Genomic DNA, 72089 nt, shown 5'->3' with positions numbered 1-72089 from the left:
CCATTCTTTCTTACAGTCCATGGTTGTCCTTAATTGGCAAAATAATCCACTCTTAGGATCATACCCAAATCCTCATGCAACCATCTCAATCAATTATTATTGCTAACCTTCTACCCCTAATATTCTAACCCAATTCCTGGAAATTACCAACTTTTCCTAGTAGACACGAGATCTCAAGCCCCAAAGCGTAATTTTCATACAATAGGTATCACATGTCTATATTTCTACTAAGAGGTACGGAGCACCAAAGTCAGTCAGTACAATATAAAGGAATAAGAACTAGATGGCCAACCTGCCATCTCTGAGGAACCAGCCTCGGGCTCTGATTGCCTCCAGGCTGACTCTCGAGCTAGGATCGAGCTAACCGTACTCCTTGATTATTCTGTCTTCATTTCCGGGCAATGCTTCTTGATGTGCCCAACTATTCCACAAGGAAAACATGCTTTCAATCGGCATTTTCCCAGATGGCATCTCCTGCACCTGGCGCACACTGGATAGCTTCTCTAGACCTCGTTGCCACCCTGGCGACTACCCTGAATACTATAACCCCTCGTGTCAAGACCTGGAGAAGTACAACTATCAGGGGTATTTCTCTTCTGGTTGCTGGGGCCTCTGTCCTTACCTGATCCCACAAACTGGAGTACCAGTACCTGAGCTTCCTACCCCACGACACTCTCGCTCCATATCTCACCTCATGCATCCTCTATAGTAAGGGCCCTCCTTACCGCCTAAGCGTAGGTAGAAATCTTACGCACTAGAGCGGTCCTAACTCTTTGAGCTACCTCAAGGTTCAATCCTTGAATGAATTTTTCTTTCTAGGTCACATCTATTGGTACCAAACCAAAAGAAAATATGGCCAACCTAGCAAATTCATTGACATACTTTGTCATTGTCTTACTACCTTGAGCCAAATTCATAAACTCATTGGTCTTCGCGATTCAAACGACGTCACAATAGTATTTTTCATTGAACAACTGCTTGAATTCCTCCCAACCAATCATGACAACATTTCGGGTTTGGGATATAACCTTCCACCATGTTCGGGCATCCTTTCGCAGCATGTACGTGGCACAAGCCACTCTATCATTGCCTTCCACTCCTATATAGTCAAGGATGGAGCTAATCATGCCCATCCACTGTTCAACTCTAAACGAATCTAGGCCTCCCTCGAAAACTAGAGGGTAATGCTCCTGGAATCTCTCATACAGTAATTCCCATCTTTTCCCACCCTCAGGTTGAACCGAAACTGGTGCCATTACTGTCAAAACATACAGAGCAGCGTTCCCTGATGGAACCTGCTGTCTCAACCACCTAATCTCTTCCTCTTGCTTTTGCAGTCTAGCCTGCATATCATCGAACCTCTGCTGCCAATCCCAAGGGGCTGATGGAGGATTCTGGCCCCGACTATCATTCGCAACCCCGATATTAACAATGCCTGATCCAGTTGACTACCTTAGATACATATCAATGACTTAACCTATCAAGCATGATACTCATATCCAAAACTACTCCACGAGTAGGGCCAAACAGCACAATAGACATATACAATAAGCATACCAAGACACAAGTGTATAATGCTCATGCTCCCCATATTAACAAGCAGATAAGGCAATTCAGATAAGCAACTAGACAAATATTTCACTTAATACCAACCAATCTTGAGTCGAGCTTGTCTATGGCAACGAGCGTACATGTTCGGTCAATCTCTAGAAACCATAAACTTTGGCACGCTCTAATACCAAGTTGGAATGCCCTACTACCCTAGAGTCGTTACCATATGATTTTAAAATGTGCCATTAGCTCGCTAATCGAGGCATTTGGCCAAAAAGTGTGGTTGATTAAAATGAAGACTCATTTAAATAGGATTTTAGTATAAAAGGTTGGACATTCATTTAAATCATGAAAGCGTTACATTGGGATTCCAAAATATTGTTTAAAAACATATTTACAATTCAAAAGTTACTTTACAGTCGACCTAAGTGACAAAATCAAACATTTATAACACGTTCTCAAAATACCTTAGTTGTGGCGGCCAGGTAGGCCAAACATGTACGCACCGCTCCATGCCTTCCAACTCATGGTTGATCGACCTTTTCCTTGCTCTTACCTGCACCACAAAGCACCCGTGACCCAAGGCCCAGCAAGAAAACTTCACATACATCATACAATAATTTATTTCAACAAATACATATTTAATCAAAGACAATAAAAAATTTACAAGTTTCTATTGGAATTCACAACAGCGGCCTATGTCGATCAGGCTGCGTTACCAGGCACCAAGTTCACGGTCTTAACCGAGCGAGTGTGTACAACACCCTTATAGGGTCTTACCCTAGCGGCCTGCATTCAACATGCTTAATGTCGTTCCAGTTTTTGTCGCTCCTGACCTTTGCTGTTCCCGACCTCTGTTGATCCCGGTCTTCAACGTTCTGCCACAACCACATGTATGATGTAGTAGTTACAAACAATACAGATAACACTAAGCACAATGCAGCTCTACCGGCACATACCGTTTTCTTACCTTGAGTCCCGAGCTAACAACACAAGGCGATCTCGAGCATGATCCCTAATCCCAAGCCTTAGCGGTAAAACCCAGTCATAACACAATAATAATAATCCATCAAGCCCTAAACCAAATAAGAACTTCATAATAGCATTCTAGCCTCTGGGACCTCAAATCCTACTAAACTGGGTAGTAGGATCCTTCCCAAGCCCTTAGATTTGGGTTCCCAAGCTAAAAACCCTACTTTGGCTATTTTTGCCTATGCAGGCCATGACTTGACCCTGAGGGTCGCGACGCGCCTACAAGTCAGAGGCTCCCAGCCCCTACATTTCCAGGGGCACGCACTGCGACTTGGCCCTTAAGGTCACGGCACACCTACGAAAAACAAAGAGCCCCCAGGGCTTCTCACGCACACAGGTCGCGGCACCTGAAGAACAGGACCGCAGTTTGAGCCCAAAACCTCGAAACCTGCAATGTTTTCAATCCACAAATCCTCATAATTTCTTACCAGAAACTTCCTTTTTTCCCAAAACCAACCCCCAACAGGTTCACTGCAGCACATACAACATTTACAACCTATAAACTAGCTCAAAACTACCTTAAATCTCAAAATTAGATCCTAAGTTTATAACTCAAGAAAACCTCTAACTACAGCAGAAGTACCATAAAAAATCCGAACACAATCCATACCTCAACTACAATTCTGACCCTGAGTTAAATCCAAATACCTCAAGCTCCAAGTTTCCTTAATTCATGACCAATTTCCCAAGGATTTCACCAAAGTTTCCAAGTGCACCCAAAGGAGAGAAAGAGGGAGAGAGAACCGTGAGAGGAAGAGAGAGAGAATGTGTTTGCTGAGCTAAGTGCTCTGTCTTGTTCTGGTTTCTAAAGGCTTCTAAGGTATTAAGTTTATCCTCTAGCCTGTTATCTAAAAAATTGACATGTATGACGTGGCACCATAATTGGACACGTGGAGTAAGCTGGGCAGACCCCCCGACATGTTGGTCGGTGTATACCTGTTGGGTATACGACAAGTTACTACTCGACATACTATCTCCAGAAGCTCAGCTGCTCGACAGGACCCCCAGAAAACTTGCTGGTCAGTGTAGTGGTCACTGCTTGGTCCGCTTGCTAGAAAAGCAGTTGATTGATATGACGAACAGACATACCTGCTCGAAGGAAAGTAGTTAGACTTTCTGTTAGCTCTCCGCAGGGATCGTTCGACCATCTGAAAATAGCGTCTAACAGCCTTGAAGACTCAAACAAAGCTCCTAAAGAATAGGGAAGCAACCATCTGCAAGAATATAGGGATATCTCCCATCAGTTATGCTCAGGTGCAACTCCTGGGCGACAAAAGCAGTATAAATACGAACCCTCCACCACAGTGGAGGGGGTTCAGAGACACAAAAATAGCCTACCGACTAGCACCAGAAACATACCGAGCATCTTGGCTTGGTACTTAGCAGCGATTCTACCATACTGTATTGTCTTTGACACATAGAAATCCACTTGCAATCCCTTGTGATCTTGTGTAAACCTTCAAGATTAATACAAATCTAAGAGAAAGTAGGTCATTACCAATATTTGGGGCTGAACCTCTATAAATCCGGATGCTCTCTATTATTTATTGCTCATTATTACTAGGTTCTTGGCTCATTTATTGTTCATTGATTGTCTAATTGAAAGCTCTTTAATTAATTATTTGACTCCGCGTCAGTTGGCTAAAAAACCAGTCAACATTTTGGTGCTTTCATTGAGAGCCTAAGATAATCACATTCAGATTCTATTACTGCAAGGATGGTAGTTTCAACTAGAAGGTCAATCCAAAAGCCTCCAGAGCCCAAGGATGAAGTCTCTCACCAGGTCCCATCAATGAAAAATTTCAACGGGCAGCGAAATGATTTGTCGCCTAGGAATCCATCTGGTGTCAGGGGCAAACCGCTGGGCCCACTGCACCAGGACGTAGAGTTGCTGCCTCTACTGGAGTCACCCGTGCAGGAACGTTAGAAGGAGTTGCTGCACGGGGTACCGATCACCCAGGACCTAGAGCTGGAGGTCCTGGACGGTACGAGCCCCACGTAGATATTGAAGGACTCGACCCCGAGATTGATCAGATAAGGGAAGTCGTGGGGGTAGATGCAAGATTAGCTTGCCACCATGAACCAGGGGCGAGCCACTGCGCAAGAGGCCCTTAATGAGGCTTTCAAAAAATAAAGGAGAGATTTTCAATAATGGATGGATCGACATGCTCGGGAGGTGCAGGCCCGACAGAAGGACATGGAGAGCCAGACTCGGGAAGCTGCTGAATCCATCTGTAATTATATGCAACAGCAGCAAACCCAAGGTATGGGAACTGCAGCTAGAACTACTGCCCAAAACAAACAACATCCTCCCATTTTTGGTTTCGGTGAGGGTGTCAGGTGTGACGTGCTGCGTCATGGCACATCTCCAAGGGGCCATTTTGTATGTATGAGCATGCCTTGGTGCTTGATGATTAGTCAAGTCTTGCACCAAGTAACCTCAGGGGTAGGGAATGGCACTTTTGTAATTATGCATATGTCTCCCAGACAAAAATCATATATGTTCCTGGGAAGACTTCATTTGCTTAGAATGCTCCTTAGGGGGGGGGGGTGACCTGGTGACTTAAGGAAGCACCATGGCCACCAGCAGATAGGGGCTTAAGCTGTGTACTCCCTTGCCCTATCAAGGCCTTATATGAATAAAATGATGCTTTGCCATGTCCCTTTGTGTATGCATTCTTTATAGTCTATGTGTTGCTTGTTTTTTACCTTCGTTGGGCCATTGCGTGCCACTTGACTGTGTTGTTGGCTCTGATTGTTGTGTGGGATGTTGCCTCTGGATAGCTTGCCTCGTGTTTGCTCCCGCTTCATAATTGCCCTTACTTGTGTGAGACTTGTAACGTGGCTAACCATTGAGTTTGCTTGCCGCAGGTGTGAATTCTAGGCTGACTTGCTAGTTGAAAGTGCTAACAAGTGCCGCACGTTCCGTCCATTCGAGTATCGAAGTTGGCGGCCCGTGACATCAGGCATGGGCTAGAGGCTCAACCTCAAAATGGAAATCAGGGTCTGACCAGGAGTCACAGATATGGTCGGGGAGCTCAAGCCAACAACAATAGGCGACCCTTACCAGCTGATGAACAGGTCCTGCCATGGCGTGGCATGGGACAGGACCAAGGAGGAAATTTTCGGCCAAGATCTCACGGCAGTGGCCGTGACAGGAATCCTGGTGCTGTAGGACGGGACGGTAACCCCCAAGCTCCAGCATCGAATAGGAGTGGTCAACCCCAAAACTACCAGCAGCGACCTGGTCAGTACATACAGCATCAAGAATACCGACCAAGGTCCCGAAGAGATGACCCAGAGGTTAGTAGCGCATACAGGCCTCATTACGCTAATGGATATGACCATGATGAAGTAGTAAGCCAAGTTCACCAACAAAATAATCAAGGCCAGAGAGGTAACCAGCCTGAAGGACCGTTTGTCCCACAATAGCAGGATATCTCGAACAACCAACCACCCCGAGGTGGAGGGTTTCAGGGAGTACCTCCAGTACCAGGCTGAGTAGATAGCCAGAAGGTTGGGGGCAGGCCTCGACCAAACTCTATTTTCCACCGAATGGGACCCATGGGAGGTGAAGACCTTTGAGATGCTCTTAATCGCAGTAGGGAAAACCGGGATTCAAACAACATAGCTTCGCTTGAGCCTATTCGGGACCCGAGATTGGATGAGGTTCGCAATGCAGCACAACCCCAGGCAGCTGTAGACCCTAACATCCAGGCCCAGCTAAATCTGTTAACCCGACTGATAAGGGACTTGACAACCCCCAAGTTAATAGATATTGAAATGGAGAGGCAGAGATGTTCCCTATTTTCAGACCGTATTAACCAGTTCCCCATACCTATTAAATTCAAAATGTCGACATGGAAGATGTACACTAGGCTAGAGGACCCAGTGTCTCATGTTCACAATTTTGAACTACAGACTGATTTACAGGGAGTTCGGGATGATGCAAGGTCCAGGATCTTCCCAGCCACTCTATCAGAAATCGCCCAGCAATGGTTCTTCAAGCTACAACCAGGGTCGATTACATCATGGGATGGGTTTGTGCGCACATTCTATTCCCAATTCTCCTCAGCAATGCCCTTTCCCACTGAGTCGAATGACCTGGTGGACATAAAACAAAGAGATGGTGAACCTTTGAAGGACTACATTCAATGTTTTATGCGAGAAGCCACCAGAGTGAAATCCTTTAGTGATGACGGTAAATTAATAGCCATCAATTCGAGAGTTAAGGTAAAGAGTCTGTTCTGGAGCAGTTTGAAAAGGAAATTTGCACGTACCTCCCAGAAGTTCCTTGATCGAGCAGAGGAATTCATCAAGATTGAGGAGGCATAGCGGAAGGTGGATAATCCAACTCAGACGACTACTGAGTAGGAGAAAACAGATGCTGGGAATACCACCAACCCTGCAGGGGGAGGAAAGAATGGGGCTAAGAATGGCAAACACAGTAATGGGGCTGGAAGTAGCGGTAACCATAATGACAATAAGAAGCCTAAGACTGCCAAACAGCCCAAGCCACGGGAATATGTTCCTAAATTTACTACTTACTCCATCCTGTTAGAGACCCGGGCGGATGTTTTTAATGCCACACAGGTTGTCGTACCGTACAGAAGAACTCCACCAATGAGGAAGGATATTAATAGACGAGATATGACTAAGTTCTGCCAGTTTCACAATGACTATGGTCATGAAACCAATGAATGTAACCACCTGAAGGAGGAGATAGAATTCCTCATTAGACAAACAAATGCCCATTTGAAGAGATATATGGGGTCCATGCACAGTGCCAACAAATACAAGGGTTTCTCACCCTCAAGCTCAAGGGTTACTATCATTTCCTTGCAATCTATCATTGCCCCATACTTGGCTAACCAATCCATATCCAGGATCATATTAAAGTCGTTCATAACCAACTCTATCAAGTCAATTGATTAGTCCTTTCCCACAATAATCTAACTCATCTCTTAAAATTACCAATAGGGTACCAGATTCTCATCACAACATAACCACATAATATGCAATTCAAGTCTATGACTCTCTAGATGCAACAATACAAGGAACAACATGGCACCAAAATGAATAAGCATAATACAAGAACCAGAACTAGGAAGTTGATCTGCCACTACTGAGGAACCAGCCTCAGTCTCAATCTCTGACTCTGACTGCGTCAGAGCGAACACTCGAGCTAGAGTCGAGCTATCCGCCCCTTTGGTTCATCCTTCCTCAGTCCTTGGCAATCCCTCTTGAAGTGCCCAACCATCCCACATAAGAAACATGCCTTAGCTCGACATTTTCCCTGATGATGTCTCCTACACCGAGTGCATTATGGGTAGAGTTTCCAATACTCGTCCTAGCCCTGATGGCCTATCTGAACATTTCAGAACCCCTTATCTAATCCAGGGGTATCGAATACATTGATAATTTTTCCTCTCTGACCACTAGGGCCTCTGCCCCGACCTGATCCAATAAACGGAGGTATCATTGCCTAAGCTCTGCGCTCTCCGGCACTCTCCCTCCACATCTCATTTCTTATGCCCTCAATAAACAGGGCATTCCCTACCACCTGAGCATAGGTAGAGATCTCATGTACTGGGGCAATTCTAACCCCCTGAGCTATTATGGAATTCAACCTGTTGTACCCTAATTTCAGCACAAGTTCCTTCACTCAGCTCGAGTACAGCTAGCAAATAAATATACGGAGAAATAACCAAGGGAATGATATCTGCTAATTATCCACATAGACAACTCCAGTTTCATGTGGACACCTATGGTATTAGGCGTCCTGGGTTTAACCCAAGCTACAAACACGAAGGTTGTGAAGTGTTAGCTCATAATATTCAAACGACAGTCAAAGTACGAGCTTGGAGGAATTATTCAGCTCGTGGTAATTCGAATATATTGCACACCCACAGATCCCTGGAGATTCGGAATCCCATTGTACGGTTATTTATTACCAGGGTGTCATATTTAATGTCCCAGATATTAGGAGAACATTTACTGTATGATCAAATCATATCCCATTATAAATGGGAAATATATGTATTAAATGTACTACATATGTATATGTGTGATTGACTCACGCAGTTACCCAAACCTGTCCATGAAATTTCTCTATAAATACTGAGAATACTGGACAGTAAAAGGGACCATTATTCTATAATACTGAAACTCTGCCAAAATAGAGAGAAAACAACAATAATATAAACTCATGGACTGGGTGGATTTTAACCACTGAACCACGTAAAAGATTTGTGTTCTTGTGAATTCATTTCATTTTTCATTACGGTTTATTTCTAAGCACTAGTCTACCTTATTATTTCTTAATACACTATTGGCGAAAAACTGCGTCAACAGTTTGGTGCTTTCATTGAGAGGGAAATTAGTGCTTCATCAAAATCCCAGTCCAAACTCATCATGATGCTCACTCGCTCAATGCACGACAATGAGATAGAACAGCCTAGTGGGTAGGAGGCCCATCGTATCGCTGTTTTGAACGAGCATGGCCCTGAAGTCTAGCAGCGTCCGGGAAAACAATTGGCTGGTCATGGCGACACTGGGAGTTCGGCGTCATTGCCACTGAATCCAAACCCAGACTACTTAACTGCCATTGAGATGGAAAATATGCAATTAAGAAGACATCTCGCTAAGGCAAACAAGCAAATTGAGGAGGTTTTGGCTCGGTTACCCCCTCTCACAACCGACATTAATGTCGGAAAGAGGCAAAGTGGATCTCACAAGTCCCACAGGAATAACTGATCCAATCCAAGTCGATCAGTCAGAACTGCCACCCCAAGTTATGTGCCTACAGTGCGAGACCGCCAAATTGCTCATCCCAGTGGCCCTCATAGGGGTCATCAACATATCAGTCGATCGGTTAGAACCGCAACCCCAAATTCGGTGCCTCATTCACAAGCACCTAGGAATTCCCATGGAAACCCATGAGGAGGGGATGGGACAGGCTCACAGAGACAAAATGTTCCAGCAAACCCTCCTACGTCACGATCAGATCATCAGGCGCAGAGAGCTAGAAATAATGGGGCAGAACAAATGCGGGTTAATCTAGTTCGCCCCGATGGGACAAGGATTGCCTCACCAATAAGGCATCCTCCGTCACCTATTAGACATCCAACACCACCTCTTCCTATGTGGGACATTCTAGGTTATGGAGACAGTAGGAGAAACCCTCCTCCGTCTGCCCATACCTACGTCCCACGGACGCGTGTTGAAAATCCATATCCTCGGCCTCAACCATGAGCTATAAGCTTCGCAAATGGAAGTTATTGGACTGAAAGTCGTCGAAGTGGTAGGTCTAAGGGCGATCTGGGAAATCAGTTGAGTTCAGCACAAAGTCCTTGATACGATTCACAACCTGATTTGCATGATCGTTTGAATTCGCAGAGAAGGAATCCAGCTTAGAATGAAGATGTTAGTTATACTCGACAAGAGGGAGGTCCTTCCATAGTACTTGATAATGGGAATGCCCCACCAAACCAAGCTCGAGCTTGGAGGGACAATAACCCATCAAACGTGTATGATAGGATGGGAGCTGTTGAACAACCCCCAAATAACCTAGGGATCAGAGACAAAACCCTCGAGAGGCTAGCTCTAATGGAAGAGCAAATGAAGAGGCTTTTATTTGGAAAAGATAAGGACGATTGCGACTCAGAAGATGAGTGTGAGCTTTTCGCTCCAAATATTGCGGTGGCCACATATCCGATAGGCTTCAAAATGCCACACTTATCAAAGTTTGATGGAGATGGAGATTCGTCAGACCATCTCGAGATGTTCAACACCATGATGATGTCCCACAATGTCGGACTCGATCTAAGGTGCATTTTTTTCCCTTCAACTCTGATCGGGCCAGCTAGGCTATGGTTTAAAATACAAGAGGCATTCTATAATTTAGTGGAAAAAGATTTCTTCTGATTTCAATAAAGCATTTTGGGCTTCCCAGACAACTCGGGTTAAGGCTGATTCATTAGCCAATGTAAAGCAGCAACTTGGTGAAATGTTGAAGGCATATCTAAGTAGATTTGTCAATGTCGCTGCACGAGCTAGGGATGCTGATGACAGCTCCAAGCTCATGGAAATGAGGATGGGAATCCTCGTCGAGGGTGACCTGTGGCACGAATTACAGAGAAAATGAGTTAATAGTGTGGACGAGTTCTTGGCACGAGTTCAAAGATGGATTAACCTGGAAGAGGTGCGAGCTTCCATCGCAGGAATCAGCCAGATCCCTGTCCAGCCTGTTGGAGCGGTAATGGACGTTGCAGCTACGACTCAAACCGTTACCCAAAATAACCAAGGGGGAGTAAAAAAAGGAAGGGAAATGGTGAGGGCGACCAGAGTGGAACAAAGAAAAATAAATCTGGGGAGAAATTCAAGCCTGTTTATGCCACTTATACCGACCTCACGGATACTAGGGAGCGCATCTTCCTGGAAAATTCTACTCGCCTTCCATGGAAAAAGCCAGAACCATTGAAAAATCAAAGAGCGAAGAGAGATCCTTCGAAGTTCTGCCAATTTCATAATGATATTAGTCATAATACTGATGATTGTCGACAGCTGAAGGATGAGATCGAAACTCTCATTAGAGCAGGTCCTTTGGCCCAGTACGCCCGAAATCAGGTAGTCCCTAATCAGCCCGCTGGACCAAACCCTCCGTCAGCCCCCGAAGCTCTAGTAAGTCAAACCGGAGCTCCAGCGAATCAGGAAAATCCTCCTCCGATAATAGGGGAGATATAGCCACCATTTCAGGAGGACCTCATCTGGCAAGCACGAGCAGAGGGGCCCAGAAGAGGTACATTAACAAACTGAAATCCCATAACGGAGTGGATTTCGTCCCAAAACAGCAGTTATCGAAACAACAGCGATTGGAAAAATAACCAATCATTTTTATAGAAGAGGGTGCTTGCCACGTCCAATTCCCACATAATGATATGTTGGTCATAACTGCTGAGCTCGCCAATTGGAGGGTCCGCAGGACACCAGTAGATAATGGGAGTTCAGTGAATCTACTTTTTTGGTCCACCTTGGAAAAAATGGGGTTGTCTATAACAGAATTGAAGGCGACCTCAATGACTCTATACGGATTTTCTGGCGAAGGGTCAACAGCCATCGGGACGATCGAATTAGTGGTAACATTGGGAGAAGGCTCACGAACTGTCTCCAAGTTACTTGAGTTCATGGTAATCGACTATCCAACCGCATACAATGCGATTTTGGGCCGACCTACGTTGATGGCATTTGAAGCCATAACCTCTATCCGCCACCTAGCAATAAAATTCTCCTCAGCTGCGGGAATATGCACTGTTAGAGGCAATCAACTTGCTGCCAGAGAATGTTATAGCATTTCTATGAAGGGAAAATCACAACCCGGGCAGCAAGCTATGGTCATAAATGACGGAGGCTAGGAGTCCCGGGAAGTAGAAGATACTTGTGGGATGGAAGAACCTCAGCAAAAAGAGGACCATGACAATGCCCAACACGATGACATTGACCCACGAATAGGCGAAGACAGGTCAGAGCTCCAGGCTATAGAGGAGCTCGAGGAGGTAAACATTGACCCCAATGAAGCTTCAAGAGTCGTGATGATTGGGAAGAATATAAATGATAAAAGGAAGAAGGACCTGATCAAGTTCTTACAAGAGAATCTGGACGTTTTCGCCTGGTCACATGAAGACATGGTGGGAATAAGCCCGAGTTTAATCATGCACACTCTAAATTTGGACAAGAACGTGCCTGCAAAATCCTGAAAATGGAGACGCTTAGGAATAGTCTGAGCTGAAGCTCTTGAGGAAGAAGTAGCTCGACTATTAAAGTATGTGTTTATTTGTGAAGCAAAATACCCAATCTGGGTTGCCAATCCTGTGCTAGTCCCAAAGCCAAACGGGAAATGGAGGACCTACATCGACTTCTCCGACCTGAACAAAGCTTGTCCCAAAGATTGTTTTCCACTACCAATGATTGATCAGTTGGTAGATGCCACGGCAGGTCACGAGCTCATATCCTTCATGGATGCGAATTCTGGATATAACCAAATCGTGATGAATCCTGCGGACCAGGAACATACTAGCTTCATGACCCCAAATAACGTATATTGTTATAAAGTCATGCCCTTCGGGTTGAAGAAAGCTGGAGCTACATATCAACACTTAGTCAACAAAATGTTCGCTAATCAGATCGAGAGAAATATGGAAGTGTATGTCGATGATATGCTTGTCAAATCCAAGACTGTCGATAACAATGTATCCGATCTGAAAGAATGTTTTGAGATCTTAAGAAGGTACGACATGAAGCTGAATCCTCAAAAGTGCACGTTCGGAGTGGCGTCGGGAAAATTTCTTGGTTTCATAGTCAACACGAGGGAAATAGAGGCAAATCCCGAGAAAATTAGGTCATTGGTAGAAATGCCCCCACCCAGGTCGCGTAAAGAAGTTCAAAGCCTGGCTGGAAAGGTGGCAGCTTTGAATCATTTTATTTCAAAATCTACTGACAAGTGCCTACCCTTTTACAACTTGCTCAGGGGAAACAAGAAATTTGAATGGACTGAAGAGTGTGAACAAGCATTACTCAACCTAAAAATGTACCTGGCCGAGCCCCCAGTGTTATCTAAGCCAATGTCTGTAGAACCTCTGTTCCTTTATTTGGCTGTGACAGAAAATGCAATCAGTGCCGTGTTAGTCTGAGAAGAAGATCGTGCTCAAAACCCAGTATATTATATAAGCAAGAGACTTCTTGGAGCTGAGTCACGATACCCACTGATAGAGAAGCTGGCATTCTATCTGATATTGGCTTCCAGGAAGCTGCGGCCATATTTTCAGTCCCATTCAATCAACGTCACGATTGACCAACCTTTAAGGCAGGTGTTGCAAAAACCTGAAATGTCGGGATGTCTGTTAAAATGGGCTATCTAACTTAGCCAGTTTGAGATACTATACATGCCACGGACCTCGATCAAAAGTCAGGCCCTTGCTGATTTTGTGGCTGAATGCACCGGATTTCAAGAGGAGCTCTTGAAGGAACTGGTGCAGGAATTATGGAAAATCTTCGTGGATGGGTCATCAAATGAGAACGGATCGGGAGCAGGGATCATCTTAATCTCTCCAGAAGGGCATTAATTCCATACAGCTCTGAAATTTGGGTTTGAAGCATCCAACAATGAAGCTGAATGTGAGGCTTTACTAGCTGGGCTTAGAGTGGTAAGGGAGCTCAAGGCAAAAGCCGTCCGATTCTATAGTGATTCTCAACTCGTGATTAATCAGGTGTTGGGAGAATATCAAGCTCGAGGTACCAAGATGACGGCCTACCTAGCTAAGGTGAAGGGAGAGCTATTTGAATTTGAGTACAGTACTGTTGAACAGATACCTCGCAAGCAGAACTCTAATGCAAATGCTTTGGCAAGGCTTGCCACCACCATGGAAGCTGAGACATTGAATGTAGTGCCAGTGGAATTCTTGGAAAATCTGAGTGTAACAGAAATGGTAGAAGTCGAAGTGATCGACACAAGACCGACCTGAATGACTCCCATAATGGAATACCTCACAACAGGAAGGCTACCTGAGGATAGAAAGGATGCAAGAAAAATACTATATCAAGCTCCGAGGTATATGATAGTTGATGGAACATTGTACCGATGTGGTCATTCATTGCCTCTCCTACGATGTGTTTTGCCCGAGGAAGCTAAAACCATTTTACAAGAAGTGCACGAAGGCTTTTGTGGAGATCATGCTGGGGGGCAAAACCTAGCAATGAAAATACTGAGGCAGGGTTATTTTTGGCCCACTCTAACAAAAGATTCAATCTCGTATGTCCAGAAGTGCGACAAATGCCAATGTTTCGCCATAGTTGCCTAAGCTGCTCCAGTCGAGCTAGCGATGATCTCATCCCCATGGCCATTTGCGGTATGGGGAATCAACTTAATAAGATCCCTACCTATGGGAAAAGGAGGAGTTCACTACGTGGGGGTGGCGATCGACTATTTCACGAAGTGGGTAGAAGCTGAACCTCTGGCAACCATCACTTCAAAGAGAGTCCTAGACTTTGTGGTGAAGAGTATTATATGTCGGTTTGGGCTTCCTAAAAAGATCGTGTCAGACAATGGGACACAGCTCGACAGTGATCTCTTCATTGACTTCTGTGAAAAATACGACATTATTAAGAGTTTCTCCTCAGTAGCGTTTCCACAAGCCAATGGATAGGTCGAGGAGCCTGAAGAAGAGGTTAGACGAGGCCAAAGGATTATGGCCTAAACAGCTCCTGCAAGTACTTTGGGCATACCAAACTTCTCATAGAACCTCCACGGGACATACTCCGTTTTCCTTAACTTTTGGAAGTGAGGTCGTCCTTCCAGTCGAAGCCATGGTAGCCACTCATAGGAAAATGACATTCAACCAAGAGTAGAATGAGGGACTACTTAACACATCCCTCGTTCTGATTAAAGAAAAATGAGAAGAGTTGTAGTTACAGCTCGCCCATTACCAACAAAAGATCACTCACTATTTTAATTCTAAAGTTAAGACGCGTAGATTTGGATTGGGCGACCTAGTTCTCCGAAGGGTCTTTCTAGCAAATAAAGATCCCAAGGATGGTGTTTTAGGCCCGAATTGGGAGGGACCATATCAACTCGTTGAGGTTTTGCGAGAAGGAACTTTCAAGATAGCTCGGCTGAATAGGGAAGTAGTCCCACGGACTTGGAACGCCCTACATTTGAAAAAATATTAACAATAGTACCACCATCAATGTAAGGCTTATTTATAAAAGCCATTTTTATTAAATAATCTTTAAGATAGTATGAGTTCGTGTTCTAGTTTTGTAAAGGCAACCAAGAAAGTTTCTACATTCTGGTTACTTGGGGGGCATATAACCCCAAGATAAAAAAATTAAGCATGCTTGGTAAGTTTAAATCATTAAAATCCCTGGATACAACCAGGTCCAAAACTTAGAGGTTTGGAAAAATTGATTATTCGACAACTTTTGAAGAGCTCAAGTTTTCAATGAACCTAGCGCAAACTAAGTAGAAGTCATTTAAAACCCTGGACGCAACCAGGTCCGAAACTTGGAAAGTTGGGAAAATTGTTTAATATCAAGGGCTTTTTAAAGCTCATGTTATCAATAAACCTAGCACGAACTAAGTTTCAATAAATTAAAAACCCTGGATATAACCGGGTTCAAGGCCTGATTGTTAACAGGTATGATACAAATCAACACACAAAACTTGGATATAACCGAGCTCAAAATATATATCTCGATCTAAAAATCGATTCCTAAAATCTCGAATGTACAAGTCTAAGAATTCACAAACATGAAAGATAGTAAAGGAGAGATAAATGGATCAAAAAGTTAGATATATATTGAAATAAAGCATGCATTATCCCGAGGAGAAAAACCTCGAACCAAGCTCGAAGGCAATTGTTTACTAAAAAAAAATCTGTTAAACAATTACAGACAAATAAAAAAAAAAAGCTATCATCGAGCTCCACCAGTTCGCCCAGCCGAGTTGACCTCCTCACCATCTCCCTCAGATGCCCCGAAAACCTCACCAGTCTCTGACGGTTCTTGCAAGAGCCAAGCCTTGAATCTTGCAAGGTACTGATCCCACAGCTCGGCCCCCATGAAAGAGAAGTTCCCATCCTGGTTGAAGGCCCAACACTGGTATAGCATCTCTTCCATGGAAGACAATGAGGCTGCCTTTTCTTCTTTGACTGCGGCCTCGGCCTCGAGCAGTTTGGCTTTGGCTTCATCAACCTCGGACTGAAGTTGAGTAGTTTGAGCCTGGAGGGCAGACAATGCAGTCTTCGTAGCTTGCTCTCTTTCCTGGGATGAGGTGAGAGCGGCCTTGGCATCATGCTCACTCTTTTGAGCAGCCACCAAGGCAGCTTTGGCGGCCTGTTTGCCTTCTTGAGCAGTTGTCAGGGAAGTGTTGGTGGCGTTTAATTCGACCCGGAGCTCATCATTTCTAGCCCTAGCCTGGGCTATGCTGCAATACTGGGCCAGGACAGACTGCAAAATAACAAAACAAGTCAGAGATATACCCTTGATCACAATAAGAAGGAATTTTTCACCAAGGAAAGACAACTTACAATGAGGTTCATCCCCATAGCTGACTCCATGACATTCTCTGGGCTACGCTCCTCGATGGTCCTCAGATCCCTCGAGTTGGCCTTATAAGCGTGCCCCACCATATGGCTCACCGTCTCATAAATGATGCCCCAAAAAGCTTCAGGGATCTTTTCTAGATCCTAGGGATCTACTGGTATTCGAATGGTCAGGGCTGGAACATTGGGGGCTAGAGGCTCAGCTTGTATTACTTGGGCCTGAGGAGGCGCGAATCGAGGTGGAGGAGGAGGAGGAATCCTAGCGGCAACAAAACTCAACAGAACTGATTCCCGAGTTGAGCTCGCGTCTTTCCCCTTGGCAGGGGATCTGGAGGTGTTGCCCGCTGCAGGGGGGTTTTCTTTGAGATCCTGAGCCTCTTTACGGCAGGGCCCAAGCCAGTTTTCTTTGTCTGAAAGGCAGTTTGGAGGTCAGGAGCTCTGGGTTGTTCTATCTCTTCGCCTGAAAAGAACAAAAAGGAATTAGTTCGCAAATAAGGTTGTCAGAAAAATATAGAAAGAAAGAAAATAAACAAAGATCCTACCCTCCGGGCTGGGGGAGGAGTCTATTATCATGACCACCGGCCTTGGAACTAATGGAGGAGAGGAAGAGTCTACGATTAATATTTCTAGGGTCCTAAGGGGTTCAGGCTCAGGTCCTTCCTCAGGGTTGGATTCATCTACATATTGTCTAAATCTAGGGGCAAATGCACCTTGGAGCAGAGAAGACCAGGTCCTACGGTTGATTCCATACTCCTAAAAAATGGCAGATCTAAAGTTTAAAGTGTTGTCAACAACTACTGTGCCCTTAGGGTAACTACTGTCATGGCATACCTCTAGGTGGTCTACACATTGGAGCAGGGTTATATTATGACCTGGGTTATGAGGATGACGATGGACGAGCTGATTTGGGTTAAATCGAACTAACCTAAAATTGACAACAACCCTATCTAATTCCCTATAGGGGTATGGGTTACCTTGGTCGGAGGGACTAGCTGCTGCCCCTGGCATAACTCGTTCTAAGTTAGGTTCCCGGGTAGCCTCGGGAGCCTGCCTTTTCCTCACAAGAGACACCTCGTCCTCTTCTTCCTCCTCACCTTCAGTGGCTGGCAAGGCCTCCTTTTGTGAGGAGGGAAGCTCACGAATTACCGGAAGGGTAGCCTGGGACCTCAAGGCCAACGTTTGACCTTCGCCGATCAACTTGCACGCCAGCATCATGACGTCATTCATGACCTGGCAGTAGTCCTTCTTGCTGGGTGGAAGCCCAGACAACTTCTCGTATTGACCCCCAAGGGTCACGGACTTCTCCGTCCTCGCAAATATGGTTGCATGAGAAACAAATTTAGTTAAGACATGTACAAAAGAAATATCTAAAAAAAATGTCGCGAGCTGAAGTCACAAAAGTAAGGAACTTACAGGGTCAGTTAAAGTATCGGCGTTCACAATTCTGGAACCCATTCGACATAAAGAACAAGTCTTTGTAGTCGTTGGGATGGCTGGGAAGCTCGATGATGGGGGCAGAGTTGGGAAACCTTGTGAGATAATAGAACTCGTCACCTCGCCCTTGTGAATTCATTTCATTTTTCATTACGGTTTATTTCTTAGCACTAATCTACCTTATTATTTCTTAATACACTGTTGGCAAAAAACCGTGTCAACACAACCCCTGGATAAATCGCTCCTTCCGAGCTACATCCGTGGGTACCATATCAAAAGCAAACTTGGCCAACCCATCGAATTTGTTAACATACTCGGTTACTGTTGTATTACCCTGAACCAGGTTCAAAAGTTCATTTTTCTTAGCAGTCTTAACTGCATCACAATAATATCTCTCATTAAACAATTGCCTAAATTCTTTCCAATTCATTGCAGCTGTATCTCGTGTCTGTGATATCACTTCCCACCACGTCCGGGCATCTTCCTATAATACATATGTAGCACAAATTACCCTATCGTGACCTACCACCCCATACTATCGAGGATGGAACTGATCATGCCCATCCATTGCTCAGCTCTGAATGGATCTAGGCCTCCCTAAAAAACTGGAGGGTAATATTTCAGAATCTCCCACATATAAATTCCCATTTGTTCTCAACCCTAGGTTGAGCCAAAACTGGTGCCACTCCTGGCATAACAAAGGAAGGCGTGTTCCCTTATAGAACCTGCTATTTTAAACACCTGATCTCTTCCTCTTGCCTCTGCAATCTTAATTACATATCTGTAAACACTTGCTGCCAATTCTGAGGGGCAGGTGGAGGGCTCAGGCCCTGGCTGTAATTCCCAACCTCAGTAAAAACACCACTGGGTCCCATTAACTGCCTTAGGTACATAACCTCTGATTTAGTATGCAGTCAAAAACTTAACCCATTAAGCATGATGAGCACATTCAAAAGCCTTCCCCCACGGGAACAATCACACAAAACCACATTCACATACCACTACGGTACCAAACTACAGGCCCACAACATTCATGCATCAATCAATAACCCTGCTATTGCCAACAAAATATCTTGCTCTTTACTCTAGCACGCAGATAACACATTCATATATTCACTTAGTAGGTAATCACATAATCATATCAATAGTCAAGGGCCAGACCCTATCAGAATCTTATGCTTCCTAATAAGGCATGTAGGTAAAGCATTTATATCTTATTTAAGCAGTTAAACACATAACCACATAAATAGTCACCATACCCTGAGTGGAGCTTGTCTTTAGTGACGAGTGTACATATCTAGCTTGTCTTCAAAAACCCTTAACCTTGGCACGCTCTGATACTAAGTTGTAACACCCTACTACCCAGGGACCGTTACACTGTGTATTTTAAATAGTGCTAAACTAGTTAAACGAGTCATTTGGGCATAATCGTGTATATAAACGTGACTAACGGTTTAGGGTTAAAAATTTTGGTCAAAGATACAAACATTTCACTAAAATGTTTACTGTATACATGGGATCCCAAAATATATTTAAAAAGGTTAATTACAATAAAAGAGTTACAACCTGATGACCTAAGCGAAAAAATAGGGTTTGACCCTAGTTCCTCTTTAAAACCTCGGCCGTGGTGGTCGAGTAGCCACATATGTACACATCGTCACCTAAGCTCTCCAACTCAAGGAGGGTCCAGCTTTCTTTTCCCTTTACCTGCACCACATAGCACCTGTGAGTCGAGACTTAATAAGAAAACTAAAACATGCTCATAAGCAGTTAATAACATATTACCAAATCATAATAAGCATGTCTAGCAGTAATAACCCTACTCATGCATGCATATAGGTACAAATAAATGATTATGGAATCATTCTGGGGCTTACAGCCCCAATCAGTTGACCATAGAGTCAACCTGGGGTCCTCTGCCCTAAATAGATGACCATCGAGTCAACCTGGGGTCCTTTGTCCTGTCCTCTGTATAACCAGCTTTGGAGCTGATCTAGCGTACTCGGCGCTAAGTTTTCTCCAACCAATAGATTGGTCAAGCGTATGATGTGATCTTGGTTAGGCTAAACGATATGGGCTAGCGCTCCGCACTATTGCCATGCTTGACTAATAAGTCAATGCCTTACAACCAGCACTCAGCGTGCTAATGCCGTCCTTGACTAATAAGTCGATGCTTTACGACCAGCACTCACCGTTCCATTGCCGTCCTTAACTAATAATTCAATGCTTTACGTCCAGCACTCATTGTTCTAATGCCGTCCTTGACTAATAAGTCAATGCTAGGATATGGGACTAATAAGTCACCCCAGGTCCCTTAGCCCTATCCTCTGTATAAGCGTACCTGGCGCTGACCAGCACTCCACGTGCTAATGCCGTCCTTGACTAATAAGTCAATGTTTTACAACTAGCATTCACCGTGCTAATGTCGTCCTATACTAATAAGTCAACTAGGATGTGGGACTAATAAGTCACCCCGGGCCTCCCCATTGCCCTATCCTCTGTATAACCAGCTTTGGAGCTGATCTAGCGTACCTGGCGCTGAGTTTTCCCCGACCAATAGGTTGGTCAAGCACATGATGCGTTCTTGGTTAAGCATAACCATAACGACCAGCGCGCAACGCGCTATTGCCACACTTGACTAATAAGTCAAGCCTTTCTCGATAAGATAATGCAAACAGACATATATCATATGTCAAATATCCAGATATAAAGCATTCAACATGCTTAATCATCAATCATAAGTATAATCATAATCATGCAGATACTTAGGCCTTTCATGCCCTATCCATGTTCCTGTTCAACAATTAGGAATCAAGAGCATAATAATATTCATGCACATTTACAGAGACTCAGGCTCTGATCAATTCTATATTCAATATTTAGGCCATGCCATAATCACATGTATCATATGTATCACATATTGGGTGCAGTTTTCTTACCTTTAGTCCAAGACAGGTTACCAATAAATGACCATCGAGCACGATCCTGATTCTGAGCTCCTAGCGATAACCTAGTCACAACCATAATATAGAATTTCATAAAAAATGAGTAAATAAAGGCTTTCGAACTAAGTCCTAGCCTCCGGGACTTCGAATCCTACCAAACTGGGTAGTAGGATCGATCCCGAGCCCTTAGGTTTAAGTTCCCATGACTAAAAACTCACTTTGGCTAAAACTGCCCTTAAGCGCCGCGACCCCCCCATCCCTGAGCCGCAGCTCGCCTCCAGACAGAGGCCAAACCCCTTCTCTGCCTGCGCCTCACGCCGCGACCCTAACTACCCATCAGTGAGAGCCTCATCCTTCTTCAAGCCTGGGCCGTGGCACCCAAGAACAGGGCCACGGTCCAACCACGAACCCAGCCAAAATCCTTCATTTTCTCCATTTAAAAGCTTTCCAAAAACTTATCAAAACATATCCAAATCCCAAAAAAAAAAGTTCCCAAACATCTCAATGGCCCAATACCATCAAAACTCAAGCTTCAAACAACTCATAAACTCATCAAAACATAGAATCCAAATTCAAAACTTAAGAAACTTTAGGGAATGGAATCTCAGAAATTCAAAGCTTAAATTACCTCTGATTATGTCGTTTCTCGCTAAATCCTTCGGGTAATAAGCTTCTAATCTTCCCTAGAATCGTTATGACTCTAACCTTGCTTGAATCTGAGTCCTAAAACTCGAGTTTCTTTCGAAAATGATAACGGGCGTCAAAAAGAGAACAGGAGAGAGAGAGAATGTACTGAACATTCTTTTTATGTTTCTGATAGTACTTCGAGCTTAAGTAACCTCAAACAAATCCCAATGCTCGGGGTCCCAAAAACGTCCCCGGGGGCCAAATAGTCAAAATCCCCAGAATTCCCTCATGATCTTACTAACTCCCAATATATCATCAAATATTTATTCCCATTACCCAATAACCAGTAATGTATTAAATACCCAAAATACACCTTGACTCACACCGAGTCAAATATGGGTCTCGTTGTGACTTTCTTACTAGCTTGCTCCCTAGGATCGTATCGTGTCGAGTAACCCAAATATATCTACATAATAATGTGGTCCCACACATATATCACATATATGCCAAATATACCCATAATAGGCCAAATTACGAAAATTGTCATTTTAATCAGAAATGGGCCCACATGCATATTCAATACATCTAAACATGCATATAAAGTCATATTATAATATAATTCACATAATCATATAATGATACACATATATATCACATAATCACATAATTTTCCATCCCGGGCCCCTAATCAAGGCCCTAAGCCTTATTAGGTAATTTGGGACGTTACACTTAGGCTCGGGATTGCTTAGGGAAAGGCTTAGCATCATTTTGGGCAGTAGAGGTATTGATTTATAGCCTTAATCCTATGTGTTTTCTCTGGTTTTAGCTAAGTTTAAAATTTTTGAAAACTCAATTATGAATTTGGAGATTGGGTGAGGTTTTGGCCAAGTTTAAGCTTGGGTTTTGTGGGTATTGAAGTGCTGAGTTGATTGGGCACTTATTTTTGGGATTAGGCTATGTTTGGATAGGTTTTCGGTGAGATTTGGCTTGAAGAAACGAAGGGAAAATCTGTATTTTCATGTCGAGTCACGACCCTGTTCTTGGGGTGCCGCGACTCTCATGAACGCAGGGAGAAGGAGGTGTCAAATTACCATTTTAAGCTGCGATGCTTGTAGGGGCGCGCCGCGGTGTATGTGGTCCAGAGGAGAGCCCTTGGGCATTTTGACTTGAGGCGGGTCGTGACTATTTTGCCTTGGGCTGTGGTGCTTGAAGGGCTTTTGAACCCCATGAAAGTTTTGAGTGCGAGAACTCAAACCTAAGGGCTCGGGATCGATTCTACTACCCGGTTTAGTAGAAATCGACGTCTCGGAGGCTAGGACTCTGTCCGGAAGCCTTTATTCGCTCGTTATTGATGATATTTTATATTGGTTGTGACTAGGTTACTGCTAGGGGCTCGAAACCAGGATCGTGCTCGAGGGTCGTTCTTTTTATACGTTGCACTCGGACCTGAGGTAAAAAAACTGCACCCGGATTGGATTTAGGGCTTGGCTCGGTTATAGTATAGGATTAATATTATGTTGAGTATGTTTTATTAAACATATTAAATGCGCTATGTTTACCTATGTTATGTAATAACTGTTGGTTTGTATATCTGATTGGGAAGCTCAACTTATAAGCTGAAGATTTATCTGAGTTATCTGATGAAGAGCTTGACTTAATAGTCAAGGGTATATCCGGTTCTAAAGGACTTGACTTATCAGTCGAAGGTAAAAGACTCGACTTATCAGTTGAAGGTTAAAAGACTCGACTTATCAGTCGAAGGTTAAAGACTTGACTTATCAGTCAAAGGTTAAAAGACTCGACTTATTAGTTGAAGGTTAAATGACTCGACTTATGAGTCGAGAGTTTAAAGGCTCGGCTTAGGAGTCGAGGGCGACAATAGTGTATTGAACGCTAACTGATAGGGTTAAGCCAACCCGTAAGTGAGATATATTCTTGAACGCCCTTAGGGTCGTTTGGAATGTTAAGCATCATACCTGCTTGGCTAGCTCTAAGGCTGGTTATATGAGAGATGGGAAATATGCCCTAGTGTGACTCTATAGTCACTTATTTGGGTTGATTGCGTGCATGAGTAGGGTTATTACTGCTAGGCGTGCTAATTATGAATCAGTGATCTGATAATGTACTACTTATAAGCATGATTATGTTTTCTTGCTGAGCCTCGGCTCACGGGTGCTAAATGGTGCAGGTAAAGGAAAGGAAAAGCTGGACTAGCCATGAGTTGGAGAGCTTCAGGGGCAGAGTGTACATATGCGACCTGCTCATCCGCCACGGCCGAGGTTATTAGTTCTAACTAGGGTCTGGACCCTGATTTTTCTGCCTAGATCGGCTTTTGTATACATTTTTGGGTTTGTAATCGTTTTAAACTATGTTGGGATCCCATGTATGGAAGTCAAATTCTTTTAATGAAATGGTTGACTTTTGACTGAAATTTTAAGTACTTAATTACACGATTTAAGCCCAAATGACTCGTTTTGCGAGTTAAGCACTATTTAAATTACACAGTGTAATAGACATGGATTAGGATGACGTTACAGACACCTAGGGTACGGATTAGACATTTCTGGTCGTGGAGTGGACTCCTCATTAATGGCACAGATTGATGGGTCCGGTAATAGGGAGTCGACACGTGGCATTACCTTTTCAAGAGTGTGACATCATGAAGAGCCCAAGCGTCTCCCCCCGAAGACCTTTCGAATTACTCTTCTCAGTTTAAGACTCCACTGTTAGAAGACGAGCGAAGACTTGGGGGCAAATGTTGTCTGTGTTTTCACCAGAGGACACGTGGCAGTCATTAGAGGAGTAATTAAGCTCCTCGAGCGCTAATGAGGTTTCGTACAGCTCGCATAGAGCTCATCTGAGTGTAAAATTCTCCCCTAGTACTGTGATTTAGCTAGACGTGGATGTCTCCGAGTGAGGCCACGCCCTGAGGACCATTCAGGTGGTCCTTGGACTTGTGGTAGCTGCCAAGTGTCAATCGTTGCAGCTGTGGCCCACTAGAAAATCGTCTAACAACTTTTGGTGAGCCTCGAGTAGTGGTGTCGGGTTCGTACAATCGACAATCTGCATTTCCCACAACGCCGCCTGACATGGGCGACGTGCAGCTATATCCTGACACTGTCAGATACATGTTCCCCATAAAGTTGGTGGACAACTTTCTGCAAATGGGCCCCGTGCAATCTCCCTGGGCCTATGTTCTTTATTAGTGCATCCATATGTAATTAATTAACATCTTACTCCCAAAATAATGGGGAATGTTGTATTAATTTTCCATTAAGGACATTAATGACACATGTTGCTATAAAAAGGGCTGGGATATCTCCTTGTAAAGAGTTCATAACTTTGACTAGTTAAGCATTGTAAACTCAGAACAATATATTCGCTGCTTGAGACTCCATTGAAACTTTCTCAAACAAGCTTCAAATTCACTAATACCAAAGACTCGTAGACTATGACTCTTTTATAGCCTAAACCACATAAAACCTCTGTGTTATTTTTTTCTATTTTCTGTCAAGTTCTTAAATTAGGTTGATAGCGAAAAATGCGGCCAATATAATACAATACGGCTTACCAAACATGCTCATAATCTTTTGAATACACTAATAGGGATGTTCATCAGGCGGGTTATAACATATTTTAATCAACCTAATGTAAAAATTGGGTTGCAAAAATTCAACTCTAACTCGTCCAATATTTTAAGCAGTTTGGTCGGGTTAATCCGCCCAAACTAATCTTAAATTTTTTTTTTAAATGTTCAAATAATTAGATTCAACAAACTAAAAGTACTTAGATATATTATTCTAAATTTAAACTTTAAAATATTATTCTAAATTTATTGTAAAATTTTAAAAATAATATTTAATATTACATATAATATAGATAATATATTCTAAATATATGTATGTTTATTCAGGTTATTTGAATTATATTTGGTAGATTGATATAATTCTGAAGAAACAACCCAATTTAATAATTGAGGATTTTAAATTTTTGTCTGGTTGTTGGTTTAATTTAGGCGGTTGCGAAAACTTTTGCACATCTCAACATAGTAATTTGGTTCAAAATGAGGTCATGATGTTTTGTTTTGTTAACAATTATAACATTGTTGCCATTTTCCACTAAATTCAGATTACTTACGAAACAATCCCAAATAACAAAAGAAACGGTTACAAGCCGTGGATGACTGTTGTGTTTTTTGACTTCTGCTTGACGTGTCACGACTCACGACCGCCATGGATGAATTCTCTTCGTACCCTCCAATTGATCCCAACACCTTTGATCTCATACTCATCGGCACTGGTTTACCGGAATCTATCATTGCCGCCGCCGCCTCTTCCGCCGGGAAAAATGTTATCCACCTGGATCCCAACCCCTACTATGGCAGTCACTTCACCTCTCTTTCCATTTCCGATCTAACTTCTTTCCTCAATTCACATTCTACTCCTCCCAAACACCAACTCTCCACTACCACCACCGATGGCCTGGACTATACTGTACTGGATCTCACTACCCGTTCTCTTTACTCTGACGTTGAGATTTCATCTTTTGCTCCTGAAACCATCGCCCAACATTCCAGAAGTTTCAACATCGACCTTGGGGGACCTAGGGTTTTGTTCTGCGCAGACAAAGCCATTGATCTTATACTGAAATCTGGTACAAATCAGTATGTGGAGTTCAAGAGCATTGATTCGAGCTTCGTTTGCGATGATAATGGGAAGTTATGGAGTGTCCCGGACTCTCGAGCGGCTATTTTTAAGGACAAGACTCTTAGTCTTACGGAGAAGAATCAGTTGATGAGATTCTTCAAGCTGGTTCAGCAGCATTTGGAGGCTTCTGAGGAAGAAGGTAGTCAGAATTCGAGGATTTCTACGAAGGATTTGGAGAGCCCTTTTGTTGAATTCTTGATGAAACTGCGATTACCTCCTAAGATTAAATCGTACATATTTTCTCTATCTGTCAATGACAAATTTTATTTTATTTATGTCTTTCTATTTTGCAACTTCAGAATTTTCCGAGAAATACTTGAATTAATCTTGTAAGTGAACATTTTTTTCTGGCAGGGTTATTCTGTATGCTATTGCCATGGCTGATTATGATCAAAACGACTTAGAGCTTTGCAAAGATGTACTTAAGACTAGACATGGGATAGAACGTTTAGCTCTGTATCACAAATCAGTTGGCAGGTTATATCTCTTATTCTATATTTGCTATATTTGAAGTCGTTGTAGGCTTGGCACAATCTTAAGAGACTTCCATGTTGTTAATTGGGATAATTGCGGTAATGTTTTCTATACTGTGCATTTGGGGACACAAGTTGAAGTTGTGAAAAATTTAGTGGTCATTTTTATATGAAATATAGCTGCATTATGAGTTGACTTTTCATGTTTGTAATAGAATTTAGAGCCCAATATGTTCTTTTAATATTTGACACTTGATCTTTAGTCTATTTGGAAAAGCTAGTATTATCAGTATTCCACGGACGTTTTTAAATTCTTATGCTCTTATTAGGTTTATGAATGCATCTGGTGCCTTGATTTATCCAATTTATGGCCATGGGGAGTTATCTCAGGCCTTTTGCCGTCGTGCGGCTGTCAAAGGTTGCATTCATGTAAGTTTTGGAGGTGGTATCTAATTTTCTATATCATGCAGAACTTCAACTTGACTTCCATAATTTCATTGAGATTTACTTATGCCATAGTATGTAGCAGCATACTTATATATATATATATATATGGAATACTTCTCAATGATTACTAATCATAGATGGGTACTAATAATTATGATAATGTGGCAATATAGTAACTTGGTATAGCAAGCCACCAACAGTTAAATATTTTTTTTCTACATTAATTTTGTATTTAGTTATTTTTTTTTGCCATAATTAACGGTATTTCCAACCAATGAGAACTACTAGCTATATTTATAAATTGACATGCATTTGAAAAATGAAAAGTTTACAATATTATATTTTCATAATAAATATACGTTTTTCATTAGGTAACCTTTCCAAAAATTTGAAAAAATCAAAATTTATTTTTAGAAATATTAATTAACTATAAATATGGACTATTGATTTTAATCCAATGGTTAATACTAAAGTAACCATCTATGGGTAGTAACCATTAAGAGTGCACCCATATATATATATATCTATGTGTGTTTGTTTCTCCTTACATCTATAGCCTTGTTTTTGTTTAATATATCTTGCTTCATAATGTCTATCTTACATGGTGTACATTTTACATGAGAGAACTTGGAATTCGACCTTCATGTTCTTGATATACTTGGTGATTGTTGCATTACAAGGATTATAATAGTTTCTTCTGGCTGAGGAATCAGAAAATTCAACATCCAAGGAGTGATAAATGAAACAAAATTCAATTTTTTTTTCTTTTTATCTCTCTATGTTGAATTGTTCTCCTTTATCAATACAAATGAATTAAAGGGTAATAAACTCTTTCATGCCCTTCTGGAGTTGTTATGCATGCTTATATCTTGAGACCTTTGTTATTCAGGTACTGAGAATGCCAGTGATTGCATTGCTTAGGGACAAGGTACAGATTCCGTTGCTTAAATAATTATGTTGTAAAAGTTATTACTCTTAAGTTTTAAATAAGCTCACAAACATCTGAGCTTGAGAACTTTTCCAGGAGAGTGGGCAATACAAGGGAGTTAGATTAGCTTCAGGTCAGGATTTATTCAGCAATCAGCTTGTTCTTGACCCAACCTTCACGGTCCCCTATCCACCAGAGTCTCTCAAAGGAGCTCTAGAAGGTTTAAATCTAAGAGATGTTAAAGGAAATGTGGCAAGGGGGATATGCCTTACAGCAAGTTCCTTGAAGGCAGATGCAGTCAATTTTCTTATTACATACCCTCCTCGAAGTAAGAATGTTTTCTAATCCTATGCTCTCATTGATGTTTTAATTTTTTTATTTTTGAATAAGCAAATAAGTGATTTTCAAATTTTTTTAGCTTTATATCCTGAGCAGAGTATGTCAATCCGAGCTTTGCAGATTGGTGGCAGTCTGGCGGTTTGTCCCTCGGGCATGTAAGTGTTAATAATTTTGTTGGAAAGTATCTTCTCCTCTTATAGCATAACACATAAATCTCTCTTTTTTGGTCTATTTTTTGTTGGAAAGTATATCGTTGTGGCCCTATATTTTGGAAATTGTGTTTGCTTAGGAGTGATGTTTCTTAATGTTATAGTGTGAATATTAGCTGTGTAATAGTGTGCATATTAGCTGTTTATTAGTTGACAATTAGGATTAATTAGTTGATTTAGTTTCCTAGAATAACTTCTCTAGTTGTGTATAAATAGATATATTTTCAAACAATAGACAATTCTCTTCACATATCATTACATGGTATCAGAGCAGAGCCAGGTTCTGGGTTTGAGATTCGAAATTCGAAATTCGAAATTAGAGTTCATCACAAATTGGGGTTTGCAATTAGGGTTTAATTTTATTTCATTTTTAGGGTTCCTATTTTGGAAACCCTATTTAGAGTGTTCTTTTGTTCTCACCACCGGCACCGAAGGACTGCCCAGCCGCCGACCAACCAGACCCCGCCGTCCAAGGTCCAGAAACGCCGCGAGTGGAGCCCATGCGTCGCCGTAGCCCGCTGCCTAGTCCCCCACGCCCCGGTGCGTGCACGCGCGTGCGCCGTTCAGCCGTCGTGCTTTCGACTCCGGTTGGTCCCCACGTCCTTCTCGACACTTTTTTGCCCAGTTTGTGTTCTTCTCCGGTCATTTTCATATCTGTTTTTGTTCAGATCTTGTGTTTAGAAAGTTCCTTTTCTTGGCTTTGTTTACTTGTTTTCTCCATATTTGCTTTTGAGGTTATGGCCGAGACAAAATCCGTGGTATCTGATGTGGTTCCTATGATGTCTAAAATCACAGACCATAAATTGAATGGTTCGAATTATTGGGACTGGAGTAAGACTATTCGGCTTTATTTACGAAGTATCAACAAAGATGACCATTAGACTGATGATCCTCCTAAAGACAAAGGTGATTCGAGACAGGCATGGCTCAGGGAGGATGCTCGCTTATTCCTTCAGATTCGAAATTCCATTAATAGTGAGGTAATTGGCTTGATCAATCATTGTGAGTTTGTTAAAGAACTAATGGATTATTTGGAATTTTTGTATTTGGGAAAAGGGAATTCTCTCTCGTATGTATGAGGTTTGCAAAGCATTTTACCGTGTGGAAAAACAAGATCAGTCACTATTAAACTACTTTATGGCATTTAAAAAGACGTATGAGGAGCTTAATGCGTTGCTGCCATTTAGTACCGATGTGAAGGTTCAACAAAAACAACGAGAGCAAATGGCTATTATGAGCTTTCTAGCTGGGCTCTCCTCTGAGTTTGATTATGCTAAGGCACAAGTTCTTTCTGGGACTGATATATCCTCTTTACAAGATGTCTTTAGTTGTGTCCTCCACACGGAAATAACACCACCTGTTTCGCTTAATGGTACCTTGGTAAGTTGCAATAATAATTATGTGCTTGGGAGATCCTCTAATCCAAGTGGAAACAAAGGAGGTAGTTCACAAGGATTTGACACTCAAACGTTGGATTCTGGAGGCATTATTTGCTACTGTTGTAAAAAATCGGGCCACACCAAGTTTGAGTGTAGAAAGTTACAGTTTAAAAACCAGCATAAACACTCAGCTAATGTTGCATCTAATAGTGATACCTCTACAAATCAATCCTCATCTCTACTGATGAGTTTGCCAAGTTCTCCAAGTATCAGGAATCACTCAAGTCTTCATCTACTTCTATCACTGCTATTGCTGATTCAGGTAAAACTAATGCGTGTCTTTTTTCCTCATCCTCAAAATGAGTCATTGATTCTGGTGTCACAGATCATATGACAGGTAATTCTAGTCTCTTTACTTCATTTCAGTCTTCTGCTTCTACTTCTACAGTTACTTTAGCCGATGGGTCACCATCGTGTGTTCGTGGGTCTGGCAGCATCACTCCTACCCCTTTGCTGTCTTTGTCTTCTGTCTTACATTTACCTAATTTATCCTTTAATTTACTCTCTGTCAGTCAACTCACTCGTAATCTCAATTGTTGTCTCATTTTTTCCTGATCATTGCTTATTTCAGGATCTTATGATGAAGAAGATTATTGGTAAATGATATGAACCTGGAGGCCTCTACACTCTTGATACATCGCCACCCAGCTCTATTGCTTGCTCGAGTGTTCCTTCTCCCTTCGAGGCTCATTGTCGATTGGGTCATCCATCTCTCCCTTTACTAAAGAAGCTTTGTCCTCAATATAGTACGGTGTCTTCCTTAAATTGTGAGTCGTGTCAGTTTGCAAAACATTATCGTCTTAGTTCGAGTCCTAGAGTCAATAAACGTGCTAGTGTTCTTTTTGAATTAGTTTATTCTGATGTTTGGGGTTCTCCCATTTTGTCTAAACGTGGATTTAGGTATTTCGTTACATTTGTAGATGATTATTCTCGTGTAACTTGGTTATTTTTAATGAAAAGTCGTTCAGAGCTATTTTCCCTGTTTAGATACCATTGCTATTGAATTACAATTATAAAGGGTCTCTGATGTCTAGGTCTAGAGGGCACCATAACCCTTCTGGTTATGGGAAGAAATCTGTCCATTTCCCCACTGGATTTGGTAAAAAAATTCATTCGGTGTTCCCCAATTTGTTTTCTGGTCAAAGGTATTGGAGCTTTAGAACGGTTCACAAGGTTTTTATGTTGACCCTCTCTAGGGATGGTGGCTCAATTCGAATTTGTGAAAGGACAAGGGTTTCAAGCTTGGAGATATCGCTGTCTTTAGACGCCTCTTTGTGGCTGTTAGAAGAGGTGGAAGGGATGGTGGGTGCTAGAGGTAATCTTTATGTATTTCGGAGAAGAACTTTCAGGAATAATTCCTTGAGGGTTCTGATGGATTGTGTCCAGAATGTGAGAGGAGTTTTCTTGAAGATTTCAGTCCTAAAAGACAACGCTTTTAATTCGATCATCATTCCTAAGGAGAAGTTCAGCAAGGGATGGAGAGGTTTAGTGGACTGTTTGAGTCAATTGGTTAGGAAGAGAAAAGTTGAATCTCAAGGGACTCTAGGAGGGAGGGTGGACAAGTCGGCTTCTTGGGCTTCAATTGTTAAGAGGAATTCAAACTCGTCATCCATGGCAGTGAAGGAGGGGCGGGTGACATTAATGAAAAGAGGATATTGGGGGAGTGCCGTTCAGATGCATCAGGGGAAGAAGAAAATTTCGACTGGCGTTTGGCTGTTTTATGTTTAGATTGGATAGTCGGTCTTCCTGGTTGTTTATTCAGGATGGAGTGCAGCGATGGGTGGGTCAAAAAGTAAGGGTCTCTTCATTCTCAGATGACAGAGTCATAATTTGGTGTGCAAACGAGAGAGCAGGAGAAGTTGGTCTCCAATGGATCGGTCACCATTCTTGGACTCACTTCAATTTCATTTGTCAAATGGAGTTGGGCGAGTCAATTGGTGGAAAGGAGAATATCATGTAAATATGAGTGGATCGATGTTGAAGGGATTCCTTTGAATTTTTGGAACGATCAGGTTTTTGAGATGATTGGTACAATTTGTGGAGGGTTGTTAGAAATTGATGGAGATACTTTAAAAGGGAAGAATCACTGCTGTGCTCGCCTCAAAGTGGTGGGGGATGACTTTGGCTTCATCCCCAGCTGCATTACAATTCCGTTCGAAGGGGAAACTCTTTCCCTGTGTCTGTTTAGATGCCATCATGATGGAGGGAAGCGGTCCCAGCGTTCCAAACAAGTTTGGACGAGGAAAGTGCCTGCGAAGTCATCGAGTGGTCAGGAAAATCCAGTGGAGTTCATCGTGAAGGAGTCAAGGGGTTTCAGTCGTGAAAGAATGGAGGCTAGGGAGGAAGTCGATGATGTTAGGATAGGAGTTACGGTGGTCAACGGCGATCCGGGAGCAATTAATTCAAAGCAGTTAGATGCGACTTTTTCAGCAGATTCCCAGGGGTACTCAATCTTTCACGTAACGGGTGCATGCCATTAAAGGAGATTTTTAAAAGATTAAAGTCAGACTTATCTTTTAAAAATACAGAGAGGAAAGATACGTATTCAGATTTTAAAAAAGAAGAGTACTCCTTAAGCACGTGGCAGCTGGATGGATTAAAAATTTCTTTTTTTGCAAAGGCGTTGGGCTGGATCTCAGTTTTTATGACTGATGGGCCTTGTTTTTTCAAAGTGGATTTAAGGCTAAGGGCTCTCTTCAATCCAAGGTTTGGTTTTAAAAATCTGGGCCAAGGAAGTTTTGCATGGCCTCTTTCTTCTGACTCTATTCGACTCCATGGGGGAATTAAACCAAAGGGACGGGATAGGTTCTCTCATGGAAAAATTAATTTCTAGAATGATTTGGTGAGGAAGATCCACTCTAGTAAACATAGTGTCTTGTTGAAAAGCACAAAGGACAATGAGTCACAATTTGAAGCAGAGTTGAATGGCTGGAAGGTGTACTCACGTAAGACTTCTCAATGGAGCACAACAAGACCTTCTGTCTCAGAAGAAGAGGGAGGGGGCACGCCTTTGATTGACCCTGTTTTGGAAGAGGATAATTTTATTTATCCAGTGGTTGAAGAACTTAAATCTGGTAGCTCAGAAGAATTTGTCGATGATGATTCCGATGATGGAAAGGTGGACGGGGATGATATAGGATTACAAGTGAGTAGTTTGTGGGATGGAATTATTATTCAAAGGAGAATCCTCGCTTGGGGTTGAGGTCAAGGGTGAGGACAAGAATGAGGTACTGGAGGAAGGTTCTACACAGGAAAATTCAGTAGTTTTGGGCAATTATGCGGGAATGGAGGATAAGAGTTTGTCTGAGTCTCTTCGACTTATTAATTCCATGCAATCTCTAGGTGTCTCGGTGATACCTTGTGTCATGGGAGAGGTAGATAAAGGTGGTTCTGTAAGTCTTTCTCAGAAAAGTCGCCGCGAATTATGAAAGCTGAGTTTCAATGTCAACTATGATAAAAGGAAGAGGAATGTTGAGAGGTATAATTATGACTTATGAAGATTCTTTCTTGGAATGTGAGGGGATGTGGTACCAAAGGAAAACGTAGAGCGATTAAGGAATTAATCTGCAAAGTTAATCCAGATGTTATTATTCTTCAAGAGGTTAAAAAGGCGTCTGTAGATCGGAGGTTCATTGGAAGTACTTGGAGGTCTAGGTTTAAAGGATGGATTCTTCAGGAGGCGATTGGTCGGTCGGGAGGTACCTTGGTAGTTTGGGATACAAGGAGTGTTTCCGTTATTGACTCTTTAGTTGGGGATTTCTCTGTTTCTATCTACTTGGTGGCTGAGGGGAAGGAACTGTGGTGGTTCTCAGGTGTTTATGGACCTGTAGTGTATGGTAAGAGAGAGAGCTTTTGGGACGAATTAGCAGGTTTGAGTGCTATTTGTGGTAATAATTGGTGCGTTGGGGGAGATTTTAATGTGGTTAGGAGGGTTGATGAGAAACTGAATAGCAAGTCAAATACTAGGAGTATGAAGAAGTTTGATGCTTTGATTAGAGAGGTAAAATTGGTTGATCCCAAACTTCAAAATGGGCGGTTCACGTGGTCAAATTATAGACATAAGCCTATTTGCTGTAGGCTGGATAGATTCCTCCATACACCCTCTTGGTCAAGACTATACTCCTTCGTTCGACAGGAAGTTATGGTTCGATTAGTTTCTGATCATAGTCCGGTGGTGTTAGACATGAGTCCTCCTTCGTGGGGGCCCTCTCCTTTCAGATTTGATAATTCTTGGCTGGAGCATAGGGAGTTCTCTAGCAATTTCCAGCAGTGGTGGGAGTCGGCTAAAGTGCATGGTTTGCCGGGTTTTCAATTTATGTCTAAGCTTGCAATGGTTCGAGATAAAATTAAGAAGTGGAGTCGGCAGGTCTATGGAACTAGGAAAGTGCAAAAACATTTGCTCGAAAGAAGGTTGTTTGAGTTAGACAGATTAGAGGAGGGGGGATTGTGGAATGACCATTTTCGTTTGGAACGCTCTAAGGTGAAGGAAGAATGGCAGCAGATTGTCTTTGAGGAGGAAAGGAGTGTTTGGTTTAAAGTGAAGTGTTAATGGGCCAAGGAAGGGATGCTAACTCCAAACTTTTCCATAGTATCCTCAGTGCTCGGAAAGCGAGGAACTTTATTTCTAGGATTGAAGAAGAAGATGGTACTGTTTGGGTTGAAGATGCGGATATTGAAAAGGCTATTGTGGTTTTCTATTCTGCTTTGTATTCAGCGGTTCCCAAAGTTTGGATTGGAGTGGAGGGCATTTCTTGGTCTTCGATTTCAGCAGTAATGGCGTTTTTTTAGAGCGGCCTTTCGCGGAAGACGAAATTAAACAAGCGGTTTTCGCGTGTGACGGCTCTAAATTCTCGGGGCCGGATGGTTTCTCCATGGCTGTGTATCAGAATAATTGGGATGTTGTCAAAAACGTTCTTCTCGTAGTCTTTCAAGGTTTTTTCAACGACAGAATCATTCATGGAGGAACCAATGAAGCGTTTATTTGTCTTATTCCTAAGAAATTAAATAGTTGCCAAGTGAGGGATTACAGGCCTATTAGGCTGGTTACTAGTCTTTACAAAGTCATATCAAAGGTGTTGGCATATAGACTTCGGGGAGTTCTTTCTGACACAATTGCGGAATCACAAGGAGCTTTTGTAGAGGGTAGGCAAATTTTGGATACAGTTTTGATCGCAAACGAGGCCGTAGAGGAGTACAGGAGCAAGGGTAGAAAGGGTTGGGTTTTCAAAATTGATTTTACTAAGGCTTATGATTGTGTGGATTGGGGATTCCTGGATTTAGTTATGAAAAAGAAAGGGTTTGGCGATCTTTGGAGAAGGTGGATTCGTGGTTATCTAACCTCCACATCTTTTTCTATATTTTTAAATGGACGACCAAGGGGAAAGTTCAAAGGTTCAAGGGGTCTTCGCCAAGGGGATTCCTTATCCCCGTTCTTGTTCACTTTGGTAGCAGATGTTCTGGGCAGAATGATTGATAAGGCTAAAAGTACTTCAGCTTTTAGAGGTTTCACAGTAGGTAAGGATAATGTGGATGTCAGTCATCTTCAGTTTGCCGATGATACGATATTTTTTGTGAACGATGAGGAGTCTTTAGTTGTGCTTTTGGATATCCTTAAGGTTTTTAGTGTTGTGTCTGGTTTATCTAATCAATTTGCAGAAATGTCAATTGTTGGGGATCAATTTGAACGAGGAGGTCGTGGAGCGGCAAGCAAAAGAGATAGGTTGTGAGGTGGGACAGTGGCCTATTCAGTATTTGGGTCTTCCTTTGGGGGACTCTCATCGTTCCAAGGGATTTTGGGAGCCTGTTATCTCGAAATGTGCTAATCGTTTGGAATCTTGGAAGAGTGTTTTTTTGTCTAGAGGTGGTAGGTTGACTCTTATTCAGTCGGTTTTTTCTTCAATCCTTGTTTTTTATTTGTCGTTGTTCTGTATCCCTAAGAGTGTGGTGGGGATTATTGAAAAGTTGATGCGGGATTTCTTGTGGGAAGGGGCGGAACAGTCAGGGGCAGACCACTTGGTATCTTGGCACGAAGTATGTAAATCACGTAGTCATGGGGGCTTGGGTATTGGAAATTTAGCGTTGCGGAATAAGGCTTTTCTCTTCAAGTGGTTGTGGCGGTTTCCTATGGAGAGTACTTCTTTGTGGCATAGGGTGGTCAGAAGCAAATATGGGAGTGATGGGGGCCAATGGGATACTAATGTTGGGGGAAGATTTTCGGTTCGTGGCCCTTGGAGAGACATCTCGACTTTGTATGAGGAGTATAGAAGTTTGGTCTATTTTAAAGTTGGAAGGGGAGACAAGATTCGTTTTTGGGAGGATGTTTGGATTGGTGAGTCTTCTTTCAAATTGAAATACCTAGATCTATTCAGGGTAACGGAGGCCAAAAATTATTTGATTAAGGACTTGGTAGTGGGGGAGGAGGTCAACAGTTCGAGCGGCCTTTGCTAGGACTTTCGATTCAGAAGGAATCTTTTTGATAGGGAGATTCCTAGTTTGATTGAGCTGTTAAATTTGATGAAGTTTGTGGATTTACCCCCGATCTTGGAGGATAAGAGGATTTGGATTCCAGACAATTGGGAGTTTTCAACTGCAAGACTGCCTTTCATAATTTGTCTTGCGCTAATTTAGGTCCAGAGTTACCTTGGGCTAAGAGGTTATGGAAGAGTGTGGTCCCTTCGAAAGTGAAAGTGTTTGGTTGGCTGATATTCTCGAATAAGTTAAGTGTCTTCGACAATTTGCAGAGAAGAAGACTGGTAGATAATTCCTGCAATCAAACAGTTCCAGCAAAAAGAAACAACCCAGAATACAGCAGAATTGCACAGAATGGTCGAAATGTAATGAAATTGCATTAAGTCTCAATAGGACACTAGGAATTCGAGAGCCTAGCCTCTCCCAAGTTTCTGGTTACACAATCCACACCTTATACACGTCATGTTCTCTCCTTATATTCTAGTTCCCAGCTTGGAATCCTACACCTCCCCTCACCATAATTTCCCTCATATAACTAACTATTCGCTGCCCCTCATCCCAGCTTTGTTCCCATGTTTCCTAGCATAAACAAAAGTTATTGGTGGCCTATCAATACCCCCCGCTAAAAGTTTCACCTTGTCCTCAAGGTGAAAGTGAGGAAACTGGTCTTGAATCACCGAAAAATCTTCCCAAGTGGCTTCAAAATCTGGCAAATTACTCCACTTGATGAGCGCTTGCGGGGACTCCGTATGTGTGCCTGGCCGAACCTCCAAGAGCTCCTCCGGCTCCAGCAGCCACTCCAAATCAGCCGTTAATCGAGGAGGAGTTGAGCTAGCCTGCTGATTGGGTCCCAATGCCCTCCTAAGTACTGAAACGTGAAAAACTGGGTGTATTGCGGCATCTTGGGGCAATTTTAAACGATAGGCAGCAGCTCCAATTCGTGCCATGATTGCAAACGGACCAAAATACCTGTGAGAAAGTTTCTCATTCAACCGTTTAGCCACTGAACGTTGTCTATACGGTCTTAGCTTCACATACACCATGTCCCCAACTTCAAAAGTGACATCCCTCTTTTTATCCGCTTGGGCCTTCATTTTCTGCTGGGCACGTTGTAAATTCAGTTTTAACAGCTCCAAAATGTCATCCCGTTCCATTAAATTTTGTTCCACTGCCGGTACTCTAGTGCTGCCATGCTCAAATCTAATTAAAGGAGGAGGATCCCTGTGATACAAGACCTGAAAAGGAGTCATTCCAGCGGTTGTATGATAGGAAGTATTGTACCAGAATTCAGCCCATGGCAGCCATTTTGCCCACTGGTTGGGTTTGGAGCTTACAAAACAACGAAGGTACGTCTCTACACAGCGGTTAACCACCTTCGTTTGCCCATCGGATTGTGGATGATAAGCTGTACTTTGCTTCAATGCAGTCCCTTGGAGCCGAAACAACTCTTTCCAGAACAAGCTGAGGAAAATTTTATCTCTATCCGACACAATGGATCTTGGGATCCCATGAAGTTTGATCACTTCCTTGACAAAAACAGCCGCCACCGATGCTGCTGAATATGAGTGTCTCAAGTGAATAAAATGACCATACTTGCTCAACCTATCCACCACCACAAGAATAGAGTCAAACCCATTCGACAATGGCAACCCTTCTATGAAATCCATTGAAATGTTCTCCCAAACTTGTTCCGGAATGGGTAATGGTTGCAATAAACCTGCTGGCGATTGAGCTAAATATTTGTTTTGTTGGCATACCGCACACTCCAATACGTATTTCTGCACATCCTTTCTCATTCCCTTCCAATATAGATCCGCCGCCAACCTTTGGAATGTTTTAAAGACCCCCGAATGCCCACCTATCTTGCTGCCATGATACTCATTTAATAACAGTGGAATAAAAGGGGACGAAGATGGTAAGACCAACCTGCCCCTAAACTTGAGACAACCTTGTACCCATGAAAACCCACCACACGACTTGCCCATTGACAGCTCCTCAATCACCTTAGCTAAAAAAGGATCTGTGGCCACGTGTGCTTGTAAATCCGGTATGGAAATAAGATGTGGGACTGAGATGGCAGCAAGAGTAACGTCCCCTTGTAATCTAGATAAGGCATCCGCCGCCTTGTTTTCCAAACCCGGACGGTATTGGATCTCAAAATCGTACCCAAGGAGCTTGGTGAGCCATTTTTGGTGCTCCAAAGCCACAAGCCGCTGCTCTAACAGAAACTTCAAACTCTTTTGATCCGTTCGCACCACAAACCTCCTCCCAAGTAAATAAGGACGCCATTTAAGTATAGCCAACACGATAGCCATCAACTCCCTCTCATAGACTCATTTAATACGGTCCCTAGCGGATAATACATGGCTGTAAAAAGCGATTGGCCTCCCATTTTGCATCAATACCGCCCCCAATCCACTACCCGAAGCATCGGCTTCCACCACAAATGGTGCAGAAAAATTTGGCAGCGCCAAAACCGGGGTTGAACACATGGCTTTCTTCAGCTGGAAAAACGCCTCTTGTGCCTCTATTGTCCACCCAAAAGCGTCTTTTTTTCAGCTGGTCCGTCAATGGCTTTGCTATCCGTCCATAACTTTGCACAAACTTCCGATAATAACCTGTTAAACCCAAGAATCCCCGCAGCTCCCTAATATTTTTTGGAATGGGCCAATCCTCCATAGCTGCCAACTTATTTGGGTCCGCTGCCACGCCGTTTTCTGAAATTACATGACCCAAATATTCCACCTGTTTTTGAGCAAATAAACACTTCCTTTGGTTGGCATAAAGTGTATGTTGCTGCAGTCTCTCCAAAACTAAAGAAAGGTGGTGAGCATGGTCCTCCATGGAAGAGCTGTAAACCAAAATATCGTCAAAAAAAACCAGCACAAACTTGCGTAAAAAGTCACGAAAAACCTAATGCATCAACGCTTGGAAGGTGGCTGGAGTGTTTGTCAACCCAAACGGCATGACAAGAAATTCGTAATGTCCCTCATGTGTACGAAAGGCCGTTTTCTCGATATCCCTTGCTGCCACCCGGATTTGATGGTATCCCGACTTCAAATCTAACTTCGAAAACACTTGTGCTCCATGGAGTTCATCCAACAGCTCATCAATGACGGGTATTGGAAACTTATCCGCCACTGTTTCTCTATTCAAAGCCCGATAATCAATGCAAAACCTCCAGCTACCATCCTTCTTTTTAACTAGAAGAACCGGGCTCGAAAAAGGGCTAGTACTTGGCCTAATAATCCCTGCTTGTAACATCTCCATAACCAACCTTTCTATCTCATCTTTTTGGGCTTGAGCGTACCGATATGGCCTCACCGACATCGGCTCCGTTCCCGCTTTAAGTACTATGGCATGTTCCCTTCCTCGGCTTGGAGGCAGCCCCTGTGGTGACCCAAAGACAGCGGCAAAACGCTGTAAAACAGCGGTAATTTGGGCGGGTTGAATACCATTATTCACGTCCTCTTCCTTAGATAACGCCCCAAAATGGACCCAAAATCCTTGTGCTTCTTTTTCAACTGAAAGTATCATCGCCTTCAACGAAATCGGTGACTTACATAGGCTTGGATCACCTTGCAAAGTTATCCACGTTCCCGCCATTTCAAACTTCATAATCATGGTTCTCCAATTAACTTGCATGTTGCCCAACGTCTCCAACCACTTAATATCCAATATCACATCAGCTCCCCCTAACTCGAGTGGCAGAAAATCTGTGACTACCCGCAACGCCCCTAGATCCAACTCCACTTGCGCACATATACCCTCCGTTCTTACTTTTCCACCCGTGCCCAACAATACTCCATAACAAGTGGTGGCTGTAATAGGAAGGCCCGCTGCTGAAACAACATCCATGGAGATGAAATTGTGGGTTGCCCCACTGTCGATGAGAACCGTAACTGGCCGCTGCCCTATATGCCCCGCCAACTTCATTGTGTGCGCCAATGATATTCCTACCAGTGAATTAAGTGATAAGGTAGCTAAGGTTTCCTCAGTGACCACCGTTTCTTCTGACTCCGACGAGGGTGGAGGGGACTCCTCTGTAAGTGGACATCTTCCTCATCTGATAATAGCAACACTTGCAATGCCCGCTGATCACATTCATGCCCTCTGAAAAATTTTTTGTCACTTAAAACAGATGCCTCGGGCCCGTTTCTCCTGATATTCTGCTTCTGTGAGGCGGCGAAACGCCGGAGTTTTGCTCTGCTGACCGGCGCCGTACGCCGGAGAAGCTGCGCGCGGCTGAGGATGCGAAGTCGTGGACGAGGGAGCTGTAAACGTGGTTTGCTGGGTGCGTGAAAGAACAGGGGCATTTCGAATTTGGGCCGACTGTCCATGAGCAGTCTTCTGTGAACTGGGCTGAAAAAATGGGCCTGAATAAAAGAGTTGCTGCCCTTCTTCTACTCTCTGGGCGGTGTCCATGATGTGGGCTAACCCAATAGGTTGAAGGACGTGAAGAGCAGCCTTGATCTCATCCTTGAGGCCACGCATGAAGCTTCCTTCCAGAATGTGTTCCGGGACGTCGGGGACCCGAGTGGCAAGCATTTCCCACCTGACCCGATACTCCTTCACTGTAGTGGTCTGGTTAATGGATAGCAATTCTTCAGATATGGAGCCAACTGGAGATTCCCGGAACCGCTGTAATATCAACCTCTTCAATGATGCCCAAGATGTAATCGGTCGGCGATGATGTTCCCACTGGAACCATGTCAAAGCATCCCCCTCCAGAGCCACAATAGCCGATTCTAACTGAAGCTGCTCAGTCATCCTCATCAACAAAAAATAGCGTTCCACTCTAGATATCCATCCATCGGGTTGCTCTCCCGAAAATAGGGGCAGCTCCATCCTCACCGGCCAAAAATCATGGCCTGTGTTGATTTCCCCAAACGAAGATACCCGCTGCATCGAAGGTGGCGGTGGCGCCGATCCCGTGGCCGGCGGAATACTCCTGGCCGCCGAAACTGGAGGAATCTGTTCAGCCGGGCTTTCCTCCAAACTCCGCTGAACGTGTTGGTCGGTACTCCCCGTTGCTGCAGCTGGCGTATGTTGCCCCTGGGTTCGCAATAAAGTCGCTAGATGAGTGACAAGATAATCCATCTTCTTCTCCATTACTGGCAACCTCTGCATCTCTTGTTTCAGCAGATCAAGTTCTTTAGGAAATTGCTGAAACTCAGATCTGGCTTCCTGTAATTCTCGGTGAACCTCCGACTGAATCTCCTCCATCTTCCCTTCTATCGATTCCAATTGCAAATCCTTCTTTGGTGCCATACGGATCGTAGTGCTCAGATACCACTATTGGTAGATAATTCCTGCAATCAAACAGTTCCAGCAAAAAGAAACAACCCAGAATACAACAGAATTGCACAGAATGGTCGAAATGTAATGAAATTGCATTAAGTCTAAATAGGACACTAGGAATTCGAGAGCCTAGCCTCTCCCAAGTTTCTGGTTACACAATCCACACCTTATACACGTCATGTTCTCTCCTTATATTCTAGTTCCCAGCTTGGAATCCTACACCTCCCCTCACCATAATTTCCCTCATATAACTAACTAATCGCTGCCCCTCATCCCAGCTTTGTTCCCATGTTTCCTAGCATAAACAAAAGTTATTGGTGGCCTATCAAAGACTTTTTCATTATTTGTCACCAAATTGGTGTGTTTGCTGTAAAAACAACGGTGAATCAATTACTCATCTTTTCCTAGAGTGCTCTTTCTCCACGACTTTGTGGGGTAAAGTGTTAAACGAGTTCGGGGTATCTTGGTGTATGCCTTCCTCGTGTTCGCAACTGTTCGTGTGTCAACTAGAGGGAGAGAAGAGAATAGCTCGTCTTTGGCAAAGTACCGTGTTGGCAACTTTCTGGGTTATTTGGTTGGAAAGAAATAGCAAGATCTTTGAAGAGTCCTCTTGCTCTGTTGATTCTCTTTGGGATAAAATTAGATTCTGGGTGGCTACCTGGGTATATAGGTTGAAAGGGTTTGATGATGTTTTCTTTTTGGATCTTTGTAGGGAATGGATGTATTTGTGGTCGTACTCTTTCTTGTTCTGGCTTTTTCTAAGGCTTTGTATATGTTTTATTTTTGTTTCCACGGTATTCCTCCGCCAAAAGTGAGGGTTATTATTGATTTTGAGAGGAGGTCTTTCTGACCTCGGACTCTTCTTTTTTAAAAAAAAAGAGCTATTTTCCCTGTTTTGTGCGTTTTGTGCTGAAATTAAGACTTAATTTAATTTTTCAATTAGTACTTTGCGAAGTGATAACGTCAAAGAATATACATCTGCTTTATTTCAATCTTATATGACTCAGAATGGCATATTTCATGAAATTTCCTGTGTTGATACCCCATCCCAAAATGGTGTGGCGGAACGTAAAAATAGACACCTTCTTGAAACTGCACGAGCTCTCTTATTTCAAATGCATGTTCCTAAACCGTTTTGGGCTGATGCAGTTTCCAGTGCATGTTTTCTCATTAATCGAATACCGTCCTCTGTTCTTCAAGGTGAGATATCTTACAAAATTCCTTTTCCACAAAAGTTTTTGTTTCCTGTTGACCCTAAGATATTTGGTAGCACTTGTTTTGTTCGGGATGTTCGCCCGCATGTCACTAAATTAAATCCCAAGTCTTTGAAATGTATTTTCCTTGGTTATTCCCGTCTTCAAAAAGGCTACCGGTGTTATTGTCCCAGTCTTAACAAATATTTGGTCTCCATTGATGTCACTTTCCTCGAAGATACACCTTATTTCCCTTCTCTGCCCGTTCCCACTCATCAGGGGGAGGACGATAATTTGTTGGTCTATTCTATCACATGACTCGGACCTATCACCAATCTCGCAACCTGTTCTTGTGAAGCCTCCTATTCTTTAAGTTTACTCCAGGCGACAACCTCTTGATTCATGTCCTGCACCTGCTCCTTCATCATCAGATCCGGACCCGAGCGATGATCTTCCAATTGCATTACGCAAAGGTAAACGTCAGTGTACTTATCCCATTTCTTCTTTTGTTTCTTATAATAACTTGTCGTCTTCCTCTTGCTCTTTCATTGCTTCCCTTGATTCTATTTCTATTCCTAAGACTGTTCGTGAAGCCATATCTCATCCTGGTTGGCATACTACAATGCTAGAGGAGATGAATACTTTAGATGATAATAGTACTTGGGACTTGGTCGATTTACCTTCAGGGAAACAGGTTGTTGGTTGGAAATGGGTCTTCACGGTTAAGGTCAATCTGGATGGGTCAGTTGCTCGATTGAAAGCTCGTCTTGTCGCCAAGGGCTATGCTCAAACTTATGGAGTAGATTATGTAGAAAAACAACCTAGGCTGAGCTGTAGGCATAACTATAACCCTGATTTATAGGGAACTGATTTCCTAATTTCTCCTAGTTTGACTTTGTGGATACAGCTGAATATTTGTATTAATAGCATAATATTTGTATTAATTAGGAGAGATTTTCTAGGTTCTTATTCTAGGAAAACTCTGACCAGTACGTGTATATATATGTGTGACCAGTACGTGTATATATATGTGTACCAACACAAAAGAAAATATATAGAAGCTTTTCTTTTCAATTCTCAGAAAACTTCATGGTATCATAGCTCTAGGTTTTGTCTTATTTCGATTTTTTTTTCTTTACTCCTTCCTCCTAATCAAGATGGAATTCGAGCAGACATCTTAGGAATCATCTATTCCTAATAGCTCCTCTCGTCAGACAACCAATCCCTCTCTCAATGTCCCAGCAGCCTCACGTCTCACTCCAGCCCCAGAAAATACCCTTGTCCCTTTCACCACCCACAAACTCAATGGCCATAATTATCTTCAATGGTCTCAATCAATGATGATGTTCATCAGTGGGCGAAGCAAGGATGAATACCTCACTGGTACTGCTACAAAACCGGATCCAAGTAGTGCTGAATACAAAGTTTGGAGGGCAAAAAATAACCTAGTCATGTCTTGGTTGATTAGTTCCATGACAATCGAAATAGGAGAAAATTTCTTGTTGTACACCACCGCCAAAGAAATTTGGGAGGCAGTGCGTGAAACTTTTTCAAGCAGTGACAACACGGCTGAACTCTTCTATGTGGAGAGTACTCTCCAAGACCTTCATCAAGGTGAGAATTCTGTGACGGCCTATTTTACCACTTTTATTCGCTATTGGCAGCAGCTGGACCTATTTGAGGCGCACATCTGGAAGTGTCTTGAAGTTCAAAAAGATTGTGGAGACTAAGCGAGTCTTTAAGTTCTTGATGGGACTCGACAAATCTCTTGATGAAGTAAGAGGAAGGATTCTTGGAATGAAGCCGCTGCCAAGTCTACGTGAAGCCTTCTCCGAAGTTTGTAGGGAAGAAAGCCGCAAACGTGTCATGTTGGGGCAGTCCAATTCTGTGGTTCCAGAAACTCCAGCACTTGCAGCCGTCCAAAACACTCAGCATGACTCCAGTGCCCTTGCTGTCCGTAACTCTTGTCATGACAATGACAATCGAACAAGGAAGGGACGTCCTTGGTGCTATCATTGTCGAAAACCTGAGCATCTCAAAGTAACTTGCTGGCAGCTACATGGGAAGCCGCCTAATTGGAAACCTAATTACAATCGCGAAGCAAAAGGGAATGCAGCCTTCAGCGATGCATCACAGTCCGATAACTCTATTCCTTTCTCAAAGGAACAACTAGAGGTTCTCCAACAACTTATACAGGGGGCGAATATCAACACCACACAAGGAGGCAGCGGGAACAATATCCCTAGTACTTCAGCACTTCGTGCCACAACATCCCCGCACTCATCCTGGATCGTAGACTCGGGTGCATTCGATCACATGACAAGTGACCGATCACTTTTTTCAACTTACTCAGCATGTATTAGCCCTCAAACTGTACGTATAGCCAATGGTACTCGCACCAAAGTGGTTGGAATAGGAACCATCCACCTTTCAGATACTCTCATTCTCAAAACTGTGTTGTTGGTGCCGGATCTTGACTGCAATCTTATCTCCGTTAGCAAGCTAAATCATGATCTTAACTGTGAAACTAAATTTCTTGCTGATTCTTGTGTTTTTCAGGACTTGAGCACGGGGAAGATGATTGACAGTGCTGATTTCCGTGCGGGCCTCTACGTTTTTGATAGCATCATGTCCTCGAACAAAGCTGTTGGTTTTCTTAGTCTTAAATCTAGCAGTCATTCCAATAAAGAAAGTGAAATCATGATGTGGCACTTTCGTCTAGGTCATCCCAATTTTATGTACTTAAAACATTTGTTTCCTTCTTTATTTATCAATAAAAATCTGCATTCCTTTCATTGTGAAGTTTGTCAATTGGCAAAACACACTCGAAACACTTATTCACCTCAGCAATATCAACCTAGTCATCCCTTTACTCTTATTCATGGTGATATTTGGGGGCCATTTCGTATCCCTAGTTTAACGGGTGCTTGATGGTTTCTATTGCTGGTTGATGATCACACTAGATTAAGTTGGACATTCCTAATGAAAGAAAAATCAGAAACCAAACACATATTTCAAAACTTTCATGTCATGGTCCAAACCCAATATAAGGCCACCATCCAAATCCTAAAAACAGACAATGCCACAGATTTCTTCAATTCAAGTCTTGGATCATACCTCAAATCCCATGGTATTGTCCAACAAAGTTCATGCGTCGATACACCTCAACAAAATGGTGTCGCTGAACGCAAAAATCGTCATATTCTTGAGGTGGCTCGATCCTTGCTTTTCCAAGCTAGTGCACCTAAAAAATTCTAGGGTGAAGCAATCCTTACTGCAACTTATCTGATAAACCGTCTACCTTCTAGGGTTCTCAAGTTCTGCTCACCTTTGCAGGTATTACAAAGTCTGTTTCCTACCTCGCGGCTTGTGTCGAATATCCCGATTAAACTCTTTGGTTGTACCGCTTTTGTCCATGTTGATTCTCAAAACCGGGGAAAGTTCGATGCTCGTGCTCTTAAGTGCATCTTTCTCGGATATTCAGCCAACCAAAAAGGGTACAAGTGTTACTCTCCCGTCAATCACAAGTTTTACAATACTATGGATGTCACATTCTTCGAAAATATTCCGTAGTACTCCAATCCTGCAATTCAGGGGGAGAATAGTACTAATGAATTGCAGCATTGGGAGTGGGCATCACTTCTTGAGTCAAACCCATCAGTTCCTCGAAATTCGTCTAATTCATCTTCTTTGATGTTTCCCAATACATCGATTCCTTATGTGCATCCACCTTCATCCGAGCAAGATCAGTCCTCTCCCATTATCTACCCAAAGCATCTCCTCCTTCCTGATGATGCTATCAAAGTCTACGGAAGAAGGAAAAATCTTGAACCTGTACCAACTCAGCACTGTCAAGAGGCCTCCCCTAGCCAAGCCGAGCCTGAGAGACAACAAGAAACAGTAGAATCTGGTTCGCAGCTCGACCCTACATTGAATCAGCCTATTGCACTCAGAAAAGGTGTTAGATCATGCATTCAACATCCTCTGTGCAACTGCATCTCATACTCAAATCTGTCAACTAAGTTCCAAGCATTTGTGACTTCCTTGGACAAAATAAGGATTCCTAATTCTGTGTATGAAGCCTTAGAGGTCTCTGAATGGAAGAAGGCAATTCTAGAAGAATACACTGGAGAAGAATGACACATGGGTATTATCTAAGCTGCCACCTGGAAAAAGAACAGTGGGCTTAAGTGGATATTCTCGGTAAAGCAGAAGACAGATGGAAGTGTAGATAGGTACAAAGCTCGTTTAGTGGCTAAAGGATACACTCAATCATATGGGATTGATCATTAGGAGACTTTTGCCCCTGTAGCGAAACTCAATACGGTTCGTGTCTTGTTGTCCATTGCTGCTAACTTGAATTGGCCACTATTTCAACTAGACGTCAAGAATGCCTTTCTGAACAAGGACTTGATCGAAGAAGTCTATATGGATATATCAGCTGGATTCGAGACTAAGGATACACAAGGGAAGGTTTGCAAGCTAAGGAAGGCTTTATATGGACTTAAACAGTCCCCTAGAGCCTGGTTCGATCGATTCACCAAGGTCCTTACGCAGGATGGATATTCTCAAACACAAGCAGACCGCACCCTATTTGTAAAACACTTTACTGATGGAAGAATCACAGTTTTAATTGTATATGTTGATGATATTGTTCTCACAGGGAATCATGAAGGAGAGGTTGGAAGACTCAAGTCTCTCTTGTCAAAAGAGTTTGAGATCAAAAACTTGGGACACTTGAAGTATTTTTTGGGGATGGAGGTGGCACGGAGCAATAAAGGGATTTCAGTTTCTCAGCGCAAGTATGTTCTAGATCTCTTGCAAGAAACAGGCATGAGCGGGTGCAAGCCAGTTGAGACTCCTATGGACCCTAATACCAAGCTGATGCCTTGAACTGATGAGTTGGCGGCTGATAAAGGGCAATACCAACGCTTGGTAGGTAAACTAATATATCTGACTCGCACCCGTTCAGATATAAGCTATGCAATTAGTATGGTGAGTCAATTCCTGGGAAATCCCTCTGTTGATCACCTGAAGGCAATGAATGGTATCTTGATGTATCTAAATAAGGATCCTGGGAAGGGGCTTATGTTCAGAAAGACAATAAATCGAGCACTGGAAGTCTACACGGATGCTGATTGGGCAGGCTCTCCAAGTGACCGAAGATCCACATCCAGATACTGCTCATTAGTTTGGGGAAATTTAGTAACCTGGCATAGCGAAAAGCAAACAGTGGTTGCCCGGAGTAGTGCGGAAGCAGAGTTTCGAGCATTAGCTTTGGGTATTTGTGAAGGAATTTGGCTAAGAAGGTTACTAAATGAACTTAAGATTGGAGTTGCTGATTCTATCAAGATTTTATGTGACAACCAGTCAGCAATCGCTATTGCCAAGAATCCAGTTCATCACGATCGAACTAAGCACGTGGAGATTGATAGGCACTTTATTAGTGAGAAAATTGAAAACAAGTCTGTCACTCTCAGCTATGTTCCTTCAAGGCAACAAGTAGTAGATATACTAACCAAGGCTTTGTTCAGACCTAACCTAATTGAGCTAAGCTCAGCTCTTGGCTTGGAAAACATATATCGCCTAGCTTGAGGGGGGAGTGTAGAAAAACAACCTAGGCTGAGCTGTAGGCATAACTATAACCCTGATTTCTAGGGAACTGATTTCCCTATTTCTCCTAGTTTGACTTTGTGGATACAACTGAATATTTGTATTAATAGCATAATATTTGTATTCATTAGGAGAGATTTTCTAGGTTCTTATTCTAGGAAAACTCTGAGCAGTACGTGTATATATATGTGTATCAACATATAAGAAAATATATAGAAGCTTTTCTTTTCAATTCTCAGAAAACTTCAGATTATTCTGAAACCTTCTCTCCTGTTGCAAAGTTGGCATCTGTTCGGTTGTTTATTTCAATGGCAGCTACTCATCATTGGCCTTTACATCAACTTGATATCAAGAATGCTTTTCTTCATGGTGATCTTCAGGAGGTGTATATGGAGCAACCTCCTGGGTTTGTTGCTCAGGGGGAGTCACGGTGAGTTTGTCATCTTCGAAAATCTTTATATGGTTTGAAACAAAGTTCTCGTGCTTGGTTTGGAAAGTTTAGTCAGGCTATTGAGAAATTTGGTATGATGAAAAGCAAGTCTGATCATTCGGTGTTCTACAAACGATCAGAAGTTGGCATCATTTACAGATTCTGTCACTCTTAGAAGTTTGATTCTTACATTGTTTATGAGAAGTTAGCTGAGTTGGTTTCTCTTCAAACTGTATGATATTTGATGACTTTTGACTTCCATTTCTTCTGACTTTTGATATATCCATTTTTTCATCACTCTCTCAATTTCTTTCTTTTCTTTCCTCTATCGCCGTCGGCATATTTCCGCCGGAAAATTCACCGTTCAGTGACTGGTGATCGGTGTCACTGTTAGGTTTTTCGATTACTTCTGGAGGTGTTTGTACGGGGCACGTAGCTATTGTGCTCTTTGAGACGAAATTGAATAGTTTTGACTATTGAGGATCACTAACCGAAAGTCAGAGGGGAACTACACAGTATTTATGATTACTTTAGCGTGAGCATGAGAGAAAATACGATTTTTTCACATAACCCCACTGGTTATGTGAAGCAAAATATCCATTTCCCCACTGGAATTGGACGTAAAAATGATTTCGTTCTTGTTAATCATAGTAACACCCTTAATCGTTATTGGAGTTTCAAAACAGAGCATAAGGTTTTCATGGTCACTTTGACCAATGATGGAGGGGAAGTTCGATTATGTGAAAGAACAAGGTTGTCTGGATTCGAGATTAGGCTATCTTTAGAAGGCGCAAGGTGGTTGGTTGAAGAGATAAGGCGTTTGTTGTCCTTAAAGGATGTCAAATAGGAAAGGTTTCAAAAGCTCTTTCAGGAACAACAATCAGAGGGTGACAATTGAATGTTTCAGAAACATCAGAGGAGCTTTTCTCAAAGTTTCTTCCTTCATTCATAGTGCTGTTAGATGTGTCATTATCCCGGATGAAGGGTGGGAATCAAGCTGGGTGGAATTGAAAAATTGCCTTCGAGGGTCGATTGGGAGACATGCAGGATTTATACAGATGGAGAAGAATCAAAAAACCAGTCTTTCTAAAAAGTCGTGGGCTTCCGTGGTAGCAGGGAAGGAAGAGAAGGAGGTTGATGATAAGTTTAGGAGCCATGACAGTACAAATTATTTGGGTAAAAAGGGTCATGCTGTGTTAGTGTTCTGTAGCAAAAGCCAGCATCAATGGAAGATGATTTTAGAAGGAATACAGAAAGTTTTAGGAGTCAAGGTGGACTCAACTTTGGTGTCTGATGATAGAATGATTACTTGGTGCCCTAATGAAGAATTACAACAGGAACTAATATGTAGAAGGGAGATTACTATTGCAGGAGACAAGCAGATTTTTATACAACCTTGGAATTGGAAAAATCAGATGGCAAATAGGAAAGTTAGTTGTTTCCAAAAATGGATTGGGATCGAAGGCATCCCTCTAAATATTTGGAACATTCACGTGTTCAAGGTCATTGGGGATCTTTGTGGTGGTTTAATGGCGGTGGACAAAGGCACGTTAGAGATGAGGGATATTTCTTGTGCTCGGCTGAGATTGGTTGGAGATCCCAAGGGATTCATTCCAGGTTCTATTACCCTGCTGTACGAAGGAAGTTTCATAGTTTTAAAGTTGGTTAAATTGGGTGGCTAGCCTTTTCTTCCCAAAGAAGGTGGTCGAAGTTTGTGGGTAAGAAAGGGGGTTGAGGATAGAGGAGAACAGCTTGGGGAAATTAAAAAAGGTTTTCCCAGTTCAGAAAAAGAGTGCTATGCTCAGGAGGCGGCGCTGACATGTCCAGTGGTGATCGGCAATTCGCCGGCGTCAGGGATGGGTCACCTGGAAGAGACAACAGGCATTCAAAACGTAACCGATTTTTTCCCTGATTTTCAGGAACCAGACGTTCGTCCATTGATTGCTGGAAGAAACGGTGCAGTAGTTAAGAAGAAGCTTTTTTCAAATAGGAAAGTATTAAACTCAATTGAGGTGTCAAGAATTTATAATAGAATTAAAAATGATTTGGGTGAGAAAAAAAATAAGGTGATAAGATCGTTTGGACTGCATGGGGGGAGAAACATTTAAGTGACACGTGTGGTGTTTTGTCAGTCTTTAAAAGTGGGGGAAGTTGGGCTAAGCAGCTGTGTTTGGGCTTAGAATTCTGGGCCGTGAGGTTGAGTTTTTTAAAGGATCAAGTGGTTGTGAGGAAAGGAACTGTTTGGGCCGAAAGGTCAGGTGAGGGTTGGGCTTTGATGCTATCAAAAAAAATTTCTAAAGGCCCAAAGGAACTTTCGGAAGTGGACCCAGTAGGAAATCTGAAGCATTTTTTGTCTCCTCAGCTGTCAAATATTCATCCTAAAGGCCCAAAAGAATTTTCTAAAGTAACCGTTTTTTACTGGACCGATTTCTCTATTCCAGAGAAGAAAATTTCTAATTCTGTCCTTGTTAAGGACTTAGAGGAAGTTCCCTCTGCATCTTCACAGGCACGCAATATTTTGGTGTATGAACGTAGGAAAAAAACTTCGGGAATGTTAAAGCACTTTAAGGGATGTGAGGAGGAGGATAAAGGGGCAGAGATTGGATGGCTTGATACAGAGAGTTTTCAAGAAGCAGCTATTGATAAGGGCCTGGAGTTTGGGGGATCTTTCCTTGATGATGCAAGCTTGGATGGTGGAAATTCAGATGTGGATGAGGAAGATTTGATTGAGGAGGGAGATCAATTTTCTGTGGACACTATTGAATACATACGCAGTTTGTGGGAAGATAAGGAAGGATTGGAAAATTTTCCCATCTTTGAAAATATGGATTCTAAGAGTGGGAAGGAAAGAAAGTTAAGCCGAGAGAAAATGAACGGTCCTTCTAATCTTTCTGAGGAAGATGTTAAGTGTGAGAAAAAGGGAGGTTCCCAAGAGGTCCTTAGTGATTCTTTTGAGGGCACTCTAAAAGCGATGGGAGTGGAATTAGTGTCAAAAAGTTTGGAAGTTGATGATAAGCCGAAGCAGGATTCGACTGATGTCAGGAAAAGAAGAGAATTGAAGAAATTGGCCTTTAATATAAATTATGGAGGACGAAGTAATAAAAAGTGGGGTTGTGGTATGTCTAAATGAGGATTCTTTCGTGGAATGTTCGAGGTAGTGGTGCTTTCGAAAAAAAGAGGGCTATAAAAGAGACGGTGTGTAAAATTAATCCAGATATTCTTGTTCTTCAGGAGGTGAAAAGAAGTCAAGTGGATAGGCGCTTTGTTGGTAGTATTTGGTGTTCTAGATTCAGAGCTTGGGCACTTTTACTGTCTGTTGGGAGATTAGGTGGGGTTCTGGTAGTGTGGGACACTAGATGTGTCAAGGTTTTGGATTCTTTAGTGGGTAATTTCTCCGTTTCCATTCTGGTTCAAGCAGAGGGCAATCCTCCTTGGTGGTTTTCAGGGATTTACGGTCCAGCGCGCTATGGTAATAGGGATGAGTTTTGGGATGAGATCGCAGGCTTAAGGGTTATTTGTGGGGATTCATGGTGTTTGAGGGGTGATTTTAATGTAGTCCGTCGGGTGGAAGAAAAGGTTAACAACACTTCCAATACGAGGAGCATGAAAATTTTCAATGAGTTAATTACAGAGCTCAAGTTGGTGGATCCAAGACTCAACAATGGGAAATTTACTTGGTCGAATTTCAGGAAGCGTCCTATTTGTTGTCGGCTTGACAGATTTCTTTTGGGTAGAAATTGGTCCACGCTCTTTCCTTTCATCAGACAAGAGGTGTGTGTGCGGGTGGTTTCGGATCATTGCCCGGTGATATTGGATACTAACCCCCCTCTTTGGGGTCCCGGACCTTTCAGATTCGATAATATTTGGCTGGAGCATAAGGAGTTTGGCTCAAATTTCTTTAAATGGTGGCATGGTTCGTCAATGAGAAGTGGGTCAGGGAAAAATTTTATGTTAAAATTGAGAGAAGTGCAACGGAGGGTTCAGTTGTGGAGCAAAAGGATCTATGGTAATAGGAAGTGGGAAAAGCAGGCACTAGAAAGGCGTATTTCAGAGTTGGATAGGATGGAGGAATTTGGTAACTGGGATGATTCTCTTTTAGCTGATAGAAGTAAAGTTAAGAGGGAGTGGCAGAATTTGGTTCTAGAAGAGGAGAGAGGCAATTGGTTGAAGCTCAAGTGCCAATGGGCCAAAGATGGGGATTATAATTCCAGACTTTTCCATATAATTCCAGACTTTTCCATAGTATCCTCAGTGCTCGTAAATCAAAGAATTTCATTTCTAGAATTGAGAGATTGGACGGGAGTATATTAATCGGGGACAGTGAGATTGCCGGCGAGATTGTCAGGTTTTTTTCTAATTTATATTCGGCGGGAGTGCGTCATTGGAATGGAATTCGGGGTTTAGAGTGGAGAAGAATTCCTGGCGCCCTAAGTTCATTTATTGAGAGGCCGTTTGAGGAGGAGGAGATCAAACAAGCTGTTTTTGATTGTTCTGGAGATAAGGCACCAGGGCCTGATGGGTTTTCTCTGGCTGTGTTTCATTCAAATTGGGATGTAATTAAGGATGATTTAGTGGAGGTTTTTAAGGAGTTCCAAGCCGACGGTTCTATTCCGATGGGTTCCAACGATACTTACTTATGTCTTATTCCAAAAAAACTCAATAGTTGTCGCGTGAATGATTTTAGGCCAATTAGCCTTGTCACGAGTGTGTATAAGATTATTTCAAAAGTTTTAGCCAATAGACTGAAAGGGGTGCTGTCAGAGACTATTTCAGAAACCCAGGGTGCGTTTGTAGAAGGTAGACAGATTTTAGATTCTGTTCTAGTGGCTAATGAAGCAGTGGAAGAATATCGGAGTAAAGGGAAGAGGGGTTGGGTGTTCAAGATAGATTTTGAAAAAGCTTATGATTGTGTAGAGTGGGATTTTTTGGATTTTGTCCTTGAACAAAAAGGTTTCGGTGATCTTTGGCGAAAGTGGATGAGGGGCTATCTCACTTCTGTCTCTTTTTCAATATTTGTGAATGGTAAGCCTTGGGGTAAATTTGGGGCCTCTCGTGGGCTTCGTCAAGGGGACCCTTTATCTCCTTTTCTGTTCACCATTGTGGCGGATGTTATTAGTAGTTTGGTGGACAAAGCAAAGGCAAATTCAGTTATTGAAGGATTTAGGGTGGGCAGGGACAAGGTTGAGGTGAGTCATCTGCAATTTGCTGATGATACAGTACTCTTTTTAAATAACGAGGTGTCACTTCAGGCTCTTCTAGATATTATCAAGGCCTTTTCGGCCATTTCAGGTTTGCAAATCAATTTGCAAAAGTGTGAATTGTTAGGGCTTAATGTGGAGGAGGAGGTTGTGATTTCTCGTGCTTCATGTATTGGGTGTGAGGTTGGAAAATGGCCTATGAGGTATTAAGGTCTTCCTTTGGGAGGCAATCCGAGACTTAAGTCTTTTTGGGAGCCAGTTGTGGATAAGTGTGCAAATCGGTTAGCTGGGTGGAAGAGTGCCTTTCTTTCTAGAGGGGGTCGACTGACTTTGATTCAATCAGTATTATCATCTTTACCGGTGTATTATTTGTTGCTGTTCAGGGCTCCGAAAAATATTTTGAAGAGTTTGGAAAGGCTGATGAGCGATTTCTTTTGGGATGGGGCAGATAACAAGGGGTCAGAGCATCTGGTAGCTTGGAAAGATGTTTGTAAACCCATTTTTCAGGGTGGTCTTGGAATAGGCCATTTAGAAGAAAGAAACAAAGCCTTTCTTCTTAAATGGTTATGGAGATTCCTTTTGGAGCGTAATTCACTTTGGCACAAAGTGGTGGTGAGTCGTTATGGCCGGGCAGAAAATTTGTGGGACACAAGGTTGATGGGGAGATTTACTGTGAGGGGCCCGTGGAAGGACATCTCTTCTCTTTATGGCGAATACTTGGGGATGGTTCACTTTAAAGTGGGGTGCGGAGATTTGGTGAGGTTTTGGGAGGACGTTTGGATTGAAGGGCAAGCATTGAAGGAAAGGTTTTCGGATTTGGCCATCATTTCTCAAGCTAAGAACATTCCAATTTTCGAGTTGAGTGTTTCTAAGGACGGGGGAGAAGGGGTGGATTGGGATTTTCGTTTTAGAAGGCCTCTTTTCGATAGGGAAGTAACTTATTTGATTGAGCTACTAAGGGTTTTGGAGTTTGTTAAGTTACCGTCTATCTTGGACGATAGGAGGGTTTGGGAGGCCGATCCCGGCGAGTTGTTTTCTTGCAAGTCCGCTTTTCAGAAGCTAATTTGTAATGATGTCCGGGCTGATGTGTTGTGGGCAAGGATCTTGTGGAAAAGCCAAGTTCCTTCTAAAATAAAGGTTTTCAGCTGGTTATTGTGTTTGGAGAAACTTAGTGTTAATGATGTTCTACAGCGTCGCCGTCCGTACCTTAGTCTCTCTCCTAGTTGGTGTGTTTGTTGTAAAAAGGCGGCTGAATCTGTATCTCACCTATTTTTGTTTTGCGAGTTGGCCCAGTCAATTTGGTCAAAGGTGTGGGGTGAATTTGGGGTGAGTTGGTCCCATCCTTCTTCTTGCTCCCAGTTGTTATGCGCTGGTTTATTGGGGAATAAACGTTTGAATAAGCTGTGGAGGGCCACAATTTTAGCTACTTTTTGGGCAATTTGGTTAGAACGGAATAGCAGAATTTTTGACGAAAAGTCTAGCCTTCCTTTAATCATTTGGGAAAGAATTAAATTCTGGGTGGCTACTTGGGTGTATCGCACAAAGGGTTTTGAGGGTTTATCCTTTTTGGATCTCTCTAGAGAGTGGAAGAGTTTTTTGGTAGTGTAGTCTGGGCTGTAGTGGGTGTCCCTTTGTCCTTGTATTATTTTCTTATGGATGTATTTGTGGTCCTAATCTTTCTTGTTCAGGCTTTTTCTAAGGCTTTGTATATGTCGTATTTTTGTTTCCACGGTATTCCTCCGCCAAAAGTGAGGGTTATTATTGATTTTGAGAGGAGGTCTTCCTGACCTCTGTCTCTTCTTTTCAAAAAAAAAAAAAAAAAGAAGTTGGCATCATTTTTTTAGTTGTATATGTGGATGACATTGTTATTACCGGAAATGATACTAGCGGAATCTCTTCTCTTAAATCTTTCCTTCATACTCAATTTCACACGAAAGATTTAGGGGTGTTAAAAGTATTTCTTAGGAGTTGAGGTCACTCAAAGTAAACAAGGTGTCTTTCTATCTCAAAGAAAGTATGTCCTTGACTTATTGACTGAAACAGGAAAATTAGGGGCAAAACCCTGTGGTGCTCCAATGACTCCAAATCTGCACCTTAGAGGAGATGGGGAACCATTTGAAGACCCTGAAAAGTATCGAAGGTTGGTTGGGAAGTTGAACTATCTTACTGTGACTCGTCCAGATATTGCCTACTCAGTTAGTGTTGTAAGTCAGTTTATGTCATCCCTAACAATTGATCATTGGGCAGCGTTAGAGCAGATTTTGTGTTACTTGAAAGGAGCACCAGGACGAGGTATTGTGTATGCGAATCACGGACACACTCATATTAAGTGTTTCTCAGATGTAGATTGGGCAGGTTCCAAAGTAGATAGAAGATCCACTTCAGGTTATTGTATTTTTGTTGGAGGGAATCTGGTCTCATGGAAGAGTAAAAAACAAATCGTTGTGTCACGATCTAGTGCAGAGTCAGAATATCGAGCTATGGCACAGTCTGTGTGTGAGATAGTGTGGATATATCAACTATTGACTGAAGTAGGACTTAAAACTTCAGTACCTGCAAAATTGTGGTGTGATAACTAAGCTGCTCTTCATATTGCAACTAATCCTGAGTTTCATGAACGGATGAAGCACATTGAAATTGATTATTATTTTGATCGTGAGATAATTCAACAAGGCTTGATTTTTATAGGATATGTGAAGACGGGAGAACAACTAGGGGACATTTTTTCAAAAGCTTTAAATGGGGTTCAGGTTGACTATTTTTGTAACAAGCTGGGCATGATTAACATTTGTGCTCCAGCTTGAGGGGGAGTGTTATAGTGTGAATATTAGCTGTGTAATAGTGTGCATATTAGCTGTTTATTAGTTGACAATTAAGATTAATTAGTTGATTTAGTTTCCTAGAATAACTTCTGTAGTTGTGTATAAATAGATGTTATATTTTCAATACAATAGACAATTCTCTTCACATATCATGACACTTATGTTAAACAAACTTATTGTTTTTGTAGTTTTCTCTCTAAATGAAAAAGGTTTAGCAACTTATCCCAGTCATGCCTCAGTTGTGAGAGTTCGTCATTTTATCCCAACTTAGATGCTTGACAGCAACTCTTTTGACATTTTAAAAACATCCCAAAATAATTGATGCTCTAAACAAGTTGTATAAAGTTACTCATCATGTTTTATCTTTTTCTTTTTGGCTTTTACGGATGAGTACGTGACTGGCAGATAACCATAAGCATGCAAGTGTTAATAATTTTGTTGGAAAGTATCTTCTCCTCTTATAGCATACACATAAATCTCTCTTTTTTCGTCTATTTTTTGTTGGGAAGTATATCGCTGTGGCTCTATATTTTGGAAATTGTGTTTGCTTAGGAGATCATGATGTTTCTTGTGTTAAACAAATTTATTGTTTTTGTAGTTTTCTCTCTAAATGAAAAAGGTTTTGCAACTTATCCCAGTCATGCCTTCAGTTGTGAGAGTTCGTCATTTTATCCCAACTTAGATGCTTGACAACAACTCTTTTTGACATTTTAAAAACATTCCAAAATAATTGATGCTCTAAACAAGTTGTATAAAGTTACTCATCATGTTTTATCATTTGCTTTTTGGCTTTTACGGATGAGTACGTGACTGGCAGATAACCATAAGCACCACCCACCACTCAGAAATATGTGTAATTTGATACTGTTTACCTTGTATTCTTCAGGTTTATATTGTACTTTTCAGCATTGTGTGATGATGCAAAACAAGGGAAAAATATTTTACGTTCAGCTATGAATGCCCTTCTCAAGATCCCAGTTTCTGAAGTTGCTGAAAGGAGTTCTGAAGATCAAAATCAAGATGCAGAAGTAAAACCCACTTTGCTTTGGAGCGCAATGTATATTCAGGAGTTGACTACGGTGTGCTTCTCATTCTTCTCATATTGTTAATGTACACTTCCCTACAATTCTCAATTTTGGTTTCATGTTCAACTGTTACAAAACTTTTTGTAATTTCCCAGGGTCATTTTGATCATATCAGCTCCACACCCATGCCAGATGGAAATCTTGACTACAATGATTTATTAGATGCAACTGTGAAGGTATTGTGTTTTGAAGGACCTGTGCCAATTCTTAGTTACATCCCTATAGATTCTCTTGAACCACTGTTTGGTAATTCATGGATTTGGAATGTTTTGTTTTGATAATAGCTTTTTGAAAAGATGTATCCTTGTGAAGAATTTTTCCCCGAGGTTGTGTCGTCGCCTGATAGTATCGATGATGAAGATGACCTTGGTCCTCCAGAGAACTAATCTTATACATGAGGAATTCCTTTGCTGGCCTTTGCAAGTATGTCGTTTGCTTGTGGATGTTCTACACTACACGTTGAGGTCTCAAGTGCAGCTGTTTGTATATTAAGAACTTTCGATTAGCACAGAATCAGTACTGCACTGACTATACAAAGAAGGTAGGCTAACAAAAGAGACGGGGCGAGTGTTGATTTTTGTAGTAAAAGTTATCTCACATATGTTTGAATTGAAGATGTAAAAAAAAAAAAAAAAGCCACTCTTAACATTTATTGCAGGAATTCTCCTATAGAAAACAGCAGATAAGGAAATTGATTGGACGAGGGTCGAGGATTGAGAAGATATTTAATTAAGGAGGGTGAAGATGGTGCGGTAGTGATGTGGCTATTGAAATTAACCGAACTTAGGGAAGCTGATGAAAGAAAAAAAATAGTAATTAAATTAGTATTATTTTTATTTAATTTATAAAAATCGTAGTTGGAATAAATAATATTTTTATTTTAATTTATGGCCGATTATGTAGTACCTCAGTTAATTTTGAGATTTGAGACACCTCAATAAGTTTTAAGCCATTGGATTAAAATGTAAGGTCAGTTTTTGGTATCTAATGTGTCCTAGTTGTCCACTTGGAAGTAGTTTTTGTAGCATTTAAGTAAATATATATATTATTTATTTATCAACAATGATTAAAATAATCTTTAAATTTGGTAAAGAAAGGAATCGTATCGTCCATAATTGAACAAAGTCAAGGAAGACAAAAGGGAGAGGGGGAGTTGGGTTGGGTCTGCGAAGAAGGTCTAATACTTAATTGTGAGGGACTCTAATTTTATCAAACTCCATTCCTATTAGCTCAAGCAGGTACAGAGGAAAAATCTCTTACAATGGTTATGGTTGTACATTTTCAACCTCTCTCGAAACCGTACGCGCCAAGCAACGGACTTTATTATCTGAACTGAACCAATGAATGGTAAGGGAGTATTAATAAATTGTTAGTTTTATTTTTGTAATTGACCACTATCTTCATATCATATGTGGTCCCAACTTATGCTAACTATTCACATGAAACTCCAACACGGCTTGCCTATGCACAGATCCTTCATGATTTTTCTTCAAAAATTTCATTCAAGCAAAACATGAGTGATCTTTATATAGTTCTTTTCTTCTTCTTCTTCTTCTTGTCTTTATGATGAGTTACCTGAGAGATATGCTTAATTTATGCTCATTGAAACGCCACACAAACATAACACCAATTACATATTTACAAGTAAAATATTATTTTATATAAACCATAATCATTCTTAGATGCAGATATATGATATTCAGATTTTATTCTCTTCAGAGCGGCTATGAAGAAGAACCATCACTTGCAAGAGCACGATGAAGAAGAACTATGAGTGACCAGATTATGCATCAAAGTAATAATCAAATTCTAAAATTTTCAGAAGAAAGTAAAAATTGATTATAAACCCAAGAAACAAGGTTTTGTTCTCCATGTCTCTTTGTCTTTTGTCTGGTAATGCTCCAACAAGACACCAAAGCTACAAGTTTCTGATTCTTAATGCAGACCTGCCTCCAATTCTTATCAAACTTTTTGAAACTAACGAATACATATATCTTCAAACTAAGTACATTCTATTAAAAAAAACAAAATTTACAAAATTACTCTTTAAATTTAATTTTAAAATGAAAATACTATTTTTCTCTCATCAAAAGTACATATTTCTGGTTAAGAAATAAATCGTAGGAAGTTGTATATTTAAAATTCACCAGCCTCTACACTAAAATTATCTCAAACCTCAAAAGTGAGGTGAGGGATATCATACATTTTGTACAAGTTAAAGATACTCTTTCGAAAGGGAAATTTCACTATTTGTGCATAATAGCGTGTCTAATTACTAAATGATACCAATGCTATTCAATTTTTCAAATTTATGCTAAACTTTCACCAAGTACCAAAAATTCCCCTCTCATTTTTTCCCACCCAAAATTTCCCCCCCACAAACTCTCTCACACTCTCTCTATCTCTCTGTTGCTCTCAATCCCCGAAAAGCCAAACTGAAAGCCAAACCCCAAAAAGCAAAACCCAGAATCGATCTCACCTTCTCTCTTTCTCTTCTCTGACATCGGCCACCCAGAACCCGTCAAACTTGTCGAACCAACGGCAGCAACAAAGCTCGAAATCCACGTCGTCGAACCCGTCAATCGAACCCATATTCCCATTAAGGTAAATTCTTGAACCCTCGTGATGATTATTGTTGTTTTGTCCATTTGAATCTGGTGGTGTGGAATGGGTAAGGCAGTTCTTAGGGCTGAGTTTTTCTCTGGTTTTTCCAATAGGGCTCGATGGGTTCGATGCAACTTTGATATGAGCTCGATGGGATGAAACATTAGCCTAACATTCGGTTAGATTAGAGCTTAATAGAGTTTGATAGGGATCGATAGAAGTTTGAGATAAGCTCGATAGGTTCCAAAGATGTATTCTCAATGGGGTATGGTTAGGCTCGATAAGCTCAATAGTTACTCGATATTAAGCTCGATGGGTAGGTGGTTAGACTCGATAGGAAGATCGATGGGGTCTACGGTTAGGAGCTCGATATTAGCTCGACAGGAAACTAATTGGTTAGGCTCGATAAGCTCAATAGTTGCTCGATATAAGCTCGATTTTTCTTATTAAGGTAGATCAGAATTTTTTGTATACGTTAGCTCGATATGAGATCGATAGTGATTCGATAGTAGTACTCGATAAGCTCGATATCAGCTCGATAGAGCTCGACAGAAGCTCGATAACCATGTTTATTATAGATGCTTGATGATTTTTTTTATAATTTTTTCCAGATTTTGTTTGACATTTTGTTTTCTTACCAAATTTTTTTTCATGTGTTGTTGCAAATGCCTAAGTTGCTTGTTCTGTTTAGTGATCACTTTCTTGGTCGAGTCACATATCGGTGGAGTAGCACTTTAAATCACATTAATACTAGGTTTGTGGACCTCGGGCTGATAGAATGGGCTAAGGAATCCCCTTTCAAGCAGTTCTTTTTGGCTTCGGAGTTTAATTTCTCCAGAGTTTTGGTGCATCAACTGCTTTTGAGGAAAATTGCCAATAACAACGAAGATGAGATGCATTTCTTCTTGGGGTTCAAAGTCTTGTAGATTCCGCATGGGAGAGTTTGCCCTGGTGACAGGGTTGAATTTCAGTACCTTCCCGTCACTAGAAGAGTTGGAAGAGTGTAATCTCAACGACCGCTTGATAAAGCATATTTCAATGATCTCACTGGTGGACCATGCTTTCAAGACTTGTACTGTTGTGGAAGGTGTGTACAAGCTTGGTCTATGTTTGTTGCTTGATGGGGTTTTTAATGCCATAGAGGGCAAGTGCATACATGGCGAGATATTCTGAAAATGGTTGAGGAGGTAGACTACTTCTTCAGCTATCCATGAGGAAAGTACTCTTATGGGAGGCTATTGCAGTCTTGTAAGAAGGACATGGTGAAGCAAAATGCCAACTATGACAACAAGAAGGATGCCAAGGTGCAGAAAAAGTCCAAGTACAGTATGTATGGTTATGCCCCGACCTTACAGTATTGGGCATATGAGGCTATCCAGCAGCTTGCGATGGAGTTTGTTGTGAGCTCGGGAAATATGGTCCCGAGGATGCTTAGTTGGTCACATCGGAGGAACAAGGATTTCACGAAGTCTGTCATCTCACCGATGTTATCGAAGAAGAATGTAAGTTATATTTGATTGACATTAAACAAATTTTTTTTTATCTATATGCTTATCTTTTATGATTATTTGAGTTAACCAAATATTTTATGTTGTTTGCAGTTGATCATCCTTCCGATGTTGAAGCCTCGACCAACAAAAAAAGACTATTATTTATCATCGACAGATGGAGATCTTCCCCTTTATCCTGGGCTTGGCCAGGATCCCGGAGAGGCTGATGAGGAGGAGGATGCGACTTTTGAGAAACTCGTCGATATAGTTTCTTAGGCAGCTGAGGCAGCCGAGCTATTTGATGATGCTGTCCCGGAGAAGGAGGAGGTTACAGGTCTCACCCCTCCTGTTTTCCCAGTTACAGCCCCAGCCCCAACCCCAGCACCAGCCCCGGAGCTCACCGAGTTGATCGAGCGGTTGGACAGAGTCAAGGGACGACAGGAGACCCTCCTGAAGAATCAGTCAGTAATCCTGGACGTAGTCAGTCAGATCCTAAAGTTTATTAAGGAGAAACCGAGGGGCTGCAAGGAAGATTCAGACTCAGAGTCACTGGATATTCCTTTGGACTATGTTGATGATCCAACCACGCCTCCTACCATCATTGTGACACCTGATGCTGCGACTCCGGGAGTCGTTATTGTCAACCCTGAGGATGTTGCTGGGGTTCGATTTCAGAGGACTAGACACCAAAGACGCAAGCCAAATTGGTTTGAGGACTACATCGATCCCACGAGGAAAAGACCTCGCACTAATGCAGTTGCACCAGAAGAGGAGGCTACACAGAAGGCTACACAGGTGCTGGACCCTCTCAAGAAGCCAGATCGCAAACAGTATAGGAAAGTGTCCATGTGGTTGCTTAGAGATATCCCCAACAAGACCCCGAGGGATGTAAAGACTGGGAATCACGGTCCAACGTGGTTTCTGACGTGGAAGACACCCTAGTCATGGCTTAATGATGGGGTAAGCCATTTATACCTAATGTTAAGAAATTATGTTTTGTTTTCAATTTTACAAGTTCTGTTTTCATTGACTCGATATGAGCTCGATGAGAGCTCAATAGGAGCTTAATTGGGGGTTACCTGAATCGATATGGCTCGATAGTGGCCCGATGGGGTGTTAAACTAGGGTTGTTGTTTAATGTTTGAGATTAACTTGATGTGAGCTCGATGGAGATCAATAGTAGATCGATAAGGGTGTTGTAGGGCTGTTGTTTACTGTCTGAGAATAGCTCTATATAAGCTTGATGGGGCTTGATAGTAGATTGATAGGGGTGTTAAACTAGGACTGTTGTTTACTGTCTGAGAATAGCTCGATGGGGCTCGATATGGACTTGATGAGCTCGATGTTTAGTTCGATATAAGCTTGATAGTGCTCGATTATAACTCAATTTATTCGTTTATGCACTATTTTTTAGCCATTTATGATGGTCTTTGCTAACTTTTTATATCGTACTCTCTTTGTAGCATATTGATGCAGCAGAACACATGCTTCGTATGCGTCGCAAGTATTTTCCCAACATATATCGCCAGAATGCTGTTGTCATGAACATTTATTTCTCACAAGTGATACCTGCCCGATATGATTAGTACACGAAAACTGCCGACAAAACAAAGTACACGTGGGATTCTGACGTTATGTCCATGTTGATCGGCATCAAGCAGAAGTTTCTGGCTTCTTGGAAAGGAGTTAAGGATGTATATTGGTGCCAGAACTATGAATAACAACATTGGTTTGACATTGAGGCTTCTATTTCTAGTTGGACTCTCACTATTTATGATTCAGACAACTCGATGATTAGTGACGCAAAAATGGAGGAAATTATGAATCCATGGTGCTTTTTGCATCCTTCTCTGTTGATGCAGAGTAAACTGTTCATTGATAGCTTGATGTTGAAGATTCCTGCAGCAGGAAAGAGGTCGCATCAGTTCACATAGCGTTGCAAACAGAAACACGAGCTCACTCAGTCAAAGAGAAGGTAACAAACACCATCTTCATACTATATTTGTTTCTAAGTAAAGTTGTAGTATTTTACACTTAATGTTTACATTTTTTTATAGTGGGGATTGTGGTGTGTATGTTGTCAAGCATATTGAGCATCTCATAGCCGACCTTCCATTGGAAACCAACTATGATGAAAATATAGAGGTGTTCAGGAACAAGTGGACCACAGACTTGTGGTATCAAAATTTGTTACCTTGATGATTGTATATTTACAGGGTATTTACATGTTCAGTTTTTTAGTTTTTGTTCACTTTTTTTTGTAACTTTCAGTTCCCTGTATTGTTATATCGAACATTATTGAACTAATATCGAACTACTATCAAGCTTTAATCGAGGAATATCATTTTCATATCCATTATCTAGTTGTTATCAAACTATATCGAACCATTATCGAACTAATATCGAGCTAAGATTTGAAGTCAGTTTAGAAGCTAGCAACTCTATTATTGAGTTCATATCGAGTTAACATCGAGTTCATTTTGAGCTACAATCAAGCTCATTGATTTTACATCAAGCTTAACATAAATTTTAAGAAAAATAAAAGAAAAAAGAAGGGAAAACAAGCTAGGTTATTAATACAACAAGTCCAAATGGGAAAAAAAAAGTTTATAGCCTAGCTTTGCATGTAGCCCTGTTGTGGCCAAGACCACCACACATACTTCACTTGCGCTCTTTGCGAATGATTTCTCCATTTGATGGAGTGCGGTTTGTCTTCCTTCTTCCCACCTTTTTCTTCTTCAGCCGACCAACTGGTTGTTTTTCAACGGGAACCCCAACATGCATTTTCTCTATGTTCTTGGGAACTTCCTAATCATCCTCATTGTCAGTTGGGTAAATTGTTTCTTTGTGAGACTCCCTTCACATCTCAGTAGTGTAATATGGAGAACACAGTGAGTAAATGTTGACACCCCGCAAGATGGCCGCAGCCACACCATGAACATAATGGTAACTGTAATGCCCTAAAATTTCCTAATAAGGGTTAGGACCTTGATTAGGAGGCCGGGAGGGCCATAATTGATTTATTATGCTATTGAATGATTATATGCATGTTTATGAGAATTATATTATTATATGATGATAAATGCATGCATATGGGTCCACATTCAATTATAAGAGCATTTTGGTAATTTGGCCCATTGAGGGCGTAATTGTGTATTTTCCATGCATGTGGGTGAATTATAAATAATACCACATTATATGTGGATTTGTTCGAGTCATTCGGCATCAGACGATCATGGAATGCAAGTTTTCGGTCTGGTCATAACGGGGTTAATTCCGGGGCTCGAGGTGAGTCTCGGGGTGATTTGAGGATTATAACATTGCCGGGAATTAAAGGGTAATGGGATATGATTTATTGGCATTTGAGAATAACGGGAATTGGAGGGTGTTAATTATGATTAACGAGATAGGTGGGAAAAGATGATTTTTCCCTTGGTGGCTGTTAAGGCTTTTATTTAGGCATGAGGGCATTTAGGTCTTTTCACCCTAAGCTTATAATTAGCCATTAGAAGGCTGTGGAAGTGAACCAAAAACAGAGTCTCCTTCACCTTCTCCCGTGCATCGTTTCTCTCCCATTTCTCTTTGGATTTTGAAGCTTCTTTTGAGGAACCAAGCTAGGGAACCAAGCCTTGAGGGTTTTGGGTTATGCTCTACCATTGAAGAGGGTCCTAAGCTGAGATTGAGGTGAGTTTTTAACCATGGAATCTCTTGTTCTTGCTCTGTTTTCTCAATGAGTTCCAGTTGGGTTTTTGGTTTGAAAGTTGAGTTTCAATGAGATTTTTTTTGGCAAAAGATACTTGGGTTATGATGCCTAGGACTTATGTATATGGTATTTGGGTTCATTTAGGGGTTTGAAAGAAGTTTGGAAGCTTGTTTTTCAGGTTGGAAATGGAGGATTCGAAGGAGGGGAAAAACCAGGGTGATCTGCCTGGTGCTAGCACTACAACGCCCAAAGAGTAGCGCTACGGCGCTATGGGGTAGCGCTATAGCGCTACCCTATTTTCTCTGATGCATGTTTTGGGTGTTTTTAAGGGTTTTTGGCTCGGGGTTTCAATTCCTAAGGCTCGGGATCGAATCTACTCACCGTTTGGGTACAATTCGGGGTCCCGGGAGTGAGGTTTAAGTCAAGACCCTAATATTGTGGATTTCATTAATCAGAGATTGTATTTGGTTATTACTAGGTGACCGCTAAGGGATTAAATGATCGATCGTTCTCAAGGGTTGTTCATTTGTTATTTCTCACTCGAACCAAAGGTAAGAAAACTGCACCCCATATGTGACATGCATGGTTATTATTGAGGCATGTTGAGTGTTTAAATGTGGACATGGATTGCATATCAAATGCTTAACAAATATTGCTTACTTGTGAATGGCACAGACTTACTAGTCAGAATCGGCAATGGTGTCAGATCTGTCTGTGAAGCTGTGCCTTACTAGTCAAGTTCGACAGCGGTACTGAGCACTGGTCGTGTGTTACTGACCTATGAGTCAGGAGCGGCATAAGCGTCATGAACGCAGAGCCGATAAAATATTAGATCTAATCGACATCTGCATTGGATGACTCATCATGAGCATTAATGCCGGACCGACCTCAAGTTCGATGAAAACTAAAAGCGATGGTCTAGTCTAAAGGCTAGTTACTTAGAGCCACAGTCAGAAAAACTATGGTGACCTACACGTCACATGGATAGGAGGGTATGGGACCTCCAAGATTGACTTACTAGTCATTTGACAGAGATTGACTTACTAGTCATCTGACTGAGATTGACTTACTAGTAATCTGACAGAGATTGACTTACTAGCCATCTGACAGAGATTGACTTACTAGTCATCTGACCGAGATTGACTTACTAGTCATCTAACAGAGATTGACTTTCTAGTCATCTAGCTCAGAGTGAGAGACTTACCAATCATCTACTTAGAGCACAGGACACCACAAACATTTATTTGTATCTGCTTGCATGCGTGATTGCTAGGCATGCACATTATGATTTGATGACATGTTATTACTGTTCATGAGCATATTGAGTTTTCTTGCTGGGCTTCGGCTCATGGGTGTTATGTGGTGCTGGTAAAGGCAAAAGAAAGCTGGACCGTCCTTGAGTTGGAGAGCTTAGTTGACGATGTGTACATATGCGGTTGCTCGACCGCCACGGTCGAGGGTTGAAAGAGGAACTAGGGTTAAACCCTATTTTGCCGCTTAGATCGGTTGGTTGTAAATATTTTCTTGTAATTGACCTTTAAATTATATTTTTGGTATCCCAATGTATATAGTAAATTTTTTAGTGAAATGTTATATCTTAACCAAAAATTTTAACCCTAAACCGCTAATCATACTTAGTTACACGATTATGGCGAAATGACTCAATTAGCGAGTTTAGCACTGTTTAAAATGCACACCGTAACGGTCCCTGGAGTTTAGGGCGTTACAACTCGGTATCAGAGCGAGCCAAGGTTAAGGGTTCCTGAAGACAAGCTGGGCATGTATACTAGTCCCTGAAGATAGCTTCACTCAGGGAGTGGTAACTATTTCTATAGTTATGTGCTTAACTGCTTAAATAGAATGTAAATGCTTTACCTGCACATTGTATTAGGGAGCATGAGATTTTGATTACCTGCTCTATGAATATATATAATTGTGATATTTGCATGCTGAAGTTGGAGGCATGGTGTGAATGTTGGAAGAGCAGGGATTATGATTGATGTATGAATGCCATAGGCATGTTTCTAGCACTGCAGTGATTTGTGAATGTGGTGTGGTAAGATTGATCCCATGGGGAAAGCTCTTGATATGCTCATCATGTTTAATAGGTCAAGTTATTGATTGCAGATTTGATCAGAAGGTATGTATCCAAGGTAGATAATGAGGCCTGATGGTGGTTATACTGAGGCTGGGAGTTTCTGCCAGGGGTTGAGTTCTTCAGCTGCCCCTCAGAATTTCCAGCAGGTGCTTATAGATGTGCAATTAAGATTGCAGAGGCAAGAGGAAGAGATTAGGTGTTTGAAGCAACAGCGAAATCTGTCGGGGAACACCTCTTCCATTGTTATGCCAGGAGTGGCACCAGTTTTGGCTTAGCCTAGGGTTGAGAGCAGATGGGAATTTCTCTGTGGAAGATTCCAGGAGTTTTACCCTCCAGTCTTTGAGGGAGGCATAGATCCATTCAGAGCTGAGCAATGGATGAGCATGATCAGTTCCATTCTTGATAGTATGGGGCTGGTGGGTCATGATAGGGTGATCTGTGCTACTTATGTACTACGGGATGATGCCCAGACGTGGTGGGAAGTAGTTTCCCAGACGTGAGATATAGCTGTGATGGATTGGAAAGAATTTAGACAGCTGTTCAATGAAAGGTATTACTGTGATGCACCTAAGAATGCTAAGATGAATGAGTTTATGAACCTGGTTCAGGGCAATGCAATAGTAAGCGAGTATGTTAGCAAATTTGATGGGTTGGCCAAGTTCACTATTGACATGGTACCCTCAAATGCAGCTCGAAAGAAAAAGTTTATTCAGGGATTGAATCCCGGAATAGCTCGGGGCATTAGAGTTGCCCCAGTGTGTGAAATCTCTACCTACGCTCTGATGGTAGGGATGGCTCTTGCTGTTGAGAGCGCATGAAATCAGATTGGGTAGGAGAGTGCTGGAGAGCATGGAGCTCAAGCAGTGATGCCTCCATTTATTGGAGCAAGCAAAAATATGAACTGGAGGACTTATCCAATACATGCTCGGTGCAAGAGGCGTCATTTGAAGGGGTGTCGACCAAAGACATGTTTCTTATGTGGAATGGTTAGGCATATCAAAAGGTATTGCCCAAGTCGAGAGACAGAGGAGCAAAAGGGGATGGATAGCTCGACTCCAGCTCGAGTGTTCATTCTGAGGCAGTCAGAGTCGGAGACTGAGACTGAGACTGAGGCTGGTTCCTCAGGGATGACAGGTTAGATTTCTAGTTCTGATTTTGTATTATGCTGACTGGTTTTGGTGCCATGTTGTTTCCTTGTTTGTTGCATATAGAGAGGCATGGAGTTGTTATGTAGATCACGTGGTTATGTTATGATGGGGAAAGTAATATTGTATTGGTGATTCAAGATATGAGTTGAATTATGGTGAAAAGAACTCATCAGTGCTGTTGATAAAGTTGGTTATGACTGACTTCAGGATGATCTAGGATATGGATTGGTTAACCAAGTGTGGGGCAATGCTAAATTGCAAGAAAAAGATAGTAAATCTGGGGTTGAGAGTGGAAACCCTTGTGGTAGCTAGCACGGTGCATGGATTTGGTATGATGATGACATCTGTATTTAGAGCTAGAGATCTATTGCAGGAGGATGCATAAAACTCCTAGCTAGTGTGGTGGATACCACTTAGATTGTGCCAGTGGGGTCATGACAGACTGGATTAGTTTGTGAAGTGTTGAATAGATTTCCAGGGGATTTGTTAGGATTACTTTCATAAAAAGGATAGAATGGTGAATGGATTGGTGCCAGGGATGGAATCGGGTTTAGGGCACTATTCTGAACGACTTCAGTAGAGTTGTAATTAAAGGACTCAGTTATTGGGTAAGATGATATTCTCCAAGGTGGATCTTTGATTTGGTTAGTATCAGCTGAAGATCGGGGAGAAGAATATGCAAAAGACTGACTATTGTATCAAATAAGGGCACTGGGAGTGCTTAGTATATTTTGAGGATTTGGTTAATGCCAAGATTGCTTTGATGAATCAGATGAACAGAGTATTCAAGGATTATCTTAATTGAATTTGTGATCGTCTTGGACGATGGTATTATGGTATATTCTCAGTTGGAGATTTGCCAAGGTCAAGGAACGCCTTAGAGGCAGGAGAATGCCTTAGAGGCATGAGTTTCCTTGGACGGGCATGATATTATATGTGCCTCGGGAAAGAGTTCTGAGTCTTCTTATAGATCAGAATCAATTTGTAGGTTGTTATGACACCTCAATGGTAGGGAGAAAGAGATTGCCTATGCATCATGTTGGTTAAAGGATCTGACCAGAACAAGAGTAGAGTTTCTGGTGGGCCAGGTGGCTAGTTTTATGCTTGAGATTACTATCTCAGAGAAGATCAAAAGGAAAGACATTTAAGTGAACCACATATGGCAGAATTGAGAGCAGTGTCTTAGCTGGATTAGCGAAGGGTTATGCAGTGTCCAATATGAATTTATTGAGGTATAAGGATCGAATTTGGGATCCGATGGGCACTGACATTTATTGGGAGATTCTGGATGAATCTCATATTATCCTCTTTTATTCTCTTCCTTCAGGCATCATGATAGTGTATCAGAGTTTGAAAGCTTAATATTGATGGCCTGGGATGGAGAGGGACATAATGGAATACATTGTAAAGTTCTTAACCTGTTAGCAGGTCAAATCAGAATATCGGAAACCAGTAAGGCTATTGCAGCCTTTGAATATTTTATAGTGGAAATAAGGAAACATTGCGATGGGTTTCGCGGTGGGGCTGCCCAGGATAGTGGGCCAATATGAGTTGGCATTGGGTCATTATGGAATAGTATTCCAAGTGAGTTTATTTCTATCAGTAAGGACGAATAACACAGCTGATTAGTTTTCAGACCTCTATGTGAAAGAGGTAACGTGCCTTCATGGAATTTGAGGTCTTTCTTATCAGATGAGAATTCAGTTTTTACTTCCAAGCTTTGAGGAAGGTTGCAGAAGGCCATGAGTATATAGATGGAACTTAACACAGTTTATTACTCTCAGACTGATGGTAAATCAGAGAGAGAGAGAGAGAGTTATCCAATTATTATTGGAAGAACATCTTATAAGATGAATGAGATATTATATCTGAATCATGAGGTAGGTCAGGGGAGCATGGAGTTTTTTTGAAAAGGTTAGAGTTTGGATGCTCACTTCTCAGAATAAATGGAAAAGTTTTATTGAATTGAAAAGCAGGAACATGAAGTTCCAAGTAGAAGATTGTTTCTTCCTTCAAGTATCACCATGGTAAGGGGGGTGAAAGGTTAAGGGAAAGTTGAGCCCTAGATTGATATGACCCTTTGAATCCTCGACAGGATCGGTCAGGTTGCCTTTGGACGGGCCTTAATTTTTGCACTGTGAGCGGTATACAGTGTATGTTATATTTCCATGTTGAGGACATGGGTCAGAAGGAAACTCGTGAGTTGAGTTATGAGAATCTGGAGATTGAGGCTAAGTTATCATGTAAGGAATAGCCAGTTCAGATATGAGACAAAATGAATAAGGTTCTGAGGAACAAGGTTATACCTTGAGTCAAGGTAAGGTTACAGAGACAACAAGGTCGAGGGAGCGACCTGGGAAACAGGAATCAGTTGTGCGGAATTCATATTTCGGGCGGTTTAGATAAATTTCGAGGACGAAATTTCTGTAAGGAGAGGATAGTTGTAATTCCCCAAAATTTCCTAATAAGGTTTAGGACCTTGATTAAGAGGCCGGGAGGACCATCATTGATTTATTATGCTATTGAATGATTATATGCATGTTTATGTGAATTATATTATTATATGATGATAAATGCATGCATATATGTCCACATTCTATTATAAGGGCATTTTGGTAATTTGGCCCGTTGAGGGCGTAATTGTGTATTTTCCATGCATGTGGGTGAATTATAAATAATACCACATTATATGTGGATTTGTTTGAGCCAT

General features: G+C 41.9%; 2 protein-coding genes across 3 annotated transcripts; both read left to right on the top strand.

The window, feature by feature from the left end:
* Positions 1–25756: 25756 nt before the first annotated feature.
* On the top strand, positions 25757–59333 carry LOC133803119 (rab escort protein 1). 2 transcript variants are annotated; one of them, XR_009877806.1, is made up of 10 exons: positions 25757–26621; positions 26746–26868; positions 27194–27293; positions 28201–28239; positions 28336–28567; positions 28658–28733; positions 58138–58330; positions 58432–58512; positions 58621–58877; positions 58995–59333. XR_009877806.1 is itself a non-coding variant. In XM_062241064.1 (9 exons), the coding sequence occupies exons 1-9, from the start codon at positions 25918–25920 to the stop codon at positions 58720–58722; spliced, it is 1650 nt and encodes a 549-aa protein (XP_062097048.1). In that variant the 5' UTR covers positions 25757–25917; the 3' UTR covers positions 58723–59333. The 2 variants fall into 2 exon arrangements, 1 of the variants encoding a protein (XP_062097048.1); XM_062241064.1 differs by having other exon boundaries at positions 58621–59333.
* LOC133803120 (uncharacterized) lies at positions 28749–34913 on the top strand. Its single transcript, XM_062241065.1, has 2 exons — positions 28749–29374; positions 29583–34913. The coding sequence occupies exon 2, from the start codon at positions 33720–33722 to the stop codon at positions 34773–34775; it is 1056 nt and encodes a 351-aa protein (XP_062097049.1). The 5' UTR covers positions 28749–29374; positions 29583–33719; the 3' UTR covers positions 34776–34913.
* Positions 59334–72089: the final 12756 nt, after the last annotated feature.

Source organism: Humulus lupulus, chromosome X (genome assembly GCF_963169125.1).
Source record: "Humulus lupulus chromosome X, drHumLupu1.1, whole genome shotgun sequence".
NCBI classification, from domain to species: domain Eukaryota; kingdom Viridiplantae; phylum Streptophyta; class Magnoliopsida; order Rosales; family Cannabaceae; genus Humulus; species Humulus lupulus.
This window is presented reverse-complemented; position numbering and strand designations above follow the sequence as displayed.

What these genes read in the sequence shown, in the direction of transcription:
- LOC133803119 (XM_062241064.1), top strand. Translation starts at nt 25,918, where the DNA reads ATGGATGAATTCTCTTCGTACCCTCCAATTGATCCCAACACCTTTGAT. An exon ending in TTGCATTGCTTAGGGACAAG is followed by an intron (nt 28,240 to 28,335) that starts GTACAGATTCCG and finishes GAACTTTTCCAG; the next exon opens with GAGAGTGGGCAATACAAGGG. An exon ending in TATTACATACCCTCCTCGAA is followed by an intron (nt 28,568 to 28,657) that starts GTAAGAATGTTT and finishes AAATTTTTTTAG; the next exon opens with CTTTATATCCTGAGCAGAGT.
- LOC133803120 (XM_062241065.1), top strand. Translation starts at nt 33,720, where the DNA reads ATGAAGATTCTTTCTTGGAATGTGAGGGGATGTGGTACCAAAGGAAAA.